At 40.9% G+C, this 72,089-nt stretch overlaps 2 protein-coding genes across 2 annotated transcripts; both read right to left on the bottom strand.

The window, feature by feature from the left end:
• Positions 1-12,452: 12,452 nt before the first annotated feature.
• LOC100765032 (C-type lectin domain family 2 member E) lies at positions 12,453-43,830 on the bottom strand. Its single transcript, XM_035448738.1, is given in 7 exon segments — positions 12,453-12,495; positions 12,497-12,595; positions 13,601-13,707; positions 14,237-14,421; positions 40,347-40,478; positions 41,940-42,144; positions 43,786-43,830. Coding segments are annotated over 7 exon segments (816 nt in total).
• A 2,500-nt stretch (positions 43,831-46,330) lies between these two features.
• On the bottom strand, positions 46,331-59,860 carry LOC103160223 (C-type lectin domain family 2 member H-like). The gene is made up of 5 exons (XM_027429813.2): positions 59,857-59,860; positions 50,737-50,862; positions 48,119-48,303; positions 47,471-47,577; positions 46,331-46,457 (listed from the first exon to the last, which is right to left on the bottom strand). Exons 1-5 carry the CDS (start codon positions 59,858-59,860, stop codon positions 46,331-46,333), a joined length of 549 nt encoding a protein of 182 aa, XP_027285614.1.
• Positions 59,861-72,089: the final 12,229 nt, after the last annotated feature.

Below are 72,089 nucleotides of genomic sequence, written 5' to 3'. Positions count from 1 at the left end.
AGTTTTCTTTACCTATTATTACCAACGTTTCCTAACAGTTGGGGAGGGTATGGAAGTGGAGATCTGTAGTCAGCAAATATGAAAAAATGAGGATGTGAAGAAGAATTTTAAGACTCATGTGGATAACTTTTTTGGAGACATCTTACAGGATTATGACTGTTCGTGTTGATTTTCTTCTGACATTCTTCTTTTCTCCTTCATCCATTGAATATTTTATATAATTATTTAGAAATCTAACCTTAGGTGATAGAGTCATGGCTCAGTAGTTACAAACACTTGTCACTTCCATGTAGTCAGGGTTCTCTAGAGTAATAGAACTTATAGAAAAAACTCTTTACACACACAATATATATATATATATATATATATATATATATATATATATATGAATGACTTTTAGGCTATGGTCCAGCTAATCCTACAATGGCTGCTTATCAATGGAAAGTCCACAAGGTTGGATGTCTCAGCTAGTCTTTGATAGACACTGGAATCATGATGAAGTAGGCTCTAATGCCAGTGAATACATGGAATCACTAGCAAGTCTAGAGAAAGTAGGCTAAAAGCAAAAGTTTTCATGTCCTTGAATATGTTTCCAGCAGAAGGTGTGACCCAGATTAAAGTTATGTCTTCCTTTCCCAAGATCCAAATTAAAACCATGTGTCTTCCTGACTCAAAGGTTCTGACTAGAAATGGATTCACCTTTAAAGCTTTGAATGCTAAATTACAGCTGTATTTTCACTTAAATTCAAAACTAGGTCAATTGCCCTGTGTGATCATAATGTATAGCTATGACTTTGAGGCCACAGTGCTTTGAGAAGAAATTTCACATTAATGCAAAAGCTCAAGAATAGTTGAGTCAACAGTATTGTCTCTAGTTTTGATCCTATAGTTAACTTACAGCAATTTTTCCAAATGAGCCTTATCTTTCTCTTGACTTCTGTTATTTGTTATGTTTTCAAAGTAAATTAAACCTAAGAAATAAAGAAAAATCATTTCATATATTGTAAGATAAATTTTATGTCTGGATTTTATGAGTTTCAACATAATTTTTTTGTTAGAGATTTTGGAACAAGCCCATCCTCCCCAACCCAGAGTCCAGTCACAGTTTAGACTTCACAGAGAATGATCCATTCTTTCCAAATGGTGTGTGTGTGTGTGTGTGTGTGTGTGTGTGTGTGTGTGTGTGTGTAACTTTGAGAAAACTAAATTTCTATGTTAAAGCCATGAAGTGGTAAAAGGTAGTTTTTATCTGTTTGAATTCCTGACCTGACTTCTTTTGATGATAAACAGTGATATGGAAGTGTAAGCAATCAGAGCAGGAGCAATAAGCTAGCCACCACAATTTAATGTTTTCTTTGGAAGAGTTGTCATGGCTATGGTGCCTCTTCACAACAATAGAAACCCAACTAAGACACCTGCCATGGGCTTTCAAAACCTCAAAGTCTACCCTTAGTGACACACTTCCTCCAACAAGGTCACACCTCCTAATCCTTCCGATCCTTTCAGTAGTGTCACTCACTGGTGACTAGAAATTCAAATATACAAATCTATGGGGGTCATTCTTAAACAAACCACCATAGGTGTATTCCATTTCCATTGTGACAGAGAGCATGGCAGCATGCAGTCAGACCTGGGGTTAGCTGTTACTTCATCAGAAGGAAAGAGACTCACTGTCACACTGAGTGAAGCTTGAGAATGAGTCCTCGAAGCTCAACCTCACAGTGACACACATTCTCCAACAAGGCCACACCTACTCTAACAAGGCGGCGCCTCCTAATAGTGCCACTCCCTACCAGCTTGTGGGGGCCAATACACTCAAAGTACTCTGCCAAACTTAGGATGCCGATCTCTGCCTGTGAATCAAGATGTAGCTCTCAACTACTTCTCCAGTGCCATGCCTGTTGTCATGCTCCCTGCCATTATCACAACGGTGGAAGCCTTCAAAACTACAAGGAAGCCCATGATTAAATGCTTTCTTTGATAAGAGTTGCCTTGGTCACGGTGTCTCTTCAAAGCCATAGAACAGTTAGTAAGACAATGACTAACTGTGATATGGAGGCATAAGTGAAATAAACCCTTTCCTCCCCAAACTGATTTGGTCCTGATGTTCTATCACAGCAATGGAAACACCAGCTAAGACAGTTCTTTCCTTTCACCTCGCTGAGGCAGGCTCTGTCTTGCTTATGCTGCTGTCTGTACTCCAGGTTAGCTGGCCTACAAACTTCTGGGTGGTTCTCGAATCTCATGAGAGCAGTGCTGGGTTACATATGCTTACCACACATATACCACCCCTATGTCCACTCCAGGGGTGTACACATACATGCATGCTAGCAAAACACTCAGACACTTAAAATAAATAAATATAAAACAAGAGTTTAAAGTGGATACATAGGCCACATCTGGCGTCCTCCACCAACCTGTGGGATTGAGCTGGCCTTTTTGTTTCTTCTTCTTCTTCTTCTTCTTCTTCTTCTTCTTCTTCTTCTTCTTCTTCTTCTTCTTCTTCTTCTTCTTCTTCTTCTTCTTCTAATCCTCTGTTCTTGGTTGCACTATGGAGTCTCAGGCAACACTGGGTTGGGATTATGTCCTCAGACTATCAATAGGTCTCACTGGTCTTAGGGCTATTTGTTAGGCAACCAGGCCTGTGGCCCTGTTACTTCTTGGCTTAGAGGTATAGTGCTTCATAGAGGAAGCCAAAGCCCCTGGGAGGGCCAAGATTTTCTCTTTGTTTTTGATGTCATTTTTCCCAGTGGCAAAAAGCCCTCTGTCTCTATAGATCATGGACATACACCATAATGAAAGCATAGCAACTGTCTGGTATGTGGTGGTGGATTACCCATTTCCTCATCTGAGAGAGCCTGAGTCAGATCAGTCAGTTCTGCTCTCTGGGCTGAGCTACCTGGCTTTGGAAGCTCCCACATACCTGGTTTAATCTGTCATCTTGGGACAATCATGGATGAGCATCTTGAGGTTGGTTTAGAAGTAGGGCCTGGTACTAGGTCACACGGGCATTAGATAGCCAGTGTTTTGGTGTTCCTCAGAGGAGGGCTTCATCAGTGGTGCTATGAGTATAAGACCCTGACCCAGAGTTAACTTGTTTGTTTTACTCTCATTAGACTAGCAGTGACTGCCACAGCTTTTAGACAGGCAGGGCATCCTGAGGCTTCAGGATCCAATTGTTTGGACAGGTATGTACCAAGGCATTTCCATGGTCCCTAGGTTTGGGTTAAAACCTGTTTAGGTAATGTCTTTTGTTTCTAGGAAAAGCAGATGAAAAGGTTTGGAGACATCTAGAGTTGAAATAAGAGCTTTTTTAAAGCCTCAAATGCTTTTTTGTTTAGTTTTGGTATAGTCCTAATTTGTGCTGGTGTATAGAGGTCTTGCTGTGTCTGCAAACTCTGGTGTCCAGGAGCAGCAATGTATGGCTAAATCTAGGAGCTCTTGAGTCTGTCTCTTAGTCTTTGGAGTTGGGCTCTAAGGATTATAGCAATCCTACTCTGAGACAGGCTCCTTTTGTCCCACATTACCTGGTGGTCAAGAGAGGTAGTCTCTGATGTATAAAGTTGGTGTTTCTTAACATGAGATTCTGTAGGTTAAGGTCTACAGCTGTTGAGTATAGGGCTTTCATTTATGGAGTTATTTCCTGAACCATCTGTATCAAAATCATTATTTCACAAAAACAATATGGTACAATCACTATTTGAAATATTATTTTCAAGTTGGGAGTTTATTACTGGGTTTGATTTTTATGTAACTAAAGAGAATGTGAGCTGTGGGCATACTGTATATGTTTAGACAGGGTGTCACTACATAGAGAAGTCTGGCCTCTTACTCTAGAGATCCCCTTGACTGTCTCCTGATTGCTGGGATTAAAGTCATGTACCACCATGCTCAGCCTGCACATCTGTTAAAAGCTCATATCTTGTATCTGTAGAAAGAAGTACATACTAGGAAAAAATGACTTAACCCTAGAAAATGTGTCTATTTCTAGTCTTTCCTTAAACTTGTTTGCCTCTCTTTACACTTCCAAAGCATGCCCTGAAACTCCCCAGAACACCAAGTATTTACTGCCATGGTTTTATGTTATGTAAAATTTTCAATATTCATGTGAATAATTTCAATGTACCTAAGGACAGAACAATATCGTTCAACGAAGGTCAGATGTAGAGTCTTCCTTAGCTGGAGGTGGAGAGCCACCTCAGAACAGAAAGGACCCTGACCAGGAAGTAAGGCAGGGTAAAGTTAATAAAGGTCATATCACAGTAATATTTTTCAGGGGGCAGAGCAGAACCAGAAGCTTCAAAAATTTCAGTTAGTGAAACAATTTCTCTGTACTGCCAAGAATGAACTTTCTGTGGTTTATGAATTTCCTGTGGCCCCAGGCTCAGCTGTGAGTGAATGTGGTTAGCTGGCCTGAAGAGCAGCTGGGAGAAGCATAGATAGAGTAAGTTAAAAGTAGGACCAAAGGGCATTGCTCTGCAGTTCAACAAGTCCGATAATTCTCAGCACAGCGTGGGTGTTGCCATATTAAAATCCATTCATTAGACACTGTTCTTACATGTATGTATATATACATATGTATATTCATACATTGTGTGTGTGTTTTTTTCAGATTCTTTTTATTTGAATTAGAAACAAGATTGTTTTATATGACAACCCAGTTCCCTTCTCCCTCCTGTTCTCCCCCACATCCCCCCAACTAAAACCCTACCTATCACATATCCTTTCTTCTGTTCTTTCCCTGACTCAACTTTCTGCTCCCTCATGACCTCTGCATCCTTCCTCTTCTCCCCTTCTCATTCTCGTAGCTCCCTCTGCCCTCTTCCCGTGCTCTCAATTTGCTCAGGGGATCTTGACCCCTTTCCCTTCTCCAGGGGACCATGTCTGTCTCTCTTAGGGTCCTCCTAGTTTCCTAGCTTCTCTGGCAGTGTGGATTGTAGGCTGGTAATCTTTTACTCTATGTCTAAAAGCTACATATGAGTGAGTACAAACCATGTTTGTCTTTTTGTGATTGTTTTACCACGCTCAGAATGGTTTCTTCTAGTTCCATCCATTTTCCTGCAAATTTCAAGATTCCATTGCTTCCCCCCCCCCCGTTAAGTAGTACTCCATTGTGTAAATGTACCACATTTTCTCTATCCATTCTTTGGTTGAGGGACATCTAGCCTGCTTCCAGTTTCTGGCTATTACAAATAGTGCTGCTATGAACATGGTTGAACAGATGTCCTTGTTGTATGAATGTGCTTCTTTTGGGTATATGCCTAAGAGTGGAATTGCTGGATCTTGTGTAGACTGATTCCCATTTTCTTGAGGAGTCGCCATACTGATTTCCAAAGTGGCTGTACAAGTTGGCACTCCCACCATCAGTGGAGAGATGTTCCCCTTTCTCACATCCTCTCCAGCATAGGTTGTCATTGGTGTTTTTGATTTTATCCATTCTGACAGGAGTAAGATGGTATCTCAGAGTTGTTTTGATATGCATTTCCCTGATGACTAAGGATGTTGAACACTTTCTTATGTGTCTTTCAGCCATTTTAGATTTCTCTATTGAGAATTGTCTATTTAGTTCTGTACCCCACTTTTTAATTGGATTGTTTGGTGTTTCGGAGACTAGCTTCTTGACTTCTTTGTATATTTTGGAGATCAGCCCTCTGTCAGATGTGGGGTTGGTGAATATCTTTTCCCACTCTGTGGGCTGCAGTTTTGTCTTGCTGACTGTGTTCTCTGCCTTACAGAAGCTTCTCAGTTTCAGGAGGTCCCATTTATCAATTGTTGACCTCAGTGTCTGGGCTACTGGTGTAATGTTCAGGAAGCAGTCTTCTGTACCAAGTAATTCAAGGGTATTTCCCACTTTGTCTTCTAATAGGGTTAGTGTGGCTGGGTTTATGTTGAGGTCTTTGATCCATTTTGACTTAAGTTTTGTGCAGGGCGATAGGCTTGGGTCTATCTGTAGTCTTCTACATGTTTGCATCCAGTTATGCCAGCAACATTCGTTGAAGATGTTCTTTGTTGCATCGCATAAATTTGGATTGTTTGTCAAAAATCAGGTGTTTGTAGGTGTGTGTGTTATTATCAGGGTTTTCAACTCTATTACATTGGTCTACCTGTCTATTTTTGTGCCAATACCAAGCTGTTTTCAGGACTATAGCTCTGTAATAGAGCTTGAAGTCAGGGATGGTGATGCCTCCAGAAGTTCCTCTATTATACAGGGTTGTTTTGGCTGTCCTGGGTCTTTTGTTTCTCCGTATAAAGTTGAGAATTGTTCTTTCAAGGTCTGTGAAGAATTGTGTTGGGATATTGATGGGGATTGCATTCAATCTGTAGATTGCTTTTGGCAAGATTGCCATTTTTACTATGTTGATCCTACTTATCCAAGAATATGGGAGATCTTCCTATTTTCTGGTATCTTCTTTAATTTCTTTCTTTAGAGAGTCAAAATTCTTATAGTATAGTTCTTTCACTTTTTGGTTAGTGTTACCACGAGGTATTTTATGTTGTTTGTGGCAATTGTAAAGGGTGATGTTTCTCTGATTTCTTTCTCCACCGATGTGTCATCGGTATATAGTAGGACTACAGATTTCATTTGTTAATCTTGTATCCTGCTACTTTGCTGAAGGTGTTTATCAGCTGTAGGAGTTCCCTGGTAGAGTTTTTCAGGTCACTTATGTAGCCTATCATATCATCTGCAAATAGTGAGAGTTTGACTTCTTTCTTTCTGATTTGTATTTCCTTGATCTCCTTTTGTTGTCTTATTGCTCTGGCTAGTACTTCAAGGACAATATTGAAGAGGTATGGAGAGAGTGGACAGCCTTGTCTTGTCCCTGATTTTAGAGGAATTGCATTGAGTTTCTCTCCATTTAATTTGATGTTGGCTGTTGGCTTGCTGTATATTGCTTTTATTATGTTGAGGTATGTTCCTGTTATCCCTGATTTCTCCAAGACCTTTATCATGAAGGGGTGTTGGATTTTGTCAAAGGCTTTTTTGGCATCTACTGAGATGATCATGTGTTTTTTTCCCCTCAGTCTATTTATATGGTGGGTTACATTGATGGATTTTCATATGTTGAACCATCCTTGCATCCCTGGGATGAAGCCTACTTGATCATGGTGGATGATTTCTCTGATGTGTTCTTGGATTCAATTTGCCAGTATTTTACTGAGAATTTTTTGTGTCAATGGTCATGAGTGATATTGGTCTGTAGTTCTCTGTCTTAGTTGTGTCTTTGTGTGGCTTGGGTATCAAGGTTATTGAAGCCTCATAAAAAGAGTCTGGCAATGACCCTTCTGCTTTGATTGTGTGGAATACTTTGAGGAGAATTGGTAGTAGCTGTACTTTGAATTTCTGGTAGAATTCTGCACTGCAGCCATCTGGCTCTGGGCTTTCTTTTTTGTTGTTGGGAGACTTCTGATGACTGCTTCAATTTCATTAGGGGTTATAGGTCTATTTAAGTTGCTTATCTGTTCTTGATTTAATTTTGGTAAGTGAAAATTGTCGAGAAAATTGTCCATTTCCTTTAGATTTTCCAATTTTGTTGAATATAGGTTTTTGAAGTATGACCTGATGATTCTCTGGATTTCCTCTGTGTCTGTTGTTATGTTCCCTTTTCATTCCTGATTTTATTGATTTGCATGTTCATTCTCGTTGTTTGGTAAATTTGGATAAAGGTTTGTCTATCTTGTTGATTTTCTGGAAGAACCAACTCTTTGTTATATTGATTCTTTGTATTGTTCTCCTAGTTTCCATTTAATTGATTTCAGCCCTCAACTGATTATTTCCTGGTGTCTGCTCCTCTGGGGTGTGTTGGCTTCTTTGTTTTCTAATGCTTTCAGTTGTACTGTTAATTCTCTTGTGTGATTTATTCTCCAGTTTCTTCATGTGGGCACTTAGCGCTATGAACTTTCCTCTTAGCACTGCTTTCAAAGTGTCCCATAGGTTTGCATATGTTGTGTTTGCATTCTCATTGAATTCTAGGAAATATTTAATTTTTTTATTTCTTCCTCGACCCAGGGATTGTGCAATTGAGTGTTGCTTAATTTCCATGTTACTTGACCTTTTTCCTTTGCTGCTTTTAATATTTTCTCTTTGTTCTATATGTTCTGTATGTTTGGTGTTTTGATTATTATGTGGTGAGGAGACCTTTCTTTGGTTCAGTCTATTTGGTGTTCTGTAGGGTCAGATGTCTCTTGGAATTTCCTTTTTCAACAGAATAACTAACCATAGTAAAGAAAACTTCATTTATTTTTCTTTAATTGAGGAATAAAAATTGTTAAAGCCTTTTGTTCACTCCTTTAATTATTACAGCTCAAATTTGTATTGTTTCCCAAATTTGTTTTGGCTGCTCTGGCATTTTATCAAAGAACATCATAAAGGTAAAAGAGAGAATTGCTTATATTTTCCCATGTTTAAAGCCTTTAAATTTTCACATAATAAATGTATGCAGGTGTAGCCTTAACAGCTTACTCACTAAACATATAATGCTTTTAAATTTAGAAACCTCATTTTTATGATTTTTATACTTATCTTTTACTTTTACTTCTAGGACAAGAGCTATCATATAAAATTTTATTTTAGTCCCAAATATTTTGGATGCTTCTTTTTGACTCCTTATTTGGTATATATCATCTGGTTATCTTAATCAAGATGGTGGTGAAGTTACATGGCTGTTATTGAAAACATCTATGTTTTTCTTTAAACAAGAGTAGAATCCAAGTTACATACACAATATGTTATAGTAGGGTACATTGTGTACAAGCTAGGAGCTTACATGTCAGAAGCACTTTTTTTTTTCTTTTTTGGCCTCTCAAGCATTGTTAAATCTAAACTTTAAATGTAATGGTAGCTATCACAACAGACAGACATACAAGCTATACATAAACACACACACACACACACACACACACACACACACACACACACACACACGGAGACACATACACGGAGACACACACACAGACACATAGACACACACACATACAAACACACATACACATAGACACACACATACAAACACACAGACACACAGACACACAGACACACACACACACACACACACACACACACACAAACACACACAACCCCCCCCACATGTTCTACTCACCCCAGAAAGAGAGCCCTTATCAGACCAACATGATGGTTATACCAACATCGAACTTGGTGAACTAATGAGTTTCTCTTTGGGGTTACTAACAGCGTTAAGGGGAGTCACTCTTCCTTAAATTTTTAGCACTTAGGGATAAAAGGGAAAATATCCTCTTTAATTAGTATTCGACAGTAGCCTCTAGTTATTGCATAAAAGGGCCAAAAGGGCCAGTACTCATCAAACATATTCTATAGCTTATGTTATGTTTAGACATTCTTGTGGAATAATCTTTCTGTATACTATGAAGATATGTCTTTGTCAAGGCACTTTTTAATTGGTTTAACCAATAGACAGGCAGGAGTTAGCCAGGCAGGAAATCCAAACAGGAATGGAGAAATGTAGTAGGTGGAGTCAGGGAGATGACTTGAAAGCTGCTGTGGAAGAAAGAGACCTGGGTATGCAGAGATTACGTGGAGATACACAGATTATAAGAAAGGGGTTAACAAGTAAGAACGAGCTAGACAATAAGAAGCCTGGACCAATGACCAAACAGTCCATAATTAATAGATTCCTGTGTGTGTTTATTTTGGATTAAATGCTGTGGGACCAGGCGGGACAGAAGCCTCTGTCTACATTCAGCCTTGCATATTTACTGATTCTGATGAGACATAGTCGTGGATAAGCTTGTAATGTTGCCTCCTTTGGCCCATTTTGCATATGAAGAAACCCTGAAACAGGGGCTACAAAATTTGTCAAAGTACTGGCTTATAAATAGGAGAATAAAACTTTTCTTGGTGTGTGATTTAGAAGCCAGTTTGTACATGAAGATTACACCAGGTAGAATCACAATGTCAATCAAATTCCTTTTTGTGAGTCAGTCTTGAAGTATTGCAGTTTCCTCTGAGATCATTACAACCTTGAAGGAAAACAGAAGTCAAACTACTCAAAATAGCTTCAGGAAGTCCCTCAAACTGACCAGATTCATAAGGTCCCAAATCCCCACAATGTTTATGTAGTAAGTGACTGCCAAGTGTCACTCTCGGACAAGTGCAGCTGCCTGGAAGGGGCAGAGACCAACTGATCCCCAGGAAAGAACACTGTGGTGAGTTGAATGGGTGTGGCTCCCATGGGCTCATGTATTTGAATGATTGATCTACCATTGGTGAAACTTTTTGGGGAGAATTAAGAGGGATGGTCATGTTAGAGGAGATGTGGTCCTGTTGGAGGATATGTGGCCTCATTTCAGTAGTTGTGTCAATGGCTTTTGTGTTCCAAAAGCCCACACCATCCCCACATCGTGCTCTCTTTTTGCCTCTTGGTTGTTGTCTCAACATGGAAGCTCCCAGCCTCTGCTCTAACACCATGCCTGCCTGCCTGCCTGATGCCATGCTCCTCACCGTCTGAAATTTTAGGCAAGCTTGTAACAAACTCTCTTCCATAAGTTGCCATAGTCATGGTGTCTCTCCACAGCAAAAGAAAAGCAACTAAGACAGACACTCTCTTACCCAATGAGGTGCCGGAAACGTGTTCATTGTGTTCCAGGGTTCCAGCTTTTGTGAGTGATCATTCATGTTCGAGTGGACTTTGGTGATGCAGCATCTCTGTGTCAGTTCTGAGCTTGTATGAAAACCCTCATTCCTTACTCATATTTCTATAAATAATCCCAATAAAACTCTAAGTTCAACAAGTTGGTGTTTGATGATATCTGTCCTTTGGTCTGTTATGCCCTGTATATCTTGAGTGAGTCCATGTGTGTCCTGCATCACCCCAGGAATTCTGCCTCACAATAACCCCACACAGCTGAATAATATAAAGTCATTTGTTTTTCTGATTATTTTGAAGAAAAGTTGATTTCTGCATGAATAACTTAGCTGAAAACAACCCAACATAGAACTCTCACAATCATAGTCCTGAGACCCTTCCTTCCTTATGCATATGATTTGAACACTCGTGTGTTGGCACACTGTGCTGGTCTCTAGGAATACAAAAGTGAGTAACAATAGGACATTTTTGTTAGTTTATTTGAAACAAAATGGACTGCAAAGCAAAAACGGCCTAAATGAAATAGGACCAACACACTGAGAAGTGTATTTTCCTGAATGAGATATGCTTGTATTTATCTAATAAGAAAAATGTAGACTCAAAACAGGTATAGTCATTGCCAGGTATAGTGGGCCATGCCTTGAATCCTGGCACTTAGGAGTCAGAGGCAGGGAGACCTCTGTGAGTTTGAGGCCAGTGTGGTCTATATAGTGACTGCCAGGACACCCAGAGCTACATATTAAGATCCTGTGTCAAAAACAAAACAACACAAAACACAAAGAAATAAATAAAAAGCAAATAGCAGCAGCAGCAGCAGCAACAAACAAACATAACAGGCACAGACTCTATAAAAGATGAACTTAAAAATTTTTATTGTTTATTTTTGGGTCAATGTGTGCATAGGCACAGGGTAAGTGAGAACACCATGGGGCAACTTGCTGGCTTTGTTTTTCTCCCTCCATTGTTTGGGTTCAGGTTGATCTCAGGTTAGCAGGCATGGCACATATAGCAGGAAAGTAAGAAGACAGAGTAGGCTGAAGACAGGCTTTGATCTGTTATTTCGTCCTTTTTAGGACTCATCAGTACAGTATAGCATATTATCAAAAATTAAATTAATTTGTTCTTAAAACTCAAGTGCCTGGAAATGATTACACAATTAGGCACCAGATGCTTTTAAAGAGGTTCAGTAATTAACTGTGTTAGTCTTTATTAGGTTCATTTCAAACCAGCAGAGTTTAATAGTTTGAAAGGAACCTCATAAAGAATAAAGTTTGGATGTCATACTCATGGATGACAGTCTAAAAAGGTTGAAATAAGAAAGTAATATGGCTTCCTCTTGGTTCATGCTTAGTCCACTGAAACTAAAATAGGAACATTTGAGAAGTCTGTATAAAAACATTTTGACAATGTCCATCATGTATTAATCACAGGGTAGACAGTATTGGCTTAATACTGTCTAGATATCACTTCTTTTGTCTTGGTTATTGAATTTGTAGAAGAATCATTTCCCTGGATTCAGTCTCCTCGCATGTTTAGGTTCCCTGAATTTAAGGTAAGGAACAAAGAAACTATTTTCATATCTGGTCATAAAAGTGGAGTTCATTAATACAGATACGATTATACTTTAGGTTTTCACACAAATACCTATTGAATTTAGAATCCATGTTTTCCCAAGAACCCTTCTGTATAATCTTCTGAGATTTCATCTTTCCTGTCAACACATCTTGTCATTGGCTTTTGATGATGATTTTAGCAGATCGGAAATGGAATAGCAACTGTAGATAACAGGTTACAAAGCATGTCTTTCTCAGGCATGTGTTGACACATTCCCTACCCAGGTTTTAAAATCACTGGCTCCTGTAAAGTATAGCAAAGGCTTGCTACAGATCCACTTCCTCTTCATGTAGACCCTGCCACTGCTGATCACTTTGTCACTCAGGTAGGCATATCCTCCTTCTCCTCGGATAGGAACCCTAAAACAACAAACAAACAAACAAACAAAATTTCTGCACATGCTGACACTGATTCAATTCAGCAATGAAATTTTGCCAACCTGCACTGCTGATTTGTAATAAGAATCAAAGAAAGGCAGAGCCCATGAGGAATCACCTGTACTCGTTAGACGTAGCATCCCTTACATTTTGGGGTTCAGTTTGAACACCAAACCTTTGTCATTCATCCATGTTGATGCTGTAAACTGTGGAGAAGGCATTTGATGGTGCTTGATGCCATGAACAGTTGAACTGCTGCCATGGGTGGCCTCAAAAGGTTGATTTTCAATTCTGTCTTGAAGTATTTTACACGTGTATGAAATGGGGAAAATCCAATTCTTAATAAATTCTGAATGGTCTTTAATGATGGATCTGACTGCGTCTGTGTTTCACTGTCCAGTGAAATGGCTCCATTTGAAGTGGGTAGCAAAGTTCCCATCCAGGAGCTGTCTCAGTGCTCTTTGTCCATGGGACTACAGAGGGGGTTCCCAATGCCCCTGGAGTCTCTGCTTCTGTGACAGGTGCAGCTGTGCAAACAGCTGTCTGCTAAGTCCGACTCAGGAGTTCTGCAGTGAGGATTCAGAGCCCTGGGCACCCATCCTAGCTTCTGTCTGCCTCTCACAAGGGTGTTTCTCATCAAGGAATAGTTTTCCATTGGTGAGGGAGCAGAGAACATCTACCCCAGATACCATCATCATGATAAAATTTTCAAGTGAAATCACACTAAGTAAATGCTTTGAAAATATGGCCACTAAAGGGGAATACTCAGAAGAATTTAAATTTGTAGCGGAATTTCCTGGGGGATCATCTGTTGCATATAAGCACACACCCTACCTCTGAGGGTCTCCTCCAATGTAAGGGTTTATTTGGTTTTCTACATTTCCAGTACTGTTGGCTCCACATGGCTCAGGCTTTCCTCTCCTATAGTCACAACTCACACAAACACAGCATGAACACAGTAGAAGGAAAAGTGGTTTACAAACATACAAGCTGTTATATTCAGTGTTGTCTGTCCACCTCCAAGGGTGCTGTGTTGACTCTCTGTGCAGGCCAATCCAGTGGTCAGAATCCCCCTTGTATCTCTTCAGGAAACTCTGCCATAAAATACAGAAAGCAGATATTTGAGTCTCATAGCTTCAGATGACCCTTGTGTCTCTGTTCTACAGCATCCTTTTGGGAAGGCAGCCGGGTATAACAAAGGGTCACCAACTTTGGGGTTCTCAGTGGATGCATTTTCATCTATCATCCAAAGTACATCATTGGTGACTATCCATCCCTGTGACTGGGAAAGTCCCTTGTTAACCAGTGCTTGCGGTTATTAATAGCTGTCACTTTCAGTATGGAATACCTGCCTGCTTGGATGAAGACTTACATGACTACCAGGAATCTCAGTAGGTTGTATGTCTGATGTCACATATTGACTAGGAACACCACATGATCGCATGTCTCTGGAGTACCTCAGAAGCAGTAAGTAACATTAGCAAATGGCACACACTAATGTGGTCCCATGTCCCTAGTGCCTACAGTAGGATCCTTCCTCATGTTTCAGCCTTAAGCTCCCTATTTCAAGGAATTACATACTCAGCATAACAAACAACAAACTAATTTCTGATTCTTTCTTACCAGCTCTTCCTGGCTCTCAAATATAGCTAGCTGGGCCTCCTGTGCCATGCAGTAGGTCTGGCTGAATGTCCAGTTTCCCATGTCACCAGAAAAATAAAAACATTTACTTCCAAATCCAATCCAGTGTCTTGGGCAGTCGGCATAGCAAAGTCTAAGGTTCTCATTGACCAATTTTTCTTTTCTCACTGAAAAGTAGACAGTTCATGAAATATAAGAAACATTTCTAAGTCTCCTGTCTTTGATTAGTTATTAAAATCTCAGTTGTTTTCTGTGTGCTTGGGCAGGAAGTTTTCTTACTGGTCACTAGGAGAACCCTTCCTAGCATGAGGGTCCTCAATCCAAAGCCTTTCAGTGGGGTTGTGAGGAAATGTTTTATTTTTCATCTGTGTATTTCGTGTGTGGAGACAGATTCTCGCTATGTCCCCTGCCTGGCCTGGATCTCACTGTGTGGATTGTACTCTTCTGGAGTTTGCAGTAATCCTGTTGGCTGTGCCTCCTGAGTACAAGGACTAAAGACACCACGCCCTGGACAAAATCACAAGTCACTAACCCATTAGGACCGTTTCTGATTGCTGGAATCCTATAGCTTCCTTTCCCATCATCCACTTTCACAGGATTCTTTTCTCTTAACCAAAGAAAGCAAACTCCTCCCTTGCCTGGATTTTATCATAGAGAAATGCCAGCCGGCAACTCGTGCCATGTCAAAATAGGTCTTCTACACCCAAACTTTGATGAACGTCTTCCTATATGGTAGCACACACATGAAATATATAGAAACATAAACTGGCTCTTGTTAAAGCTGGTCAGGATGGGTGACATGAAGAAACATGACAACAGATGTTAGAACCATGTGCAGAAATCGGAACACATTGTATTCCCACTGCTGGTAGGAATACAAACTAATGCAGCCAATATGGAGGTTCCTAAAAAAATTAAAAAATTGACATATCACCTGACCCATATATGCCATTCCTGGACATATATGGAGAGAACACTTCCTAGCCCAGAGAGTCTTCCAATCCATGTTTATTGCTGCCCTACTTACAATAAAAAGAAAGGGGCCTGACCTGGAGGCCAATCTACTGATGAATGCATAATGAAGACATGGAACACATGCGAAATCAAAGAATATTTCAGACTCTGACACCGCATGTGAGTGAGTGACACTGTGCTGTGAGTCTGTGACACTGTGCATGTCTGTGCTGTGTCACTGTGCATGCCTGTGCTGTCACTGTGCATGTCAGTGCTGGTTGGTGTCACCACAACCCCAGAAACTGCCTCAGAAAGGGTGAAAACTGCCGCTCTGGAGGTCTCTGAATGTCATCTTCCCAGGGTTGCTGAGCCCGGGCTTTGTCACACCACAGCCTGTGATGTTTCTTCTCTGCATCTTCCTGCTACACCCTAAGTTCCACGAGAACAGGAGTTTCTGGTGTGTTTTCTCTAGGGTCCTCCTAGAGTGAGTCCTTCCTCCTAGTGTAAGTATATAAGTAAAACAGACAATGGAAATGTGGACAGAATGCTGCAGAATTTGGAGAATGAGTCACTTACCTGACAGTGACCAAGCAATAGAAAGTACAATTACAGCTACAATAAGGACCACGTTCATTATATAGGAGCAATAACGCTTAACAGGAGACACAGGGGAGACGATTCTGGGAGGTTTTCCTTGGAAATTTTCATCTGAAAACAGAAATGTAAACACATCAATCTCAAGAATTTTTTAAGGAGAAAGACAAATTTACCTTCGAGTCATCCATAGATTTGCCTTGTACTCTTGTACTGCAAATGCCCTTCACAGAAGGCCCTGATCATAAATGGTGTCCTCAGCTCACAGAAGACTGGAGGAAAGGGAAACAGAATTTTTCCTATCAAGTCTTCCAGTTAATGAACCAAGAGCCAATGAATGAACCAGAAACAGAAAGAGTGAAAGTCAAGTTGAAACATCAACAATAAGAAAAATTACCCATAGATTTAGTTGTATAAGAATAGACCTGGGTAGGACTTAGTGGAGCATAATAGTAACAAAAAGAAAAACAAAACTAATGTGCCAGGTGTGGTGGCAGAGGACTGTGATTCTAACACATGGGAGGGTGAGGCCTGACTTTACTAAATAGTGAGTTTGAGGCTGAGATGGCTACATCTGACTCTATTCTATCTACATATCTGTCTCTCTGTCCATCTATCTATCTATCTATCTATCTATCTATCTATCTATCTATCTATCTATCAGATAATGTATCTATGATCTGTCTTTCTAACTATGATGAACCAAATGAAATTTTATGTATTAACAGAATAAGAGGATAAAAGGAGCACTTCAGTAGAGTCAGCAAGGCATGTGCACAAGTCACTGTAAATCCACAGCAAGAACTCTCAGATTAGGAATTGAAGGAATTTTCTCACTTTAAGAGGAGCTATCTATGATAAACCAAAACTAAAATTATAACTTCAGTCAGCTTGCAAGCATTCTTCTCAGTGACCCAGAGCAAGGCAAATATGTCTTCTCACCACTCTAGTGTGACTCTAGGGGTCCTAGCCAGCACAATAGGACAAGAATAAGAAATAACAGTAATGCACCATGGAGAGAGATAAAGTATTACTGTTCAGACAACATGGATATTTCTAGATAAAAATTTCTAAGGAGTCAATTAAGAGGTTCTAAAAGTAGCAAATGCGTTTACAATGCTGCAGGAAAACATGTCCATAAACAAAATAATTTTTATTTTCATATACAAGCAATTTTCAAATGCAAACAAGTACAGAAGGATAGCAATTCAGAGTGCTGCCATTATACATCTAACGAAACCTGTTCAAATCAGTTGCAGGAAAAGCAATAAGTGCTTGTACACTTTGAATCATTTTTCCAGTCACTTACTGTTGGGTTTTTAAAACTCTCAGTACATTGTAGGTGCAATTTCTTTTGAGAGAGAGAGAGAGAGAGACAGGCAGACACACAGACAGACAGACAGACAGACAGACACACACGCGCGCACACACACACACACACACACACACACACACACACACACACACACACAGGGGCAGGGAATTTGCAGTCCATTATTCATATTTTTATTCCCATTTAGGGACTAGAACAGAGTGTTTGTTGCAATAATCCAATTTATTTTACCCACCTGGTGTGTAGGTAAAGCTTTTGTTATTGTAACCAAGAAAATCTTTGCTTGAGACAAGGTCTCATCCACAAAGATTTTTCTCATTTTTTTTCTTAAAAATAGAGTTAGGTTCTAGGCTTCATATCTGGGTCTGTGATCCATTTTGAGGCAGTCATTATACACAGGGTGAGATGTGAGTCTCATCATGAAAACCTACGGTCTAAGCATCATTATGCAGATGAGTTTTCATCCTTTCTCTACCTAAGAATTGTCCAGTTTCAGCATCTGTAGTACACACACACACACACATACACACACACACACACACACACACACACACACACACACACACACACACATATTGTAAACCCACTGGTTTTTAAAAGAAAGATGAGCCAAATATGGAATACAATGATGCTTACATAGTAAACACATGCATTGAATATGCTTAATATAACTAATATTTGGGGAAATACAGCTTAGCCTTTTGTTAAAATGAGTCTACATTCACCTCCTGCCCTGTATCTAAGGGAAATGCCTCTGTTTACATAAAAAATACCCCTGAGCTTGTGACAAAACCGAGCAAATTACTCAGCACTGGGATAATGATTGAAAAAGAAAACTAGACCTCATGCTTACATCTGTCCATTTCTTATGCTGGTTAAATGCTCCTTAGCCTGCTGTCCCCAGAGGTCCCTATAGCAGGTCTTGTTGGCTAGCTTAAATATCCCTTAATGTATTTTGTACCCAAGGCAGTTTCCCTTTGGCCCACAAGATGGGTCTGTGGGTAAAGGTGCTTGTGTTTCAAGCTTGGTGACCTGAGTTCAATCCCCGGAAATGCACAAATGTGAAAGCAGTGAACCAACTACACATAGCTGTCTTCTGACCTCTATATGGCACATGTGTGTCCCCTCCTACCCACACTACCACCATTACCACCAAACTCGCAGACAACAACTACTGCTCTAGTGGCTTTCAAAGACCCCGAGGATGGAGATTGGTACATTGTGACCTCCAGCTTGTTGTTCAGGAGAGGGTTCTGAATAGCTCGAGCATCCCTGTATTTACTTTTATCTCAAAGTCCTAGCTCTGTAGCTTTTCTTTTTATAGTTTTCTTTCTCATATCCTTTCTTATCCCCAGGCAGATATTTAACCTATAGCCTCATAATGAAGCACTTACTACAATTTTTTTATCTGAATCCATACTGACAATACTTTTATTTATGTCCTGCTGAACTGTGGCCAAAATAAGAAAATTTATTCCGTTGGCAAAAGAGTGGGTGGTCTCTTTGCCAGCCTTTTCTATTTGCTAACTAATTGAGGTTTTGTCATCTACATAGGTGAGTTCCTTGCTCCTGAACCTAATATCGTCATGTTCACATATATTTATTAACTTCCCTAATCCATTCTTGCAAACACCATTTTCTGCATGATTTCTATTCTGTTCTTCTTTAAAGTTTTCAATTGCTCCAACAATCACCATTTCAATTCTATCATATATTTTTATAAACCAACCTTAAAATTATTAAGAGATTTCTACTATGCCATTACCACACCCAGTACAGACAAAGTGAAAGAAAAAGCTACCAAGAGCACAAAACAGTGTTACACTGGAGGAAAAGGATCACCACACAGCCAGTCCCAGAAAAGACAGCCGCGACTGCAGGTTCTGTCACACTGGTCCGTGCCAAGCATACAGGAGCTTCTTGTAGGGTTCTTCCCACAAGGAGAGCTATCCGAAAAGTTGCTCAGATGCTGCTCCCTGGAACAAAGCCATGGCTTCCACCATCTCCCACTTTTTATTTTTTTAAATGTTGCTTTTTAATGCCTCGGGTTGCAGAGCAAAATCGATGTACAGCAGTGGATGAGGACTAAAAAGAAAATAATAATTAGAAAGAAAACACCTCTACTAATAGCTACATATAGCTATTAGTATCTATATATCTACCCATATAGCTATAACTCCAAAAACAACCAGAAGAAACATAACTAGTAACAGACTTTAAAAGACAGGAAGTAACCTCTTCTGGTTATGTTATTATGGGCATGGGACAGAGCAGATATTTTATCATGTAAAGTGCGTATTTTTAAATTCACATCTGTGTTGTTCCAAATACCTCTAATAGGAGCCTGAATCTGATTCTAAGTGTATCGAGAGCCATTATATGGCAAAGGAGTAACACAGACCCACGTGTGATTAGAATGGCATGCCACAGTATGCCTAACCTGGATGTTTTGTATCTGAGTTCCCATATAGAGTATTCCTCTTCCAAACCATTAATTCTATCCACTATTCCTTTATCTGTAGATTCCCCAATAAACAAGGTCAAAGACACTTTGTTGGAAAGAGCGTTTACACGATGTGCAGTATGTCCTTGATGAACTAACGCAGTAGTAGAAGCTACCACAGAATCTACAATAGCTATTATAGCAGTAATGCAAGAATACGAGCAGCAATATAATGTTTAGATCATGAAAGAGCAAAAGATAACTGATCCAAAGCATATATTGCAGGATCAGAGTACCAGGGAGGAGTAAGATTCACAAGAAGAAAAACACAAGGAGGCTGATGACCACCTGCAAAGAAACAGGGCCCCGAGAACTATGAATACAGTTAGCAATAACACAACTCCTATGAGTCATACTAAAAAAGGAAGACTGACCAGTAACTGAAAAAGGATCCCGATGTCCTTCAGCTAATAGAGCAAAAGGGGCAACAACACAAGCTCCAAGACCTGAGACAACTGGGGCTGCCTGGGGAAGGGGGTAGTAGCAACTGTGTGTTTAGTAGCAGCAAATAATTTATAAAGATGTTTTTATGGAGTATATTTATGAAATGATCTAGTGTCAAAAATAGGGATAACCCATCCTCCTGAAAAACAATATTTGCGCGGAGGAATACTTCAGAACCATATTTGGACCAAGAAAAATATTGTCTAGTAATATTTAAAAATTATAATTATAAGCAGGACTTGAAACAGACCAATATATTACAAAGTCAGTAAGACAATGAAATAAAGAAGTAATTCCTTTTGTAGGAAATAGGCAACACAACCACGAAGGATTTGATTGACAGCTGTTGAATCACCGTGCTTGAATCTCAAATGCATTGTTACTGCAAGGGATCTGGCTACATGGTATTCTTAAAAAGCAAGCATGTAAGAGCAGAAAAAGCAAGGATGCCATTAAGTTGGGTACAGAGGAAAGGAGTGTCAACAGAAAGGAACAGGGTACTGTGTTTGGGCTGGGTCTATGGCTTGACTGTGATGCAGACTTCTAGGTTATATATGTTCTAAAAATTCATGGACATGTACAACAATGAATACATTTTACTGAATGTAAATTACATTAAAAATAGCTTCAGCTGTCTGGGCAGTGGTGGTATGTGTCTTTGGTCCCAGCACTCTTCCTGGTCCCTGTGCCCCGCTTTGTAATACATGTTCTGTATGTTCGGTTATCCCATGTGCTCCTTCCTGATGTGCACAGCCATGTGAGGCAGCCCCTCTGTTCTGTGTGAGATGATGAAACCAGCTCCACCATTCCACAGGGAGTCTATGCTGGAGAAAATCCAGTGTATATTAACGAGGGAGGAAGCTACATGGGTGGCCCGAGTTCAGGACACCCCCATGGGGCGAAGCAGCAGACTCCTGAGATGGGTTCACATCTAGCAGCTTTGGGCCTGGGTGGGAAGCTTCTCTCCCAATCTTAGCGCCTTCAAGAGGTGCTGTGAGGCCAGGGGAACATGAAGCTTTATGTGTCTTCTTCAGGATGTAAACTACAAGCTTGGAGGCGTTCTTCCGAGGTTTAACGTTCTGTTTTTGTTAGAGGAAAAAGGGGGAAGCTTTTTAAATGTAATTATTTTTAAGCATTAAAGGGAGGCTTCTCTAGGAAGCCCGAGGTCTGTTCTTAGCACACGAGAAGGCAGGAGTGAGCAGTTAGATCCTCTTGTTCAGATTGTCTGGAGTGCCAGGGTTATAACCCCTGGGAGTGGGCGGAGGCTAATGCATCAGGATCAGGTGATCAGGCAGGGGTGAGAGTGGGGATAGAGAGGGGGTGAGGGTGACTAAATTCCATTCTCAGCAGCACCATTAAAAATAGCCAGTACAAGCTGGGTGGTGGGAGTCAGAGGCAGGGGTATCTCTGTGAGTTTGAGGCCAGCCTGGTCTACAAAGAGAGTTTCAGGCCACCAGGGCTACACAGAGAAATCCTGTCTCTGAAAAAAAGGAAAAAAAAATCCTTCAGCTGACTTTAACCACCACATTTTGCTCATTTTCACAAAACTCCAAGATAACAGGGAGTCTCAGTTTACACTAAGGAAAAGCTGAGAGAGGACTGGATGCTTAAGTTGAGGAGGGCATGAGACAGAAATGGGCAGAGCAGATGTAGAAACAGAGGTCCCAAGGGTGAGAAATTCCAATTATACTTGGGTAGAAACTGGAAAGATCTTTGGTTCTGTCCAGGCTAGATTTCAGAAGTGACTGAGTTCCTGTTTCTTTTCTCCTAAGTGAGCTTCCTGCCTGGACGCTGTGTGTGAGGGTGTAACTGACACGAAGCATGTCTATTGAACGGCTTTGAAAATGGATCACTATATTTTCATGGCAGATACACATTGTATCAGTTCCTCACTTTTAGCCCATACAGTAAATAATTTGAGGGTATGGTGAGCAGGGAATGTTACAGTAGCCTCTGAGGCCATTGAAGATATCAGGGCTCCCTTGAGCCCAATTCCTCTTGTCAATTGAACACAATCGGCTTCTTGTCCTGTACAAATATGACACACCATTGTGTCCTGTCATAAGAGTTAGTCCTGCTGTGCCTGTCTCTCACCTGTCCAAGACACCAACCCTCAGGAAGGCTGATCCACCTAAAGCCATGCTAAAGAGGTGTCAGGAGAAAGTATTTCTCTACTGAGATAATGTGCTTTTCCTTCCCTGAACTCCACTCTGTGTGGTCACCGGTGGAGCTGCAGCCAAGCAGTGTGTGCAGCTCGTTGGCTTTTCTGAGTTGTAAATCAGAAGACCTGAGCTTCTCTGTGTTCTCTTTCACTTTAGAGAGAAACTGGTCAAAGCTAGACTTTTCACTTTTTCTCTGAACCTCCTCCCATGGAGCTGTCTGCCTAATGTGGGGTCCCCAAAGTCTCTGGGTCAGCATACACAATGTCGTTTGGATTTTGGCTCATAGAAACTTCTCTCAACCCTCTTTCTTCGTATTTGTACATTAAACAAAGATGTCTTTTGGATTCAGTGCATCAAGATTTCCACAGTGGCTTTCTTTTCAGTAAGTTAATATGCAACTTTTCCTTTAAATAGTTCCCCCAAATCCACTTGTGTTTTTCACTGCTAAAAGTTATTTATTTATTTACTTGCATATGCGACTTTCATTGTTTTCTTTCCTTACTTGTTGTTCTTTTCTGAAACTAAATCCTCAATGTCTATTATAGAAAATATCAGCCAGATGGTGGTGGCGCACACCTTTAATCCCAGGGCTGGGGAGGCAGAGGCAGGCTGATCTCTGTGAGTTTGAGACCAGCTTGGTCTACAAGAGCTAGTTCCAGGACAGCCTCCAAAGCCACAGAGAAACCCTGTCTGGAAAAACAAACAAACAAACAAAAAACAAAAAACCAAACCAAAAAACCAAAAAAACCCACCTACCACAACCACCACCACAACAACAATATCCCAAACAGTATGATAAATCCTCTGCCTGGGCTAACTTGTCTCACAGAAACATGGGGCATGTATCTGTTTATCTGTGGAGAAATGGGACTATTTGACTAAGTGGAAAACATCTACATTGTTCATGACTTTGATTTTTTTTTTTTTTGTAATTATGAACACTGTTTTCCAAAAAGCCCATTTTCTTTTACTAAAACAAAGCAAGCAGACAAAAACTGAAGTAAGGGAAGAGGGAAAAAAAGAATGAAAGAACAAAACAGTTGGCCTCCAAATACAGAAGACAGTTTAAAAGAAACCCTGTAAGATACTTTGTTTCCATAATTTTCCACAAACCAGAATTGCCAGAGGACTTGCTTGTATTGGGGTTCAGCCTCCCACTGCACCGCCCCTCCTCACCTGTCCTTTGAATCACACTGGATCTGGAAACCACAGGACCCAGCCCCACAGGGAACTTCCTTAGCTGAGCACATTGAAAGCTGTGCTGCTAGTTTCCTTCACTCTGGGACAGAAGGAGCATCTCTACAGCACTTCCTGTAACTCACCAGAGTGCAGATTACCAGAGAGTGGGCTAGCCACACACACGCACGCATGCACGCACGCACGCACGCACGCACACACACACACACACACACACACACACACACACACACAGGCACGCACGCACGCACGCACGCACGCACACACACACACACACACACACACACAGGCAAGCACGCGCACGCACACATGCACGCAGACACGCATGCACGCTTGCACCCACGCAAGCACGCACTCACGCACAGACGTGCACAAACACTCAGGCGCGAAAGCATGCAGATTAAAAAAAAAAAACAACAAAAAACAGAAGAATCAAACAAAACCTAAAAATCCAACTAAACAAAAATATGCTTTAGGTTCTGATAGTTGATTTACCTTGTTCATTTCTCTTGCCCAGAAATACTTGAGTGCTGTATACTCTGGCAGAGTAACGAATATACCAGAAGCATCCAGGCATCTCCACTTTTACAGAACCCCACCCTGACAGGCTAACAGGCAGCAGGCTCTGCTCCTCTGTACAAGCCTGGTGAAACTCCTCTCTGTCCTGTTAGTTTGATTCCTATAACATCAAATACATACCCATTTCTCCCTCCTGAAGAAGGTCTGTGTTAATGGACTCTGTCCGTAGTGTACACGTGGAAGCATTTGGAGCCACAGCAGGAGGCATCTGTGAGCCCAGTCTCAGATACAGGAAGACTGAAACTGAAGTCAGAGAGGAAAGAATGAAGGATTTCAATCTCAAGGCTTTCAAACAAGCCCACTGCTAACTCCTGGGTGGAGTGAGCCATCCACCACACCCACATCTGTAGCGCTCATCACTACCGGTGCCACAGTTTTAGCACCCCTCCTCCCGCTGGGCTGGGGCGGTGCCTTGGTTTGTTTGTGGTGAGCTGCCTACCATTCTACCTGAACCAGCTCCTACATAGATTAGGACAACTTTAATCTCTGTTATGCCTTTACCCTAGGACTGGATATGATGTTCTTGCCGCTTGCTCTATGTTGGCTTGCTGGGGATAGATTTTAAGTGTGTTTGTTCTTACTTTTCCTTCTCCTAGAGCATACTTGATATTGGCTATCTTTGTATATAGCTTCGATCAAGCCTAAATCTTTTTCTTTAGACCAAAAGGGGAATTGTAGTGAGATATCTACCCCCCCCCACCTCCACCCCAACACATCTGTAGCACTGACCATGCCCTTTTGGGAGATCAGAGGTACAGGACTAGATCTGGGGTCACAGGCTCCGGGGCACTCTCTTGTTTCCAGTGGGGTCACAGAGAACAGCTGGGTGGATCCTTGGAGCCTGTGGTGGTCACCCGCCTCTTGCTTAACTACAGTCGCCCCAATAAACTTCACTTAATCTGTACTGAGTCTAGTGAATCTTGATTCCCACGCGATACCCTGTTCACCGGGAGACTTGTCTGTTGACTCCCACCCCTCTAGCCTGATACCCCAGAACACCCACTCAAACAGTACATGCAGTTGCTTCTTGGAGAAACAAACTCACAAGATTACAGGATAGAAGATGGAGACACGGGATGAAGTGTACACAAAATGATCAGGACAGTGAAATGCATCATTCAACCAGGCAAAGTGGTTTTCGTTTTAGGCAGTGTTTATTTGTGTTGGAAACAGGCTCTCACCGTGTAGCTGTGAGTGAATCTCTGAAGGACACAACACTCATGTCATAGTGTGATAGAGGACAATAAAGAAACTCCAGGAGACTGTGTGTGTGTTTGTTGTGTGTGTGTGTGTGTGGGGGGGGTTAGTCCTCCGTCTCTACCTCCATTCCCTGGAGACTCTGCAGATCCTCATAGGACTCATTCTTTCTTCCTCAAAAAGTAAAACAGAGGAGGGAGATGGGGCGGGGCACAGCCCATCTTATGGAACAGATTACAAGGGAGGGCCTTGCCCACGCTCTGGGACTCTGGATGGCTTTTGGTGGGCAGCGCATCTGCAGACCTGCTAGACAAAGAAGCTGAGAAGCTGACTCTGGACCAGGACCTGTTGGTACACCACTATGAACTCTGGGAGATCCCGAAAGGTGGATCAACAACTCCCAAGTAATGCATCATCTGGCATTTCTCTGGGCCTAGCCTGTACCTGACTATTTAAAATTTCATCCATCAGCCCAGTCAGCCTGCAGCCAGATCGCCTGTTGATATATTGTTGTGATTTATTAAAACCACTGAAGATCAGAGAAGCAAAGCAGCCGAGTCAGTAGCTCTTACCTCTACCCAGCTGAAATGGCAATCCTGTCTCCATGAAGCCTCAGAGGCAAAAGCTCTCAGTTCCTGTCTCCTCCCTTTTGTTCCTTTCTCTGCCCAGCCATATCCTCCTGTCTCCACCTCCCTAGTGCTGGAATTAAAAGCATGTGATCCCATGTGCTGAGATCACCTTTATGTGAGGTGTTTCTCTTTTAGGACTTGGATCAATTTCGTGTAATCAGTGGGGCCTTGAACTAACAGAGATCAGGCCATCTCCTAATCCTGAGTCCTGGGATTAAAGGTGTGTGACATCACAGCCTAGCTCTGTGGCTGCTGGGATTAAAGGTGTGTATCAACATTGTCTGACCTCTGTAGCTTGAGGCTGACTTTGCTTTCTGAATCCTCAGGCAAGCTTTAACAAATCATAAACAATATATCACCACAATCACCCAACGTAGCCCCTCCAAGATAACAGCCAAGTTAGGGTCATCAGAGTCCACTGACCAGATGGAGGGTACAGCAAGTTATGATTCTGTGAATGTGGGTCTCCCTTCAGGCGTTGAATCCTGTGAGGGCAGTTACAGTCCATGAGCTGCTCTGGTTCTGTCTCTCTGGTAAGGTAAGCATGAGCTTGTAGTTCATCTTGTCCCAGCAGGCCCTGACAATGCGGAAATGCTAGTAGTCAGTGTTGTTCTCAAGTCTCGAAAACCCATAGAAACTACAAAGGAAACAGACTCATCAAAGCAAGGCTTCATTGTTTAATGCTATCAGCAGGGACTCAGTCTAGTAGGCTGATGTAGCAGGCTTCAGAGGGAGCGAAGCCCCTTGTCTAGTTTCAGAATTTAAAGGGAAAAACCCCACAGAATTGTATCAGTTGGTATGGGTGGGATCCTGATTGGTAGACATTTGGGTAACAATTAGGGGAATTTCCCAGAGTCAGGGCAATTGGTTTGTTAGTATTTTTGATTGGTTGGTTACAGATGGGAACATTAGTGGTTTTATGACTTTGTCTGTTACTTGCAGGTAGCCTGTTCTCATTGGTGGTGCTGGGAGGGAGCATTCTGTGGTTTCTATGTCTCTTGTTCTTCTATGTTCTTCTATGTTCCTTGTTAGGCAGTTTCCAGGTTCTAAGTCTAAGAGGAAGGTTGTTTTGGAGTTTCATACTCAACACAAGAACTAGAGGTTAAGGGACTGGATTTGCTTTGAAGGCTTTTTCACAACCTTTACATTTATATGGTTTCTCTCCAGCTGAATAATAAGAGTTGAATGGGATCTTATTGCTTTGCCACATTCATACAATTTCTCCCCAGTGTGAATTATTAGAAGTGAAGCCTTTGAGTTTAGTTTATCTCTTTCAGTCAGGGTGACTGGTTTTTAACTCCTGCCTCAGCAAGGGCCTGAGCCTGGCTGCTGTGGCACTTGCCCTGTGGCTATGGCTTCTTTGCCTCAAACTTCCTCTCAGCCCTTATGGTATCAGACTGAGGTTAGAAAAACATTTTCTCTATCCTGACCTGACTTCAGGGTACAACTGAGCTCATCATTTCATAGGCACTTTTGCTAACCTGTGTGTTCTGCTTCTGTAATCACAAGGCTTCCTTCAAACAGAAATATCTTGGTGACATAATGCCATATACTTATTAAAAGTTGGTATTCTGCCATGCTTGACAACAGCCACCTCAGTTATGCCAAGGAATGTGCTGAACTTGTGATCTTTGCCTTTAAAAGCCCCCCCTGCTAACTCAGCCTGGGCTCTCTGCAGGAAAGAAACCTCCCTGATCAAGGCTGAGCGCATCACTATTTTATGGGGATAAGCATACATTTTTAGAAGATAATCTGACAGCATGGCCATTTATCAAAACCAATAGTGGATTCTTCCTTAGGGCCTATGACCTCCATAGTCATGGGATAAAACTCGTTTACAATACCAGTATGGATTCTTTTCTGTGGAGTAGGAGGCCTCAAATCTAATCAGAAACCAGTTCTTTATCCTGCATAACCCTCATACTGGCATTGCACCAGTGGTCATCTTATGGGACTTATTGGGGTTGTAGGTTGTAGGACACACCATTGATGGCTTCTCCCTCAGCAGCCTGCACAGTGCCTTCCAGCGTTATGAAAGCTTACCAGCAGCTTGGAGGTTTTCTGGTTGACTCCAGACCTTTGTTTTTTAATATTCTGAAACCATATGGTGTCTTCAGCAATGGATCTTGCTGTATAGTAATGGTGGACAAACAATTAAAAAAAGACAATGGCAATAGCTTGTGCAGTTTTGGGGACTTCTGGGTTTCCCCATACATATATTGTGTGGGCTAACCCATACCTGGATCTGAGATATTGTTTTAATAACTCATGTCTTCTGGGAGCAGCATTGTCCACTCATGCAAGATTCTTCAGTTCAAACTACTTAAAAAAAACCATCAGCTTGAAATTAGCTTACAAGTTAATGAGTTTCCATATGATTTATAATACATTTGGAAAGAAATGACATTATTTTTCTGAGAATTTAAGAAACTGGACATCCTACATGGAATTAAAGGCTGGACTTACTCAGCATGAAAGCCCCGAGGAAATGATAAGAAATGTGATGGGACATGTCATTCTGTAAATATGTTTATTTTATTGTTTGATGAATCAAACACTGTGGCCAATAGGGAAGCAAGATAGGTGGGTGTAGGAGATGAAGAAATTTCTGGATGATGTAGGCAGAGAGCATTCACCATGTAGGACACCAGAGGAGTAACAGGTCCCCGGATCTTTCTCCAGTAAGATAAGACCACTCGGAAATACATAGATTAGCAGAAATGGGTTAATAATTAAGACAGACCTAGCCAATAAGAAGCCCTAGCCAGTGGCCAACAGTATTATAATTAATTTAAGTCTCTGAGTGTTCATTTGGGACTCAAGGGCCATGAGACCTGCCGGTCCAGAAAACTCATGCTTACACAAATGTCTACTGACTGGTTTTTGTTTGTTTTTTTCTGCTGATTAAGTTAATTGCCCCAAGTTGAGAAGCTTGAAGCTGAAGCATGAGGAAGGTTCCCTTCTCATGTTGAATGAGGGACAAGGCATGTGTGTATGCCATTTATTAGTATTTCTCCTCTGGCTATGGTCCTGAGAAATTCCAGAAACATTCTCTCATGTAATATTCATAGTCAGCTTGAAGGGTCAGATGTTGTTGGTTGTTTTTTTATTCTTCTCTCTTAGCTCTTTGTGTCCTGGCACCTAGCTCCTAAATAATCACAGGGAGTCTTATTATTACTTATAAATGGCTAGCCTTAGCTTGGCTTGCATCTTGACAGCTTTGCTTAACTTTAAAATATCCCATCTACCTTTTGTCTTTTGGATTTTACCCTTATCTATTTCTCTATATATTTTCTTTCCTTCTTATTCCATGTCTGGCTGTGTGACTGGGTAGCTGGCCTCTGAAGTCCTCCTATCCTCCTTTTCTTGTTCCTTGGTCCCTTTTCTCTCAGTTTTTTCTATTTATTCTCTCTGCTGGCCAGCCCCACCTATCATTTCTCCTGCCTTGCAATTGGCTATTCAGCTCTTTATCAGACCAATCAGGTGTTTTAGATAGATAAAGTAACACAGTTTCACAGAGATAAACAAATGCAACACAAAAGAATGCAATGCATCTTTGCATCATTAAACAAATGTTCCACAGCACAAACAAATAACACATCTTAATAATATTCCACAACAGTCAGACATAGTGTTCCTGATCTACTTAGACATATGACTATAGGAGTTGTCTGTGTGACAGACTTTCTCTGGGGGGAGTTGTAACACACACACACACACACACACACACACACACACACACACACACACACACACCCCGACACACACACACCGTGTTATGTTATGGGTCTGGAGTCACTTAGGGATTCACTATGACCATGAATACATTTTATGAAGAAGAGGCTTTATTAAATACTGGTGCTGGATACTCACTGCATTATGACTACATGAGGGTTTCCCCAGATGGCAGCACCTAACCATATCAGCCCAAGGCTTACAAAGTCAAAAACCACAAGATTACATATATTCTGTCTGTGTGTAGCAGGGTCTAATTTTAACATATATGTCTTGCAGTTGTCTTAATCATTGACCAGAGTTAACAAGGCAGATTACAAAAGCAGAAACAACAGTTTGTCTTTCAAGCTCTTATATTGCTAGAACAGCAAATTTTACAAAATTAGTCAATTTTAGAACAGTTTTCAATGTCTGGGGAAAAAAAGGAAGTGGTTGACAAGTTACAGCCTGGACAAGCTCGTGGCTTACATATGAGAAGTACTTTTTTTGCTTTTTGATCTCTGTAGGATAGCAAGTCTAAACTTTAGATGTAGTGTTACCCATCACATCCACCCATGACTTATATCCTGAGTCAAATCTCCAACTCTGTGGTGGATACCAGTTATTTCTTAAGCCATACAATAACATTTTGGTTTGGTTGAGAGAAAGTAGTTTCCTTTGGACCCAATTTTCCATTCTTTTGTTGAGGATGAGGGGAGATCAATATACTCTCTTCTATAATTGTTTCTCAGTTGAAATTAGGATGTTATTGTCAGGGCCCATGAAGGCTGGAATGCTAGTCAAAGACCAAGGGCTGGGGGTTCAGGCAGTGGGGGGGGCATTTATCAGAAGCATCTAATTTGCTAACCCAGCTCAAAATTCATGGAACAATCACATCATCTGGTTTACATTAGCTCTCAGCAAGTCCAGGGCTTGTGGCCACTTGGAGCAATTTGTGGTTTGCAGCTGACCTGGATGGTGTTTGTCAGCCAAGTGGAAATCAGGTGGGACAGACAAAGGAAGAAATAAAGAAAAAAAATCAAAGACTTCCTAGAATTCAATGAAAATGAAGGCACAATATACCCAAACCTATTGGACACTCTGAAAGCAGTGTTAAGAGGAAAGTTCATAAATTTGAGTGCCCACATGAAGAAACTGGAGAATAGTCACACTGGAGAATTAACAGAACACCTGAAAGCTCTAGAACAAAAAGGAAACACATTCAACCAGGAGGAGTAGACACCAGGAAATAATGAAATTGAGGTCTGAAATCAATAAAGTAGAATCAAAGAAAACAATACTAAGAATCAATGAAACAAAGAGTTGGTTCTTTGAGATAATCACAAGATAAACACTAACCAAAAGGCAGTGAGTGAACATGCAAATTAACAAAATCAGAAATGAAAAGGAGTACACAACAACAGACACAGAGGAAATCCAGAAAATCATCAGATCATACTTTGAAAACCTGTACTCCACAAAATTGGAAAATTTAAAAGAAGCAGATGATTTTGTGGATAGATATCACTTACCAAAATTAAATCAAGAACAGATAGGCAATTTAAATAGACCTACAATCCCTAAGGAAATAAACAGTCATCAAAAGTCTCCCAACCAAAAAAAGTCCAGGGCCAGATGGTTTCAGTGCAGAATTCTACCAGAAATTCAAAGAAGAGTTAATACCAATGCTCTTCAAATTGTTCCACACAATAGAAGCTGAAGGATCATTGCCAAACTCTTTTTCCGAGGCTACAATTACCTTGGTTCCCAGACCACACAAAGACACAAGAAAGAGAACTACAGACCCATCTCCCTCATGAATATTGATGCAAGAACACTCAATAAAATACTGGAAACTGAATCCAAGAACACATCAGAGAAATCATCCACCATGATCAAGCAGGCTTCATCCTACGGATGCAGGGATGGTTCAACATGCAAAAATCCATCAATGTAATCCACCACAGAAACAAACTGAAAAAGAAAACCATATGATCATCTCACTAGATGCTGAAAAAGCATTTGACAAAATTCAACACCCCTTCGTGATAAAAGTCTTGGAGAGATCAGGGATAAGAGAAACATACTTAAGCATAATAAAGGCAATATACAGCAAACTGACAGCCAACATCAAACTAAATGGAGAGAAACTTAAGGGGATTCCCCTAAAATCAAGAACAAGAAAAGGTTCACTGTCTCCATATCTCTTCAATATTTTACTTGAAGTTCTTGCTAGAGCAATAAGACAACAAAAGGAGATCAAGGGGATAAAATTGGAAAGGAAAAAGTAAAAGTTTTACTAATTTGTAGATGATATGATAGTTTACATAAGTGACCTGAAGAATTTTATCAGGGAACTCGTACAGCTGAAAAATACCTTCATCAAAGTGGCAGGATACAAGATTAACTCAAAAAAAGTAGTCCTACTATATATAGACAATAAAGGGGTTGAGAAAGAAATCAGAGAAACATTACCCTTTACAGTAGCCATAAACAACATAAAATATCTTGGGGTAACTCTAACAAAACATATGAAAGATCTGTATGACAAGAACTTTGAGGCATTAAAGAAAGAAATTAAAGAAGATACCAGAAAATGGAAAGATCTCCTATGCTCTTGGGTAGGTAGGATCAACATAGCAAAAAAAATGGCTATCTTACCAAAAGTAATCTACAGATTGAATGCAATTCCTATCAAACTCCCAGGACAATTCTTCACAGACCTTGAAAGAACAATTCTCAACTTTATATGGAGAAACAAAAGACCCAGGATAGCCAAAACAACCCTGTACAATAAAGGAACTTCCAGAGGCATTATCACCCCTGACTTCAAGCTCTACAATTGGAGCTTGAAGTCCAATTGTTGGTATTGGCACAAAAATAGACAGGTAGATAGTCTCTGAAGATTTAAGATGAGGCAGGCAAAGGAAACTTTCTTTTCTTTTCTTTCTTTCTTTCTTTCTTTCTTTCTTTCTTTTTTTTTTTTTTTGGTTTTTCGAGACAGGGTTTCTCTGTGTAGCCACAAACCTATGAAAACATGATCTTTGACAAAGAAGCTAAAATTATACAATGGAAAAAGAAAGCATCTTCAACAAATGGTGATGGCATAACTGGATGCTGGCATGTAGAAGACTGCATATAGATACATATCTATCGCCATGCACAAAACTTAAGTCCAAATGGATCGAAGACCTCAACATAAATCCAGCCACACTGAACCTCTTAGAACAGAAAGTGGGAGGTACCCTTGAATGAATTAGCACAGGAGACCACTTCCTTAACATAATTCCAGTGGCACAGACACTGAGATTCACAATTAATAAATGGGACCTCCTGAAACTGAGAAGCTTCTGTAAGGCAAAAGACATAGTCAAGAAGACTTATACGGCAGCCCACAGAATGGGAAAGGATCTTCACCAACCCCACATCAGACAGAGGGCTGATTTCCAAAATATGCAAAGAACTCAAGAATCTAGTCACCAAAACACCAAATAATTAAAATAAAAAGTGGTATACAGAACTAAGCAGAGAATTCTCAATAGAGGAATCTAAAATGGCTGAAAGACACTTAAGAAATTGTTCAAATTCTTTAGCCATCAGGGAAATGCAAATCAAAACAACTCTGAGATACCATCTTATTCCTGTGAGAATGTCTAAAATCAAAAACACCAATAACAGTATATGCTGGAGAGGATGTGGAGAATGGGGAACACTTCTCCACTGCTGGTGGGAGTGCCAACTTGTACAGCCCCTATGGAAATCAGTATGGAGATTCCTCAGGAAAATGGAACCAGTCTACCTCAGGATCCAGCAATTCCACTCTTAGGCATATACCCAAAGATACACATTCATACAATAAGGACATCTGTTCCACTATGTTCATAGCAGCATTATTTGTAACAGCCAGAACCTGGAAGCAACCTAGATGTCCCTCAACTGAAGAAGGGATACAGAAAATGTGCTAATTTACACAATAATGAAATAATGAAATTTGCAGGCAAATGGGTGGAACTAGAAGAAACCATTCTGAGTGAGGTAACCCACTCACACAAAGATAAACATGGTATGTACTCACTCATATATGGATTATAGACATAGAGCAAAGGTGTACCAGCCTACAATCCACATCACCAGAGAAGCTAGGAAACAAGGAGGACCCTAAGAGAGACATACATGGTCCCCATTGAAGCAGAAAGGGACAAGAGCTTCTGAACAAATGGGGGCAGGGGGAGGGAGTTAGGAGAAAGAGGAGGGGAGAAGAGGAGGGGGGAGGAGATCATGAGGGATCAGCAAGATTGAATGGGGAGAGGAGTAGAAGAGAGCAAGAAAAGAGACACACCAGTAGAGGGAGCCATTATGGGTTTAAAGAGAAATCTGACAGTAAGGAATTATACAGACAACCAAAAGGATGTCCCTTAACTAGGACCCTAAGCAATAGTGGAGAGGCTACCTTAAATGTCTGTCCCCTATAATGAGAATGATGACTACCTTAAATGCCATCCTAGAGCCTTCATCCAGTAGCTGATGGAAGAAGAAGCAGAGAGCCACAGCCAAGCACTGAGCTAAACTCCTGGAATCCAGTTTCAGAGAGTGAGGAGTCACAACCAAAAGGGTGAAGACCAAGCTGAGAAAACCCACAGAAACACATGACCTGAGTAAGTGGACCCGGGTCTGATAACTGGGGAACCAACATAGGACCAAACTATATCCCCTGAACGTGGGTGTCAGTTAGGAGCACTGGGAAGTCTATGGAGCCTCTGGCAGAGGAGTCAGGATGTATCCCTAGTGCATGAATGGACTTTGGGAGCCCATTTCCCATGGAGAGATACTCTCTTAACCTAGATACATAGGGGAGGATCTAGGCTCTGCCCCAAATGACTTGACAGATTTAAATGACCCCTCATGGAAGGCCTCACCCTCCCTGTGGAGTTACTAGGGGATGGATGAGGGTAGTTGGGGGTAGGGGAGAATGGGAGGAAAAGCGAACTGGGATTGATATGTAAAATAATATTGCTTCTAATTTAAATAATATTTATATACAAAACGAATTACCAAACCGATAGCAATTATAATTGTCAATTTGTCAATCCCAGCTAATTTGATTATCCCTTCATTTAATTTTTCTATTTCAAAATCACCCATTGTGGAGCTATACAGAGACCCAACTCATTTCGTTGTAATTTTGTTTCTCATTTTTAACATGAGGAAGATCTCTCTCTCTCTCTCTAAAACTTTAAAAAAAGAAACTAATTCTCTCCCTTAAGACTTTTCAGGTGTCTCTCCAGATTTACGGCTGATGACAGTGACGTGTGAGGCTTGCTGTCACTGTGTAGCACGGCTAGGCAGAGAACACAGGTGATGCACGACCTGGCTGAAAGCAGCTGTAGCTGCTCTCCCCTGGCTGGGGACTGAGTATGTGTGGAGGTAGCAGCAACACCAAAAGCCTGAGTGGGCGTCAAGGCAGGTGACCTGGTGTGGCAACAGCTCGAGGAGGTCATCCAGGGGAAGCTCACAACCCTCACCCTGAGGGAACAAGTTGCCCGAAAAGCAGACACTGGGTTATGTGAAGAAGTAGCATGGTGAAGGGAAGTGAGGACACATGGCCTTCTTGAAGGACAGAGTCAGCTGGTGGCAGCGAGCAGCTAACTCCAGCAGCATTTTGAGCCCAGCCACCCATGGGGTTTGGGGCCAGATACAGGTGGCAGCTGGAGACAGTTGTAGAGAGGCCGCAACAGGGAAATCCCAAGATTCACTCAGAGGACCTGGGGGTATTAGCAGCTCCAGCAACTGCAAAGCTGGCGGGGGGGGGGGGGCGTCTATCTTATGTCTTTGTGCCTCAAGTTGGATGCCAGATGAAGCATTTATCTAATTGTTCTTTATAAATAAAAACTTGTGCATCAGATATTGGGGTAAGAACCTGAATGATGAGAGAAGCAGTGAAGTGAAGCCCCTCTTTCATTCTTCCTCTTTTTCTCTCTCTCATTCCTCAATTCTAAAGGGCTGATACCCTCTCTTAGCCCAGCCCCACTACCTTTGTGCCTCTCTGTCCTCATACCTCCAAAAGGTATGTCTAATTTGTGGCTAATTTTCATCAGTTAGTAGCTGCTCTACCCTCTGATTCAAAGCAAACTTTATTGCCAGTCTCAGAACCATCAGAATGGGATCAAAATAGCACACAAAATCTCATTAACACTGTACTTTCCCCTGTTTACCTTGTTGTTCCTAACACAAGATTTTATTACATATCATTTGATCTATCTTCCATTTCTCCTTCCTATATTTAAAGCATACTTTCTATTCTATACCTCTCCACCCAGACTCATGGCTTCTTTGCCTTTACTGAATTAAATCTTCAGGAAAGATGGCCAAAAAATAATGCCATCATTAAAAATCACTGGTTCTATCTTCTTCCTCTTCTTCCAAACAGGATAAGTGGCCCCCTCCCCACATTCCTTCTATTCTCAGCTCCTTTGAGCTCATGTATGGATACCTCTTCCTGCTGGGTAATCTCACTCCCCTATAGTCTGCACCCTTATATGACTACTTGCCTACTGTTAGCCTGTTCATTTACTTTCTCCATCAGTTTATAGCAGAGTAAACCAATTTATTTCTATGGAGCTTAACCAGGGAGCTCAAGTGTACTTAATCTTATTCCTAAATGCCCTATAGCCTTCTGGGCTGGATCTTATCTGGTCATGATCACCATTCTGATGGTGTTTAAACTATAGGGTATCACTAACTGGGTTCATCTCTCACAGCTGAAAGGGGCCAAGTCAGCAAAACCAAACTCCCATCTCATCAGAAGATAAGTACTCTTCTACTCCCTTGGGACCTCTCTTCCATGTCCCCACAGCCCTCTAAATAAAAAATGCTTACACTAAGTTTGTTACTCTCCTCTTTCCATTATCCTCTTGGCATTGTGTCTGTGTTCTACTCCTCCATGTGCTTGGTGTTTTTATGCGTTGGTTGCTACAAAAATTGGTAAACATGAGAGTAAAGTCCTCGTCTTCGCTTTCTGTCTTCTCTCTGAGTACTCCAAGCCATTAAGCAGATCTTGTTTTTCTATAGTGCCTGCTGAGGTCAGAAGAGGGCACTGGATTCCCTGGAACTGGATTTAGGGATGGTTGTGAGCCACCACGGGGTAATGGGAAGCAAACCTGAGTCCTCTGCAGAAGGCAGCCAGTACTTTTAACTGATGAGTCATCTCTCCAGTCTCTTGGTAGGTGTGCTGATAGTTTTTTTTTTTTAACTTTTTAAAAATTTGAATTAGAAACAGGATTGTTTTAAATGACAATCCCAGTTCCCTTCTCCCTCCCATCCTCCCCTACCACCCCCTCACTAAAACCCTACCTATCATGTAGGTGTGCTGATAGTTTTATGTCACCTTGACACAAGCTGGAGGTATCAAAGGAGGGAACCTCATCTGAGAAAATACCTCCATAAGATTTCTTAGTGATTGATGGAACAGGGTTCAAATCATTGTAGGTGGTGCCATCCCTGGGTTGTGTTCTATAAGAAAGCAAGTTGATCAAGCCATGATGACCCAAAGCAGTAAATAGCACCCATTCATGACCTATGTATCAGCTCCTGCCTTCAGGTTCCTGTCCTGTTTGAGTTTCTGTCCTGACTTCCTTTGATGCTGAATAGTGACTGATGTGGAAGAGTAAGCCAAAAAATCCTTCCCTCCCCAAGTTGCTTTGGTCATGATGATTCTTCACAGCAAAAGTAACCATAACACTGCATGTAGTTGGTACCAGAATAGTTAGGTATTGCGGTGACATAGCTGACCATATTGTTTTTGGTAGGATTTTAGATGGACGTTGGAGCTTAGAGCTTGAAAAGCTATTGAGTATTGAGAGTTTAGTGAGCTGTTCTGCAGGAGGTTGGGAGATAGAAATGTCGGGAGCAGTGTAGATGACGGAAGCCTGTCTTGTGTAGTTTCAGAGGGAGGCAAAGACTCTACAGAGCCATTTTGAGTTAAGCATCTGTGGTTCTTATTATCTGGGGTAGGAAAATTGACTGTGATGAACACGATACCAGAACCACTAAAGTGATTACTTTGCTGGGGTAATGGTTGCTGGTCAGCTTGGGCTGGAGAATCAGCTGTGATTAAGAAGGAACAGGCATCATTGAGGTAATATCTTCTGGGAAGTTTTTCCTCAGCGCCAGCACGCAGAGGCCGTGTTCCAGAAGTGGCTAAGGCTGTAACTCATTCTGGCAGCTGAACTTGGTAGTGTTAGAGTCACCCAGGTGGTACTGGTTTTGAAGGCATGAAGAGGTAATCGAGATAACTGAGGCTTCGCATTGTATGGCATCCTTGAGGAGAATCCAGAAAAGGCTGTTGGTGAAGGCTCAGCCAAATCACAGAAAGAGACCTAGTACCACTGAGATGTCAGTACCACTGGATGACCACCCAGAACAGCAGCTGCAGTGGAGTTGAGTACAAGCTATGTTGGTCGCAGAGAGCAGAGCTGGAGAAGTGAACCAGCTCCTTGGAGGAACCCAGAAGACCATGGATGAATCCCAGGTAATTGGACATTGAGTTATTTAAACTTTGGGGGTTTGATTTTGCTTTGTTCAGATTGTGACTGTGACATGTTCTTCCCCCATGAAGTAAGAAAATATTTAATTTAGTTTTGATTTTACAGCAGCCCACAATTGAGACTTTGAATTTTAAAAGACTTTGGATTTTTGGAGAAATTGGCTGAACAGTGATATGGAAATATAAGCCAAATATATCCTTTCCTCCCCAAGTACTTTCGTTAAAGTTGTTTCATTACAGCAATAGTAACCCTAAGACTCTAGCATTTTGCTTTTCAGTAAAAGCACTAATAAAAATTGAGTTTCTTTTGTTGCTGTGGTTTATATTTTGGAGACAGAGTATGTATATGTAGCCCCATCTGGTCTGGAATTCCATATGTAGACCAAGGTAGCCTAAAAAAAATCACAGAGGTCTTCCTGCTTCTCTCTTGGTGTTGAAATGAATGTTGTGTACCATTAGACTTAGTCTATGAAACTTACATTATGGCTTTCTATGTCTCCTGAAATGTATCCAGTGACTGCATCTAAACAATGCTGGCGTAGGGAGCACTGTGACCATGGGGCTAGCTGGGCACTGGGGTTCATTGCTGCCACCCCATAGAGACAACCTGTTTATTACTAGCCAGGAAAACAGCAAAATTCAAATTCCATTCAATAACGGTAAAGCTAGTGACTATGAGAAGATGGTGCAAACAGCTGTCACCTGTAGGTTCCAGCAGGGTCACTCAGAGGTTATAGTCTAGGGAAGGCTATTCTTTTAATCTTCATCTCCATCATGCATTATTGGAAGGCAAACACATTTCACATTTCTGTGATTAGTAAAATATATTCACGGATAAGCTTGCTAGTAGAACTGCCATCCTTAGATCCATTTTGCATATGAAGAAACCCTGTGACTGGGACTACAAAATTTATCAAGGTATTAGCTTAATAGGGTAATCTAAACTTTCTTGTGATTTAGAAGTCAGTTTTTACATGAATATTAATCAGGAAAGTCATATAATCAATCAGATTCCTTTAATGAATTAATATTGTAGTGTTGCAATTTCCTCTGAGAAACATTCCATCCTATAGGGTAGCTGGGAAGACAGGAAGCAAATAACTAAAAATAGCTTTAGGAAGCCCCAGAAACTTAACAGATTAATGAAGCCTCTCCCTCCCCAAGAGTGTATATGTAGTAATGTCTTCTGAGAGTCACAATCAGACAAGTCCAGCTGCCTGGAGCAAGCAGAGACAAGCAAAATTGTCTGGAAGTCACATAGACCAGCTGTACCACCAGCAAAGGACACTATGGTGGTTTGCATGAGAATGGTTGCCATGGCCTCATATATTTGAATGCTTGGTCCACAGATATTGGAACTGTTTTGGAGGGATTAAGAAGTATGACATTTTAAAGAAGAGGTATAACTTAGTGGAGGAAGTGAGGCCTTGTTGGAGGAGGTATGTCACTAGTTGAAGGTTTCAAAAGCGCACACCATCTCCAAGGTAGCTCTTTCTGCATTGTGGTTGTTTTCTAAATATAAAAGCTCTCAGCTTCTGCTCCATTACCGTGCCACACGACTGCTTCCATGCTCCCCAACACGGTGGTCAGGTACTGATCCTCAAAACCTATAAACTACTTCCCAGTAAGCTCTCTTCTATAAGTTGCTTTGGTCATGGTGTCTTCACAGCAAAAGCAAAGTAACTAAGACAGACACTCTGTAACCAGTTGAGCCACCTGTGAGCTGTGCAGTGTGTCTCAGGGTTCCAGCTCTTGTGAGCTTTCACTCATGTTGGGATGGACTTTGATGATGCAACTGTCTTTGAATCACTTCTGCTTGTGTAGGTAACCTCTCACTCATATTATGGCGAGTAACTCCAATTTGACTCATCTGTTCACCAGTGGCACTTTTGTGATTCTTGTACTTGGTCTGTCATAATGGGCTTCATATTTTAGTTGAGTAGGTGTGTGTGTGTGTGTGTGTGTGTGTGTGTGTGTGTGTGTGTGTGTGTTGCACACTCCCAGGAAACTCTGTCACACAACAATCACACAAACTTTAATGATACAAAGTCTTTTATTTCTATGAATTTTTCGTTAAATACCTGACATGTCTCACCGAGCTATCCTTGAGTGACACGAGTTACCTTAAGTTATCTGGTAGGTCTCCTGACTGCCACTGTCATTGGTAGAGAGAAAGGAACATAAACCATGAATGGGGAATGAGTTGAACATAATGCCACATCATTTCGATAATAAGTCACTCACCTAACAATGACATAGCAACAGTAAGTGCAATTACAGCTACAGTGAGGACCATGATCACTACATAGCAGCAGTAAAGCTTGACATCAGACACAGAGAAGATGATTCTGAGACATTTTCCTTGGAGCTTTTTACCTGAAAAATATAAGAATAATAATATCAATCTCAAGAACCTTTTAGGGAAAATGATGAATGTACCCACAATAATCTGTAGATTTGGCTTGCACTCCCCTGATGGGAATCCCCTTCTCAGAAGGTCCTGATCCAAAAATGATGTCCTTGGCTCACAGAAGACTAGAAGAAGGGGCAACACAAGTTTTCCTACAGTCTTCCAGTTAATGAACTAAGAAGCAATAAAGAGAAAGGGTGAGGTCAGGTCACCATCACCAACAACAAAAACTACCCATAGATTTAATTTTATAAGAAGTTGGACTAGTCCTGGTCCATAAAGACTAGGGAACCAAGGTATTAACAAAAAGAAAAAAATCAATGTGCCAGGTGTGGTGGCACAGGACTGTGATTCTAACGCATGGGAGGGTGAGGCAGAAGAGTCAGGAGTTCAAGGATGTCTTGACTAAATATTGAGTTTGAGGCTGAGAGGAGCTACATGTGACTATTCTATGTTGTGGTGCAAGTCTAATGTATCTGACAAAAGCCTGGAGATTTGAATGAAAGACAATCATCGGGTTGTTTGTGCTAAGTGTGTGTGTGTGTGTGTGTGTGTGTGTGTGTCTGTGTGTGTGTTTATTGCAGAGAGGGAGCAGACTTATATCCAGACTTAAGCACAGTGGAAAAACCCCAGGTGTAAGAGCTCATGTTTTCACAGGTTGAGGTTGATGCCAGTGGGGCAAGGCTGGGGCTGTAATCCAGGACTAGAACACAGGATGCAACTGTGGTGTTATTGGCTGACAAGAAACTCAAGGAGAGCCCGTCGAGGCTGTGGCCCAACATCTCCCCCTCCTTTATATATAAATTATTACCTGTCTTAGGTGACCAGGACATTGACCCCAACCTTACCCATCAATGGAGAAATCACCCAGGCTTCATGACCCTCCTGTCTTAGGTTGACTGGCATCCCCTTGGTCTCACCATCATTGGCTGCCTAATTTTTCTGTAGGCTCAACCATAGTTGAGCTGAAGGATTCTCTGTGGCCCTCAAGTGACAAATTGAGCCTGGGCTTGTCTAGTGCAGTTGTTCCTTCCTTAGCAATCAAAAACAATTCAAAGACAACACAATAGCATACGGTATCCAAACTCTCTTTGTACTTTTCATTTTTACGTGGCTTTTTATTACTCTATTTCTTTTACTTTTATTTTTCCCTTTTATGATACAGGTTTTCTCTGTGTAACTTTGGCTGCCCTTGAACTCACTCTGTATGCTACATCTCTTGAAATCACAGAAATCTGCTTGCCTCTGCCTCCCGAGTGCTGTGATTAAAGGCGTGTGCTACCACCACCTGGCCCCCCTCTCTTCCTTTTAATAACTTTATCCTGTTTATTTTCTCTCACAAGCCTACATATGTTTTTAAACACATTGTAAACCTTTAGAGGTTGTACTTTTCCCCTGTGAATCTGTCTTTTGCTGAATACCGGTACCTTGTTTCTTTAACAATTCTACTAATTGTTCTATCAATACAGCCTTAGAAGCTGAGGTACCCATTTCCAATTCACCCTCATAAGTCCTTATCTGCTGGCCAGCCTCCGAGGGCAATCTCGCAGGGTCTTCTTTCTTTTCAATCTCGATGGAACCTCCACTTGTGGCACCTGCACCGCGAGCAAGGCTAATGTAGCGGGTGAAAGCCTGGAGATTTAAATGAAAGACATCAGGTTGTTTGTGCTAACAGAATATAATATATATATATATATATATATATATATATATATATGTGTGTGTGTGTGTGTGTGTGTGTGTGTGTGTGTGTGTGTGTGATCAGCCTTATATAAAGACAACACAGTGGAAAAACCCCAGGTGTTTTCATAGGTTGAGGCTGATGCCAGTGGGACAAGGTCAGGGCTGCTGAGCCAAGACTACAAAACAGGATGCACCTGTGGTTATTTGCTGACAAGCAACTCACAGAGACCCTGTGGGGACTGGGACTGAACACTATGTATCTGTCTTTCTTTCTTATCTATCATCCATCTTTCTTTCTAACTATAATGAACTAACTAAATATAATTTAATATATTAACTGAATAAGAGAATAAAAGAGAAACAGTTCAGTAAAACCATTAGATGCACGTTCGAGCTTCAATGTAAATTCACAGAAAGAACTCTCAGCACGTTAGGAATTGAAGGAATTTTTTCACCCTGACAAGAGGTACTTATGATAAACCCAAACAAAAGTCCAACCACAGCCAGCATGAATGCCCTCTCCCCAGTGACCCAGAGCAAGGTAATGATGTCCGTTAACCTTTCTAGTGTGACTCTAGAGGTCCTGGCCAGAACAATAGGGCAAGAAAATGAAATAACAGCCATTCCTCAGAGAGATAAAAGTGTTGGTATTCAGACAATATGGATATAATTGTATATAAAGTCCTAAGGAGTCTATTAAATGGCCCTAAATATTAAGAATGCATTTAAAGTGCTGCAGGGCACAATGTCAGTGTGGAAAATAATTTGTGCTTTCATACACTAGCAACTGTCAAATGGGAATTAATGTATAAGGATTCCAGCACTCACAGCACTGCCAAACTCACAGTTATACCTCTAGGACAGCATGTTCTAATCAATTTCAAGAGCAACAAATTCTCTTAATCTGTGAGCCCTTTCTCTACTCCCTACCCTTAGGTTTTTAAATACATTGTAGGTGCAATTTCTTTTGAGAGAGAGAAAAAAGAAAAAAAAAAACCCTGTCAGTCTATTATTTAGCTTCTTATTCCTTTTTCATGGACCAGAGAAGAGTGTTTCAGGACATCAGAGAAAAAGTTAAAGATGCTATGCTGTTGACCCTTAAGAAAGACCCATGGAAAACAGGTAGTCTCTAGAGACCATTAAGGCAAGGAAAAGTTCTCCCTCAACCCCACCCAAAGGAAAAAGCATACACACTGTTAATCACCATGCTAAAAAAACAGCAAAACTCAACTATTAATTCCTTCAATTAGTGGCGAATTCCAGTGACTATGAGAAGATGGTTTGAATACCTGTTCCCTGTGGAAGGCAGCAGTGTCACTAAGAGGCTACAATGTAGTGAAGACTATTGCTGTTCTTTTTTCATTTTCAGCTCTATAACGAAATAGGGGGTGAAGTAGGCCTTGCAGATATACTGATTCTGGTGAGGCAAAGTCACGGATAAGCCTGTAATGCTGCCTCCTTTGGTCCATTTTGCATATGAAGAACCCCAGCCACAGGGGCTACAAAATTTGTCAAGGTACTAGATTACAAATAGGAGAATATAATTTTCTTGGTGTGTGATTTAGAAGCCAGTTTGTACATGAAGATTACATCATTCAGAGTCACAATGTCAATCAAATTCCTTCTGTGAGTCATCTTGGAGTGTTGCAGTTTCCTCTGAGAATATTCCAACTTTGAATGGAAGTTAGGAAAACAAAAAGTCAAACCACTCAAAATAGCTTGAGGAAGTCCCTCAAATTGACCAGATTCACGAGGTCCTTCCTCCCCCCTGAATATTTATGCAGCAAGTGACTGCCCAGTGTCACTCTCAGAAGAGTACAGCTGCCTGGAAGAAGCAGGGACCAGCAGCATTGTCTAGAAGAGGCAGAGACCAACTGATCCCCAGGAAAGGACACTGGTGACTTGAATGGGCGTGGCTCCCATGGGTTCATGTATTTGAATGCTTGATCTACCATTGGTTTGGGGAGAATTAAGAGGGATGGCCATGTTAGAGGAGATGTGGTCTTGTTGGAGGATGTGTGGCCTCATTTCAGTAGTTGTGTCAATGGCTTTTGTGTTCCAAAAGCCCACACCATCCCCACATCGTGCTCTCTTTTTGCCTTTTGGTTGTTGTCTCAACATGGAAGCTCCCAACCTCTGCTCTAACACCATGCCTGCCTGCCTGCCTGATGCCATGCTTCCCACCATCTGAAATTTTAGGCAAGCTTGCAACAAACAGTCTTCCATAAGTTGCCATAGTCATGGTGTCTCTCCACAGCAAAAGAAAAGCAACTAAGACAGACACTCTCTTACCCAATGAGGTGCCGGAAACTGGTGTTCATTATGTTCCAGGATTCCAGTTTTGGTCAGTGATCATTCATGCTGGAGTGGACTTTGGTGATGTAGCATCTTTGTGTCAGTTCTGAGCTTGTATGAAAACCCCCATTCCTTACTCATATTTCGGTAAATAAAACTCTAAGTTCAACAAGTTGGAGTTTGATATTTGTACTCTGGTCTGCCATGCCCCCCCCCATCCCCCATAGTAAGTGAATAGATATGGGTGTGCTCAATCACCCCAGGAAGGTCTGTCACACGACAACCACACAGTTTAATGTCATAAAGTTGTTTATTAGTCTGAAGTTTTGTAGGAATTCTTTGCACAGAATTATAACAGAATTATATTGAGTACAACACAATAGAGAAATCTCACTATCACGAGAACCTACTTTGCTTACACACATGACTTGAACACTCGTGTGTTTGACACACTGTGCTGTTCTCTGAGAATACAGAAGTGAATTACACACAGGAACTTTCTATTAGTTTACTGTAAAGAAATTGGATTGCAAAGCAAAAAAATGTCTAAAGAAGTAGGAGCAGAAGAACATTGAGAAAGGTATTTTCCTGAATGAGATATACTTGCATTTATCTAATAATAAAAATATAGACTCAAAACAGGCATAGTTATTGCCTGACACAGTGGCTCATAACTTTAATCAAAGCACTGGAGAGGCAGAGTCAGGCAGACCTCTGTGAGTTTGAGGCCAGTGTAGTAAATGCCAGGCTAGCCAGAGCTACATAGTGAGATACTGTCTCAAAAAACAAAAGCAAAAAATGGCAATGACAAAAAAACAAATCATCAATGACATAGTGTCTATAAAAATTGAACTTAAATTTTTTATTACATTTAATTATTTATTTGTATGGGTGTATGTGTACCCCATAAGTTTGGAGGTCAAAGGACAATTTGCTGGGTTTGGTTTTCTCCTTCCACCATGTGGGTCCAAGTCAAACTCAGGTCATTAGGCTTAGTCCCTATGTCAATAAAGTAAGAAGACAGAGTTGACTGAATATGTTTTTGATCTGTTATTTCGTTCTTTTTAGGACTCATCAGTACAGTATAGCACATGTCAAAAATTAAATTATTTTGTTTTTAAAACCCAACATCGTGTAAATGATTGCAAAATTTGGCAACAAATGTTCTTAAAGAGGTTCAGTAATTAACTGTCTCCTGGTCTGAAATAAACCTAATAAAGAATAAATTTCAAATGGCATATTCTTTTAAGAAAGTCACAAGAAGGTTGAATTAAGAAAGCAAAAATAAATTTGCTTGGACCAAGCTTTTAGTCCACTGAAATGATAATACAAACACAGAGAAGTAAGTATAAAAATATTTTGACAGTGTTTATGATGTATTAATCACAGAGTATTGGTTTTAATTCTGTCTAGATATTACTTCATGTTGGTTGTTGAATTTTGTGAAAGTGTATTGACCATGCAGGAATTTTTTATTTCGGGCCAGGTCCTGCTGCTGGTGCTTTAGCCCCAAATAAACACACAAAGACTTATATTGATTATTAAATGGTTACCTGATAGCTAGGGCTTCTTATTGGATAACTGTCTTAATTATTAATCCATAACTATTAATCTATGTATTGTCACATGCTGGACCTGTTACTCCTTTGCCAGCTACATGCCACCCCTCTCTCTTCTCCTTCCTCTCGTAGACCTTCTTATACTTTCTGCCTGGTCAATCAGTATTTTATTCATCAACCAATAAGAGAAACATATACAGAAGGACATCCCCCTTAAAACAGATCACAGGGCATCTGTTTCTCAGGCATGTTTTGGCATATGTCCTACCCTGGTTTTAAAATCACTGACCCTTGCAAAGAATAGCTTTATGGTTACTACAAATCCACTTCCTGTATGTGTAGTCCCTGCTACTGCTGATCCCAGTGTCAGTCAGGTAGGCATGTTCTCTTCTTCCTCGGATAAGAACCCTAGAACAATAAAGAAACAAAATTTTGTCACAGGCTGACACTGATTTAATCCAGCAATAAAATCTTGACCATCTCCGCTGCTTACTTTTAATAAGAATCAAAGAAAGACAGAGCCCATGGGGAATCACCTATATTAGTTAGACCTAGGATATTTACATTCTAAGGGTTCAATTTGAACACCACATCTTCGTTATTCTTCCATATTGACTCTGTAAAGTGTATATACGGCATTTGATGGTGCTTGATGTCATGTTCAGATGAACTGCTGCCATGGATGGACTCACAAGGGTGATTTTCAATTCTGTCCTGAAGTATTTTACACATGTGTGAAATTCCACTTCTTAACACATTTCTGAAAGGTCTGTAATAGTGCATGTGACTGGGTCTGTGCTTTGCTCTTCCAGTGAAATGGCTCCATTTGAAATGGGTAGCTATGCTCACATTCAAGACCCGCCTCAGCACTTTTTGATGATGAGACTTCAGAGGAGGTTCCCAATGTCCCTGGAATCTCTGTTTCTGTGAACAGTTAGAGCTGTGCAAACAGCTGTCTGATATGTTCTACCCCAGCAGTTCTGCAGTGGCTTCCTGGGGCTTCAGAGCCCCCACTGCCCATCCTAGGTTCTGTCTATCTCTCACAAGGGTGTTCATCATCAAGGAAAAGTTTTCAATTGGTGATGGAGCAGAGAACATCTACCCCAGATGTTATCGTCATGCTAAAGATTTTGAATGAAATCACATTAAGTAAATGCTTTGAAAATGATGACCCATAAATGGGAGAGCATCTAAAGGATTTAAATTTATAGGAATGTGGAGTTTGCTGGGGATTGGCTCTTGCTGTAAGCACACACCCTACCTCTGAAGCTCTCCTCCAATCTAAGGGTTTAGTTGGTTTGGTTTTCTACCTTTCCGGTACTGTTGGCTCCACATGGCTCAGGCTTTCCTCTCCTATAATCATAACTCACACAAACACAGCACATGAACACAGTAGAAGGAAAAGTGGTTTACAAACGTACAAGCTGTTATACTCAGTGTTGTCTGTCCACCTCCAAGGGTGTTGTGGTGACTCTCTGTGCAGGCCAATCCAGTGGTCAGAATCCCCCTTGTATCTCTTCAGGAAACTCTGTCATAAAATTGAAAGTGATTACATTTGTCCATCAGCTTCAGATGACCCCTGGGTCTGCCTTTCAGCCTCCTTTAGAGAAGGCAGCAGGGTGTAATGGAGGGCCATCAACTTTGGAGCCATAATAGCCCTTGGGTCTCAGTGGGTGCATTTTTATCCATAATCCAAAGTACACTGATGATTGTCCATCCCACTGTGGCTGGGAAAGTCCCTTGTTAAGTCTGTCCCTATAGTTATTAACATTTGTCACCTTCAGTATTCAATACCTGCCAGCTTGGATGAAGACTTACTTGACTATTGGGTATCTCAGTAGAGTGTATGTTTGACCTTACAGCTTGAGTGTGAATACCACATGGCTGAATGTCCCTGGAATATCTCAGTGTTCCAGTCAGCAGCAATAACATCAGCAAATAGCACACATTAACATGTCTCCAAATCCCCCGATACCTGGGTTGGGATCCTTCTTCATGTAAGATCTCTATCTCAAGGCAGTACATATTCAATAGGACAAACAACAAGCCAAGTCCTGACCATTTCTTACCAGTTCTTCCAGGCTCTCAAATAGAGCTAGATGGGCCTCTCGTGCTATGCAGGAAGACTGGCTGGATGTCCAGTTTCTTGTATCTTCAGAAAAGTAAAAACATTTACTTCCAAATCCAATCCAGTCTCTTGGGCAGGTGGCATAGCAAGGTCCAGGGCTCACATTGGCCAGTTTTTCTTTTCTCACTGAAATGTAGACAGTTCATGAAATATAATAAACATTTCTAAGTATCCTGTCTTTGGTTAGCTATCAAAATCTCAGTTGTCTGCTGTGTGCCTGGGCAGTTGTTTTCCTAACTGATCACTAGGAGACCCCTCCTAACATTATGGTCCCTATTCCAGGTCCTTCCAGTAGTCTCTAAGGAAATGCTTTTCTTCTCATCTTTGTATTTTGTGTTTTGAGACAAAATGTCACTACTCCCCCTGCCTGGCCTGGCTCTCACTGTGTGAACTGTTCTTGTCTGGAGCTTGTAATAATCTCCCTGCCCTGTGGCTCCTTTAGCTCCTTTAGCTCCTAATGTGGAGCTAAAGATACCATACCCTGCAAGGAAATTATTTCTAGGCCATCAGCCTCTTAGGCCTGTTCCTGATTCCTGGAGTCCTACAGATTCTCATAATCCTCTTTCATACCCTCATTTTCTCTTGAAAAATGAAAGAAAACTTTTTACTTGTTTGGATTTTACTATAGAGCAATGACAGTCTGGAAAACATTGCATGGTCAACATGTTTTTTGTTTTCTTTTTTGGTACCAAAACTTTGATCAAGGCCTTCTTATAATTCTATTGCATGCATAAAGTATATATAAATAAAGTATATATAAACATGAGCTGGCTCTTGTTAAATCTGGTCAGAATGGCTGTCAGGAAGGAATATGACAATAGATGTTAGAACCATGTACAAAAATAGTGATCCTTTTTCACTGCTGCTGGGAGTACAAACTATGGAGGTTCTTCAAACAAATTCCAAATTATACCTACTATGTGACTTGGCAACTCCTGGACATATGTGGAGAGAACACATCCTACCACAGAGAGTCTTATACATCCATGTTTATTGCTGCCCCATTTACAATAGAAAGAAATGGACCTGACCTGGGTGCCCATCAACTGATGAATGAAAAATGGATACGTGGAATACATACAAAATCAAATAATATTTCAGCATTAAAGAAAAGTTAAAATTTATAGGAAAATATATGGACTCAGAAAGTATGATATTACATGAGGTTACCCAAATTCAGAAAGAAAGAGACCAAAGCACTCTGTCACATGCAATCCCAACTTGTAATGTAGAGTGTAAACAGCTGTGGGTGTGGGCCTGGTGTAACATGTAGAAAGAGAGCAAGAGGAGTGTTCTGAGGTGATGAGGAAGGACAGGATGCAGCAAAGGCCTGTAAGATGTGAGAAGAGTTATAAAGAGAGTTGTTTTTCTAGTTTAAACTCTTCAGTAGTTCATTTAACTGACATAAAGTCTAAAACCATAACCAAAGCTCCACCACTTCTGAGTGGCTATCCTATGCGTATGGAAGTTAGGTGAGATACCAGAGTCTGGAACTTGACAAGTGTTTGAGTGACTGTTAATGAGTATATTATAATAAAATGATTATATGTGTATGTACATGAATGGATATGTGGTGTGTGTGTGTGTGTGTGTGTGTGTGTGTGTGTGTGTGTGTGTGTGTAAGCTCTGAATGGTTCCAGAGGACAGCTTAGATGAACAACAGATATTCTTTTATACCTTTGCCTTTTTCTTACTGGTAAGAACTGATGTGTTGCCCTTTCAAAGACCTAGTGTGTTCCAGGAAACATGTGACTTAATAAGAAATATTATGACCCCCACCATTAGTGGAGGGGAATATTTTGTAGTTGTTCTCAGTTCTCAGATCTAGGACTACGAGGCTTCTGTGGGAAGGACAAATGCAACAGTCAGTGAGAGTGACTGTCACTTCTGTTTGTCTGACTCTTTCCTGAGTTACAAAATAATTTAGGTTACACTGACCAAGACTTGTTAATATTTTCAGAGAGTGGTTGAAGACATTAATTGAAACCATGAGTCTTGAAGACTTGGGGGTGGAGTTCTATACCTTTCCCAACCATGTTAGTCTTCACTGTTCTCATTTCCCTCTAACTGCAGCAGTCTTTTTGTTGAGTCTCTGTTCCAGTTTTCCTCTCTTTGTTCTCTTCCTTGAATACATAGCCCAGGTGGAAATGTCTAGACCATTGGAAATATCAGATATTTACATTATGATTTATAACAGTAGCAAAATTACAGTTCTGAAGTAGCAATGAAAATAATTTTATGATTGGGGGTTACCACAACATGTGGAACTGTATTAAATGGCCACAGCATTAGAAAGGTTGAGAACCACTGCTCTAGAGGGCACCGAATGTCATCTTCCCAGGAATGCTGAGCCTGACCTCTTGTTCACACCACAGCTCGTGCTGTTCCTTTTCTGCATCTTCCAGTTAGATCCCAAGCTCACAGAGAACAAGAGTTTCCGGTGTACTTTCTCTAGAGCCTTCCTAGAGTGAGTCCTTTCTCACAGTATAAGTATATAAGTATAACTGACAATATCACTATGAACAGAATGCTGTAGAATTTGGAGAATGAGTCACTTACCTGACAAAGTAACATAAAGTGCAATTACAGCTACAGTAAGAACCACGTTCATTATACAGGAGCAGTAAAGCTTAACAGGAGACACAGGGGAGATGATTCTGAGATATTTTCCTTGGAGCTTTTTATCTGAAAGCATCAATATGAGAACATCAATCTCAAGAAAAAGGCAATTTTACCTCAGATTAATCTGTAGATTTGGCTTGTACTCCTCTACTGCAAATGCTCTTTATAGAAGGTCTTAGTTCATAAATGGTGTCCTTGGCTCACAGAAGACTGGAGGAAAGGGAAACAGAATTTTTCTTATGGAGTCTTCCAGTTAATGAACCAAGAGCCAATGAAGGAACAAGAAACAGAAAGAGTGAAAGTCAAGTTGAAACAATGACAACAGCAGCAGCAACGCAAACTACCCATGGATTTAGTTTCATAAGAACAGACCTGGTTAGGACTTATTGGACCTTAAGAATGACAAAAAGAAAAACAAAATCAATGTTCCAGGTGTGGTGGCACAGGACTGTGATTCTGACACATGGGAGGGAGAGGCATGAGAGTCAGGAGTTCAAGGCCTATCTACTAAATAGTGAGTTTGAGGCTGAGAGGGGCTACATTTGACTCTATTCTTTTTTTTTCTAACACTCATTTGCACCAGATCTTATTACATATGGTTGTGAGCCACCATGTGGTTGCTGGGAATTGAAATTAGGACTTTTGGAAGAGCAGCCAATGCTCTTGACCTCTGAGCCATCTCTCCAGCCTCATTTGACTCTATTCTATCTACCTATATGTCTGTCTGTCTATCTATCTATCTATCTATCTATCTATCTATCTATCTATCAATCATCTTTCTAACCAAAATGAACTAAATAACTAAATGAAATTCTATGTATTAACAGAATAAGAAAATTAAAAAGGAGCATTTCAGGCAGCAAAGCATGTGTACAAAATCAATGGAAAGCTACAGTAAGAACTCTCAGCATATTAGGAACTGAAGGATTGTTTTTCACCTGAGAAAGGTACCTATGAGAAATCCAAACAAAACTCCAACCACAGCCAGCATGAATGCTCTCCCCCTGTGACCCAAAGCAAAACCATGATGTCTGCTCACCATTTTAGTGTGACTCTGGTGGTCCTAGCCAGGGCAATAGGGCAAGAGCAGAAATGACAGGACTTCTACCCCCACACAGGGCAGAGGTGATCTGCTTCGGCCCTTGCCTTGGGCCCAACTTCCGCTTGTCGACTCTGGGAAATCCTGTCCTGGGGTCTGCAGGCAGACCGACTTGGCTCCTGAGGACCAAGCAACCTAGAGTCTGCTGACATCTCTGCCCTAGTCCCACTCTCACCCACCTGGAGAGGGAGTGCCTAGAACCCGCCTGCATCCACCTTGAGACCCATCAGAGTATCGGAGCCAATTGCACCCACTGGAAGAGAACCTTGAACCCATATACACCAGGAAAGGAAGAGACACCACCTACAACCACTGGAAGAATAGATGGGAAGATGACAATATAAGAACACATTCAACAACAGGAAAACCAACATGACACCACCAGAGTCTAGGGACTCTATGCCAGCAAGACCTGAACATCCCAACACAGATGAAACAGAAGAGAGCAACCTTAAAAACAATTTCATGCAGAGAAAATGAGAAAATCTTTCAGAGAAATGGAAGAAAAGACAACCCAAAAGATGCAAGAAATCAAGGAAAGCCAAGAAAATACAATTAAACAGCTTGTTCAAAACCCGAAAACTAAAATAGAGACAATAAAGAAAACACAAACTGAGGGAATGCTGGAGGTGGAAAAGCTGAGTAAACAATCAGGAACCACAGATGCAAGCATAACCAACAGAATACAAGAGATGGAAGACAGAATGTCAGATGCTGAAGATAAACTAGAGGAAATAAATTCATCAAGCAAAGAAAATCTTAAGTCCAACAAATCTTTAACACAAAATATGCAGGAAATATGGGACACCGTGAAAAGACCAAACCTAAGGATAATAGGTATAGAAGAAGGTGAAGAAACCCAACTCAAAGGTGCAGGAAACATATTCAACAAAATCATAGAAGAAAACTTTCCCAACCTAAAGAAAGACATGCCAATGAAAGTACAAGAAGCCTACAGAACACCAAATAGATTGGACAAAAAAAAGTCTCCTCACCACATAATAATCAAAACTCCAAACATATAGAATAAAGCAAAAATATTAAGAGCAGCAAAGGAAAAAGGTCAAGTAACATATAAAGGCAAACCTATCAGAATTACACCAGACTTCTCCATGGAAACTCTGAAAGCCAGAAGGACCTGGATAGATATTCTACCAACAGTAAGAGACCCCAGATGTCAGTCCAGACTACTATACCCAGCAAAGCTTTCTATCACTATAAATGGAGAAAGCAAGATATTCCACAACAAAACCAGATTTAAACAATATGTAAACACTAATCCAGCCCTACAGACAACAGTACTGGAAGGAAAACTCCAACCTAAGGAAATTAACTACACCCTCAAAAACATAGGCAATAGATAATCCCACTTTACCAAAACCCCAAAGAAAAAGAAGGGTAAATCCACATACAATTCCACTACCAACAACAAATCAAAAACAAACAAGAATAAGCACTCAATGGTCCTTAATTTCCCTCAATATTAATGGTCTTAAGTCACCTATAAAAAGACACAGGCTGACAGAGTGGATACGAAGACAGAATCCATCTTTCTGCTGCATACAAGAAACACACCTGAATTCAAAGACAGACATTACCTTACAGTAAAGGGTTGGGATAAGATTTTCCAATCAAATGGACCGAAGAAACGAGCTGGGGTAGCTATCCTAGTATCTAACAAATTAGACTTCAAACTAAAATCAATCAAAAGAGATGAAGAAGGGCATTTCATATTCATCACAGGCAAAATCCATCAGGAAGAAATCTCAATTCTAAACATCTATGCCCCAAATACAAAGGCACTAACGTTCATAAAAGAAACATTATTAAAACTCAAATCGCAAATAAGACGTCACAGAGTTATAGTGGGAGACTTCAACACCCCACTGTCACCACTGGACAGGACCACCAGACAGAAACTTAACAAAGAGACAAAGGAACTAACAGAAGTTAATGACACAATTGGGATTAACAGATATCTATAGAACATTCCATCTGAACACAAAAGAATATACCTTCTTTTCAGCATCACATGGAACCATCTCTAAAATCGACCACATACTCTGCAACATAGCAAACTTCAACAGGTACAAAAAATTTGAAATAACTCCCTGTGTATTATCAGACCACCATGCTTTAGAATTAGAATTTAAAAACAACACAAATTGCAGGAAACCTACCAACTCATGGAAATTGAACAACACACAATTGCACCATTCCTGGGTCAAGGAAGAAATAAAGAAAGAAATTAAAGACTTCCTAGAATTCAATGAAAATGAAGACACAACATACCCAAACTTATGGGACACTTTGAAAGCAGTACTAAGAGGAAAGTTCATAGAACTAAGTGCTCACATGAAGAAACTAGAGAATAGTCACACCAGAGACTTGATGTCACAGCTGAAAGCTATAGAACAAATGGAAGCAATTCACCCCAGAGGAGTATATGCTAGGAAATAATCAAGCTGAGGGCAGAAATCAATAAAGTTGAAACAAAGAAAACAATTCAAAGAATCAATGTAAGGAAGAGTTGGTTCTTTGAGAAAATCAACAAGACAGACAAACCTTTATCCAAACTAACCAAAAGGCAGAGAGAGAACATGCAAATTAACAAAATCAGAAATGAAAAGGAGGACATAACAACCGACACTGAGGAAATCCAGAGAATCTTCAGGTCATACTTTGAAAAATTGTACTCCACAAAATTGGAAAATTGAAAGGAAATGGACAATTTTCTGGACAGTTATCACTTCCCAAAATTGAATCAAGAACAGATAAGCAACTTAAACAGACCTATAACCTCTAAGGAAATAGAAGCAGTCATCAAAAGTCTCTCAACCAAAAAAAGTCCAGGGCCAGATGGCTTCATTGCAGAATTCTACCAGAAATTCAAAGAAGAGCTAATACCAATACTCCTCAAATTGTTCCACACAATAGAAGCAGAAGATTCATTGCCAAATTCTTTTTAGGAGGCTACAATTACCTTGGTACCCAAGCCACACAAAGACACAACTAAGAAAGAGAACTACAGACCAATATCACTCATGTGCATAGATGCAAAAATACTCAATAAAATACTGGCAAACTGAATCCAAGAACATATCAGAAAAATTATCCACCATGATCAAGTAGGCTTCATCCTCGGGATGGTTGGTTCAACATTTGAGAATCTATCAATGTAATCTACCAAATAAACCAACAGAAGAAGAAAAAACACATGATCATCTCAGTAGATGCCAAAAAAGCCTTTGACAAAATCCAACACCCCTTCATGATAAAGGTCTTGGAGATATCAGGAATAATAGGAACATACCTTAACATAATAAAAGCAATATACAGCAAGTCAACAGCCAACATCAAATTAAATGGAGAGAAACTCAATGCAATTCCTCTAAAATTGGGGACAAGACGAGACTGTCCACTCTCTCCATACCTCTTCAATATTGTCCTTGAAGTTCTAGCTAGAGCAATAAGACAACAAAAGGAGATCAAGGGGATACAAATCTGAAAGGTAGAAGTCAAACTCTCACTATTTGCAGATGATAAGATAGTCTATATAAGTGACCCAAAAAACTCTATCAGGGAACTCCTACAGCTGATATACACCTTCAGCAAAGTGGCAGGATACAAGATTAACTAAAAAACTCACTAGCCCTACTATATATGGATGATAAATGTGATGAGAAAGAAATCAGAGGAACATCAACCTGACAATTGCCACAAACAACATAAAATACATTGGGGTAACACTAACCAAACAAGTGAAAGACCTATATCATAAGAATTTTGAGTCTTTAAAGAAAGAAATTAGATACCAGAATATGAAAGGATCTCCCATGTTCTTGGATAGGTAGGATCAACATAGTAAAAATGGCAATCTTGCCAAAAGCAATCTACAGATTCAATACAATCCCCATCAAAATCCCAGCACAATTCTTCACAGACCTTGAAAAAACAATTCTCAGCTTTATATGGAAAAGCAAAAGACCCAGGATAGCCAAAACCACACTGTCCAATTGTTGGGAGTCATACAGCTTGGCATGAACCTTTAGGCCAAACTTGTCAAGCCACATAGATATAGAACTGTCTTTTGATTATAAATGGCTTCTAGAAGTATGAGCACCCAAAAGGAACAACAAGACCCAGATGTCAATCCTTTGTTCCAACCACAGGCCTGCTTACCTAAGCAACCGTCCCTCGTCTTACCATTTACCTAGGTAATCCTTCCTCTCCCCACCATCCATGAACTTTTTACTTTGGCAATATCCTCCTTTTATATTTTTCTAACATCCTGCTTAAACTAACACCTGGCTATTGGCCTCTTCTCCCCCTCCCCTTTATCCCATACTACTGACTATATAAGCTAGCCTGGAAAAATTAAAATTTGCCACTTTATCAGAATCCTGTCTTGTGGTCATTCTCTCTCGTCTCTTGTCCCCATTCCCCTCCCTGGGGACTTCTTGCTCTAGGTTGCTGTCCTGTGGGTCGGGCAACTACATCCAACAAAAGAACTTCCAGAGGTATCACCATCCCTGATTTCAAGCTCTATTATAGAGCTATAGTCCAAAAACAGCTTGGTATTGGCACAAAAAACAGACAGGTAGAACAATGGAATTGAGTTGAAAACCCTGATATTGACCCACACACCTATGAACACCTGATTTTTGACAAAGAAGCTAAAGCTATACAATGGAATAAAGAAAGCATCTTCAACAAATGGTGCTGGCATAGCTGGATGCTCGTATGTAGAAGACTGCAGATAGATCCATGGTCATCACTATGCACAAAACTTAAGTCCAAATGGATCAAAGATCTCAACATAAATCCAGCCACACTGAACTTATTGGAAGACAAAGTGGGAAATACCCTTGAACGAACTGGTACAGGAGACTGCTTCCTGAACATTACACCAGTAGCACAGACACTGAGATCAACAATTAATAAACGGGAACTCCTGAAACTTAGAGGCTTCTGTAAGGTAAATGACACAGTCAACAAGACAAAACAACAGCCCACAGATTGGGAAAAAATATTCACCAACCCCACATCTGACAGAGGGCTCATCTCCAAAATTTACAAAGAACTCAAGAAGCTAGTCTCCAAAATACCAAATAATCCAAATAAAAAGTGGGGTACAGAACTAAATAGACAATTCTCAATAGAGAAATCTAAAATGGCTGAAAGACACATAAGTAAGTGTTCAACATCCTTAGCCATCAGGGAAATGCAAATCAAAACAACTCTGAGATATCATCTTACTCCTGTCAGAATGGCTAAAATCAAAAACACCAGTGACAGTTTGTCCTGGAGAGGATGTGGAGAAAGGGGAACACTCCTCCACTGGAGTGCCAACTCTTACAGCCACTTTGGAAATCAGTATGGTGGCTCCTCAAGAAACCACATGGTGGCTCACAACCAACCATCCCTTATGAGATCTGGTGCCCTCTTCTGATGTGCAGACATAAATGGAAGCAGAATGTTGTATACATAATAAATAAATAAATAAATAAATAAATAAATAAAAAGAATTGTGATGATGCATTATTTATAAAAGAAACATGGTATGTACTCACTCATATGTGGATTTTAGACATAGAACAAAGGATTACCATCCTACAATCCACACTGCCAGAGAAGCTAGTAAAGAAGGAGGACCTTAAGAGAGACATATATGGTACCCTAGAGATGGGGAAAGGGACAAGATCTCCTGAGAAAATTGGGAGCATGGGGGGGAGGGGAGAGGGATCTACGAGAATGAGAAGGGGAGAACAGGAGGGGTGAAGAAGACATGATGGAGTGTGGAGGTTGAGTTGGGGGAAGAACAGAAGAGAGCAAGATAAGAGATACTATAGAGGGAGACATAGGTTTAAAGAGAAATTAGGCACTAGGGAAATGTGTGGAGAGCTACAAAGATGACACCAACTAATCATCTAAGCAACAGAGGAGAGGCTACCTTAAATGTCCTCTCCTGATAATGAGATTGATGACTGACTTATATGCCATCCTATAGCCTTCACCCAGCAGCTGGTGGAAGTAGAAGCAGACACCCACAGCTAAACCTTGAACTGAACTGAATCCAGTTGCAGGAAAGGAGGACTGATGAGCAAAGGGTCCAGACCAGGCTGGTGAAACCCACAGAAACAGCTGACCTGAACAAGGGAGAGCTCTTGGTCCCCAGACTGATTGCTGGGAAACCAGCATGGGACTGACCCAGACCCCCTGAATGTGGGTGTCAGTGAGGAGACCCCTTGCAGTTTACTTGGAGAATCTGACCACAGAACAGTAGTTTTCTGCTGGGAAATTCTGACTGCTACCTGTGGCCAGCACCTAAGCAGGAGTGGCTACAGCATCCCCGACAGCCACCCACCTGCTCTCTCCTGCTCACTCTCTTATCCACCAGTTTCCTGTTATTTTTTTCTGTCTTATTTGTAAAACTGTTTTTCTATTCAGGTTTGAGATGCCTACCCTGAAATCAAAGCTCAAGCCTCACTTCAATCATGCTCTGAAATCTCTTCTACTATGGCCAGCTGGGTTTGTACTTGATTCACAGCTGTTGAATTCACTGTGGATGAATGTCTGGTGCATTTATTACTGCAGGGATCCACCTTTATGGTGTTCTTGAAAAGCAAGTGTGTAAGAGCAGAAAAAGCAAGGGTGTCATAGGCTGGGTACAGAGGAACGGAGTGTCTACAGTAGGGCGTGTGGTACTGGGTGGGGGTCTGGTTTACAGCTTGATTGTGATGGAGAATTTATATTCTCAAAAATTCACGGAAATATATAACAAATGAATTTTACTGAATGTAGATGATGTTTTTAAAAAGTACCAGCTGACTTTAGTCACTGCATTTTGTTCATTTTCACAGAACTCCAAGATAACAAGGAGTCTCAGCTGAGAGAGGACTGGTTGCTTACACTGGGAGGACAGGATACAGAAATGGGTGGGGCAGAGTTAGAAGCAGAGGGCCTAAGGGTAAGAAGTTTCAATTCTCCTTGAAAATATTATGTATATCCAAATACAAAAACCAAATAGTATCATAACTTCTCCACAAGTCTAACTTGCCTTACAGAAATATGGGTGTGTATATGTTTCTGTGTGGAGAATAAAATGAATTTAGTAATGGGAATATTTGACTAAGCTGAAAAAACATCTACATTCCTCGAGATCTTGAATTTTTTTGGTAATTATGAACACTGTGTTCCAGGAAACCCATATTATTTCACTAAAACAAACAAGCAAACTAACAAAAATTGAAGTTAGGGAAGAGGGAAGGAAGGAATAAAAATAAAAGAATGAAACAGGCAGTTTCTAAATACAGAAGACAGTTTAACCCGAAACCCTGAAAGATTCATTTCCATAATTTACCACAAACCAGAAATGCCAGTGGATTTGCCTGTGTCAGGGTTCAGCCTCCCACTGCACCGCCCCTCCCTCTCTTTCCTTTGAATCACACTGGATCTGGACCAGAGGCCCAGCCCCACAGGGAACTTCTTTAGCAATGAACATTGAAAGCTGTGCTGTTAGAGTTTCCTTCACTCTGGGACAGAAGGAGCATCTCTGCAGCACTTCCTGTAACTCACCAGAGTGCAGATTACCAGATAAACAGTGGACTAGCAAGCTGCTGTACACACCCGGCCCACCTGCACACACACACACACACACACACACACACACACACACACACACACACATACACACATACCAAAAAAAGCCAAAAAATCAAAACAAAACCAAAAAATCCAACTAAACAAAAAGTATGCTTAGGCTCTTGTAATTGAGTCGTTACTCATTTCTCTTGCCCAGAAATACTTGAGTACTATATACTCTGACAAATATACCAGAGGTCTCCAGGCATCTTCATATCCACAGAGCCCCCCCACCATGACAAGCTAACTGGCAGGAGGCTCTCTCTGCTCCTCTCTGCCTTTTTGGTTTGATCCCTGTTACATCAAATACGTACCCATTTCTCCCTCCTGGAGGAGGTCTGTGCTAGTGGACTTTGTCTCTAGCGTGCACGAGGAAGCCTTTGGAGCCACTGCAGCCGAGTCTCAGAAACAGGAAGATGAAACAAAGAAGTATTGCAGATTTCTGCCTCTCACGGAAACCATTGGTTACTCCACTCTGTTCATCATGTGGCTTTTCTCTTAGTCCTGCCTCTCAAGCATAATACCTCGGAACATAGGACATCCACCCATACAGTAAGTGAAGTTGTTTATTGGAGAAAACACCTTTAATGCCAGCACTTGGGAGGCAGAGGCAGTCGGATCTCTGTGAGTTTGAGGCCAGCCTGGTCTACAAGAGCTAGTTCCAGGTCAGGCTTCAAAAGCCACAGAGAAACCCTATCTTGAAAACCAAAGAAAAAAGAAAAAAAAAAGAAATCAAAACAGACAGGGAAGATAGGGTGTGTGTGTAGGGGGAGAATCCCTCATCCCTTGGAACAGATTATAAAGGAGGACATTGTCCAGGCACTGGGACCTTGGAAGAGGTCAGTGGCCTGTCTGTTTAAATGTTTGATCTGTTTTCTGCTGGTTGGCTTGCCTGTTTGTGGTCAGTGCTGTTAGGTTTTTGCTTAAATTAGAAATAAGAAGAGGCACAAGAGAAGACATGAGACTAAGAGACATATTAACCAGTTTATTATAGGCCCCACAGTGTAGAGCGAGTAAGAGAGAAGAGAAACAGAGTTAATGGCTGACTGTCATGCAGAGAGAGGAGAGGAAGAGAGAGCTAAGCAGGGAAGCTGGAACTTTTAAAGGATAGACTAAGCATGCCCACTGAGGTTCCACACATGCTCAGAGTCCTTATGCAGGCCATTAGGTGTGAAGGGTGACTTAGCACATCCCTGTGCGTGCCCGCCAGTCGTTAGGGACAGGGTCAGCCAGGTGTATGTCCTAACAAGTGCAGCTACAGATGTGCTAGAAAAAGAAGCTGACAATCTGACCCTGGGCCAGGAAGCGTTCCTGAGTACTCTGTACTCTCCCAAAGGGGACCCAGAGGGATGGATGTACAGCACACAATAACCTATCATCAGGCATTTCTCCTGCCCCTGCCCGTATTGGATTCTGTGTAGTTTCGCCCATCAGTCTGCTGCCAGAAGACCATCCAACAGATCCTCTCCATGCTGAATTTGTGGGTTTTGCCTTAATAAGACCCCTGCTCACTCACCCTGGGCTCACTTTTCTGACCACGGTGGAGAGCAGCATTAATCTATGGGGACAAACAGATCTTTAGGAGGTAATCTGAAAACATGGCCATTTGTTAAAACAACATCTTGGAGATGATTCTTCCTTAGGGCCTATGACCTCCATAACCATGGGCTAAAACCCGCTTACAGCACCAGGCATGGATTCTCTTCTGTGGAGTAGGAGGCTATTTACTTTTGTTCTGTGATTGGGCATCTGAAAAACCAGTCACCTCTCTATGTCTTGCATGGGCTCTTCATCTGAGGAAAATTTTCATCAGATTGAGATTATTGTGTTTCTCAGACCTGTTTTCCATTCTCTCTCCATGCTGTCTGCCCATGAACTGTGCCACAGACATGCTGCTTTCCTCTATTGTCATGCAAACTGAGGATGTGCAAATTTGCAATCTATGTATGAAAGACAGAAGCAGTTTTCAGGTATCTCCCGCAAAACAAAGCATCCCATTAATGCCCATCGTTTCTTTCTTTTTCTTTTCTGTGTTTTTTGTTTTTAAATTTTTATTAATTTATTTTTTACGTTCTAATCCCAGTTCCCTTCCCTCCTCTCCTCCCGCTCCCCCCACCACCCACCTCTCTCTCATCGGCTCCTTGGAGGGTAAGCCTCCCATAAGAAATCTACTAAGTCTGTCCCATCATCTCCTTGAGGCAGTCACAAGTCACCTCTCCACTCCCCACACCCCTGTGTCTAGGTCGAACAAGGTATCTCTCCATATAGAATGGACTTCATTAAGTCAGTTTGTGCATTAGTGTTAGATCTTGGACCCACTGCCAGTGGAATTATATATTGTCCTGGCCGCACCATTGTCACCTATATTAAGGGAGTCTAGTTTGGTCTTATGCAGATTCCTCATTTGTCAGGCCTGAGTCAGTGATCTCTCACTAGCTTGGGTCAGCTGAGTCTGTGGGTTTCCCCATCATGGTCTTGACTCCTTTGCTCATATTATAGCTCCTCCCTCACTTCCATTGTACTCCAGGAGCTTGGTTCATTGGTTAGTTGTGGATTTCTGCATCTGCTTCCATCTGTTTTTTGAAGAGGGTTCTAGCTTCTCTGGGGTTGTGGATTGTAGGATGGGTATCTTTTGCTTCATGTCTGGTATCCACTTATGAGTGAGTACATACTATATTTGTCTTTCTGGTTTTGGGTTACCTCATTCAGGATTTTTTTTTTCTAGATCTGTCCATTTGCCTGTGAATTTCAGTATGTCTTTGTTTCTTACTGCTGAGTAGTACTCCATTGTGTAAATATACCACATTTTCTTTACCCATTCTTCAGTTGAGGGACATCTAGGTTGTTTCCAAGATCTGGCTATTATGAATAATGTTGCTATGAACATAGTTGAGCAAATGTCCTTGTGGTGTGAATGTGCCTCCTTTGGCTATGTGCTCAATAATGGTATTGCAGGGTCTTGAGGTAGGTTGATCCTTAATTTTATGAGAAATCGCCACAGTGGCTGTACAGGTTTGCACTCCCACCAGCAATGGGGGAGTGCTCCCCTTTCTCCACATCCTCTCCAGCATGAACTGTCATTGGTGTTCTTAATCTCAGCCATTCTGATCAGTGTAATATGGAATTGCAGAGTGGTTTTGATTTTATTTCCCCGATGACTAAGGATGTTGAACATTTCCTCAAGTATCTTCCCACCATTTGATATTATTCTGCTGAGAATTCTCTGTTTAGATCTGTACCCCAATTTTTTAAATTTATTTTATTTTATTAGTTCTAGTTAGGGAACAAGCTTATTTCAAATCCCTTCTCCCTCTCCCTCCCCCACCCCCCCCCCTCCCCCCTCCATCCACCCACCACTCCCCAGGCAGGGTAGGGCCATCAACGGGGGCTCTGCCAAGTCCACCAAGTCTTCCTATGCTGATCCTGGACCCTTCCCCATGTGTCCAGGGCCAGAGTGTAACCCTTCAAGTGGGATGGGCTCTCAAAGTCCCTTCTTGCACCAGGGAAGAATGCTAATCCACCACCAGAGGCTCCCTGGAGTGCAGAGGCCTCCTTATTGACATCCATGCTCAGGGGTCTGGGTGAGTCCTGTACTGGCCTCCCTGACAGCATCTGGGGTCGATGTTCTCTCTCTTGTTTAGGTCAACTGTTCCTGTGGGTTTCTCCAACCTTGTACCCCAATTTTTAATTGGATTATTTGTTGTTTTGGAGAATAGCTTCTTGCGTTCTTTGTATACTTTGGAGACCAGCCCTCTGTCAGATGTGGGGTTGGTGAAGATCTTTTCCCAGTCTGTAGGGAGCTGCCAGCCAGCTCCACAGTCATGCAGCTGAGAAAGAAATGCCTAAGACTGAGGTAACACTCCAAGGATAAGATGACATGAGCAAGTATGAAAAGGGATCAGAAGCTGAGGTAGAAAATGTGTCTAAAATTGTCACGAGGGAGTATTGCATTCTGTGATGTAACTGAACATGCCGATATCAACGATATGGCAACATTTTCATTTTAACATTATTTCTATATTGTGAAAGCTATGAGATTATCAATATTAAAGGAGTTTAGATTAGGAAGTAGTAAATTATAAAAGTTAAAATCAGGAAAACATTTTAGAGTCATCAAATGAGCTTTATTCTCATCTTCATATCAGGTTCAGGGGACAGTGAGGCTTTGAAACTGCTGGGAAGATTCTATTTGCTGGTGTAATAGGAAGGAACACACTTTTACCTTCTTGTGTTAATGCCTAGCAAAAGGGCTTGTTGAAATGGATGTAAGAAAGTGAAGGCTGAGAAAAACAAGAGATTTCCTCAACACTACTATCCATGATCTCAAATTTACATACTAGAAAATTTGACTACCCTCATTGTTTTATTATCCTACACACCATCAGCTTGAACAGAAACCTAAAGGACAAAAGTAATAGGGTAAAGACAAAGCAAAGATTGTGAAGAGAAAATACTGAGCCAGTAGTGAAAGTAATCAAACCACCTAGACCCATTAACTAAACACCTCAAACCGTGTGATATTCACAGCATAGTGATAAGATTTCTCAGAGACCCAAAGCGGGACAGGGACAGTGATCTGATTTGTGGCCAAATGACAAAAGGTTTTCTCTGATATTATGGAAAAATGTGTACAGAGCTCATTCATTAATTCAGAAAACAGCACCTACTATGTGTCAATTGCAGCTCTGGATGATGAGGATGCAAATGTAAACAAATGGAGCTATCCTTCTTTGACTTTGTAGTTTCCATGACTTTGTAGCTGTGCAAATAGTGAGATATGAATACATGCCTCAGAGAATGCGTGATGTTGAATGACAGCAAGAAAAACATTTAAATGGATATTAAGAGTCTGCCTTTAGAGATGGCATCACATCATTAGAGTGATCAAGTCAGGCCTTCCTGTGAGAAGATGCTAGAGTCCAGCACTGAAAGACACTGTTGAGCAAGGCTGAGTAACTGAGAGATGAGTCTTCTAGGAAGCTGGACCAGCAAATGCAAAGGGAGAACATGACTGTCACGTTGTAGGGGTGCATGCTGCTTGCTGTGCTGTGTAATCAAGTCAGAAGGAATGGTGACAGGTGAAAAGGGATTTGGAAGACCTGTAAGTTGTCCTCCTGAAGGTCGAATGAAATGAGGACATGATTTTTCCCAAGGTGTGGATGAGGAGAAGGTTGTTATTGTAGATGTGGGGGAGAGTACAGCCAGAGATATCTGGAAGAGTCCAGAGTAGGGAGAGAAAGTGATAGACTGAACATGATAGCCATCAGACTCTGTGAGACCATGGGAGGAGAATGGGGGGTGTGAGAGAAGAAGGGGAGCAGAGAGTAAAGATAGATCCAAGAGCAAGAGGGTGTATGGCTGGTATGACAGGGCTATATAGGAATGAGAAGCTGGGGAAGGAAAGAGAGGCCCATTGGGTGAGAAGTAAGAGAAGCCAGCATGCCAGCATGGAGTCTGTAACAGGCACTTGCTGAGAGTGCCTAGAGGCCAGCAGGTGCTTCGGTATGCTGGCAGGCACCAGACATAGCCATTTGTGTCCAGTTTCTTTTGGACTTGAAAAGAGGAACCCCAGAGAGTGGCATTTGCAACACCCAAATACCATATCATCAGGCATTTCTCCTGGCCCAACCTATATCTGATTCTGTAAAACTCAGATCATTATTGGGAAACTGGTAGAATCTGAGAATCCAGGTTATACTTAAATGGTCCAGATGCAATCAACAAATGTACTATACAAAGGAAATCTGCACCTAGAGTCATCCAGCCCATTGCTCCAAACCAACCCATGTTGTTACCACTGGAATATGAGCCCTCTAAGATGTCAAGTCTCGAAACTTCAATTTTCCCAGGAATTCCTTTGGTAATCTCAAAGATAAAGGTCTACAAGGCAACCCTCAGTGTTTAGATGTTAGAGAGAGTATATGATTTCTTTAACCATTCCCAACTTGACATAGGTCAAGACTTCTGGCTGAGCCTGAACCCCAAGCTATGATACCATGTTGGGAATGGAATGTATCAAGCAATAAGCTCCACTTCCAACTCTAACAACTGTAAACAGGACTAACTTAAGCTCACCCTAGGAAATCTCCAGGGTAAGGATTAGTTTTTAATGTTACCAAGATACCCCCTAAATACTTCACCTTATGCAGATTTCTTTAACCATACATGGTGGGATAATCCCAGGATGTCAAGAGTACATCAAACCCAGAGACTACCAAATTTGTGATTACTGAATCAGCCTTTCCTGAATTCAAAGCAGTTGCCCATTGAAAACCTGAATAAGTACCAATGGTGTGGCGTACATATATTAATTTTCCAAATTCTACAAAATGGAACACATCCACCTGCCAGATTTCATTCTCAGGCAGGTTGTGGAGTTTGGTTGTATAAAGAACAATTAGGCATTTCCTTATAATTTCCTTGGCTTGTTGCCAAGTGATGGAAAATTCCTTTTCAAACCTTTGCTATTAACATGGTGTTTTTTAAAAATGAAATTCTGAGACCTTCAGCATATTTCCTATCAATAGTTGATCTCATCATTACCTTATGCTAGTGGTCCTGGCAGATTCGCATGGGATCGGATGTGTGTTATATATATAGGATGATTCCTGTCCCTGATTAAGTCTTGTATCTAAATAAATAATAAAGTCAATTCTGTATCATCTGGCATAAAGTCAGTGGTTTCAAACAATGCTTTCTGCATATTGTGTATCAGTAACAATGTTGAGAGGTTCTTCACGATCCATTAACACCATGAGAATATCATGTACTTTTGACTTTTAGACAGAATTATAAGGACTTAGATACACTTTAATTCAATTTTCTGATTTGTAATGTGTCTTTCCTGACTATTTGCATCAGTATAGAATGTAGGGCCTCCAGTTATTGACGTTTCCCTTATAATGTGAGGAAGGATCCAGGTAGTTCTCTTTATAAGTTGAATTCTCTTGTGTTTGGGATAATTGTTGTTGACCTCTCCCAAAAATTACCACTTTCTACCCATAATTTGCCAATTTCATCACTAGTATAATTTACTATACTATAATTTCTGCTATATTCTTGCTAATTGATGAAGTCTCAATTTTTCTTCTAGAATAAACTCAGAGATCTTTTCCAAATAATTTTTAATTTCCTCCTTGGTTTATGAGGTAAAAAGATAATTCTATGATAGTATCTTCCCTCTGCATTAAAGTTCCTGCAGGAGAATTCTTAGAGGGTCATGTGACTAGAATGCAGTTAAACTTTGGATCCACACCATCCACTTGTGCAATCCATAATTCATCTTCCACCAATGCCAATTCTTTCTCAGCTTCAGCTGTTAATTCCTTGGGACTATTTAAGTCCTTGCCACTTTTGTTCAAATGAATTAGCTGATCAGGTTTTATCCCAATAATGTGCCATAGATGGGAAATGTCTCCTAATGATCTCTGAAAGTCATTAAGAGTCTGGCATTCACTCTTTCCTGATTTGCACCTTTTGGGGTTTAAATTTTGTAAACCTATTTTATGGCCTAACTAATTAATAGAATCTCCTCTTCCCATTTTTTTTTTCAGGAGCAATTTATAATCCCCAACAAGGCAAAATTTTCCTTACTTCTTCAAACATTCTTTCCAAATAATCTACAATTGAGTCAGATAATAAAATGTCATCCATGTAATGGTAAATTATAGATTGAGGAAATTGCTTATGTAATAATTCCAATGGCTGCTGTACAACTTATTATCACAGGGTGGAGCTATTTAATACTCCCTGTGGGAGAACCTTCCACTGATATATTTTAGCAGGTTGAGAAGGCATTGTGAAGGCTCCGTGAAGGCAAAGATATAGTGAAGAAACAGTCTTTTAAGTCAACAACTATAATAAGCCAGCCTTTAGGTAATAAAGAAGGCATTGGTATTCCGCTGTAGAGAGCCCACTGGCTGAATTACTTTTTTAATGGCTCTCAGATCTATAAGCACTCTCAATTTTCCTGATTTCTTTTTAATAGAAAATATGGGAGAATTCCAAGGGCTGGTGGATTCTTCAATTTTACCAGATTTAGTTGTTTCTGAACCAGCTGTTCTAGACCCTCTAGCTTCTCTGAAGTCATAGGCCATTGCCCCACCCAGACAGGATTGTCAGTTAATTATTTTAAGGGTAGGGGTTTTGGTCCCTCTATGAATTAGACACTTATTTTATTCTGCTTTTGTACAGCCTGGATGTTCAGTGTGTGGTTTATACATTGCCTTATAAAATTTTCCCCACAAACATATGAGTTGGTTTATGGTTCATTTCTGATATGTAAGGAATATAAATTTGGGTGTTCTATTGCTGCAACAGATCACAATCCCATAGGTTTACTGTTATATTAGCCACATATAGCCTCAGCCTTCCTCTTTGTCCTTCTGTCTCTATACATTCAATCCATTTGGTGCTTTGTTTTACCTGAGATAGGGCTCCGATCCCTAAGAACTGAACATCTACCTCCTGAAGATGCCAACTTGGATGCCAAGATTCTAGAGTAATAATGTCCACACTTGTGTCCAGTGATCCACTGAGTATAATATTATTGATTTGTATCCTCAGTTTTGGTCTTTGTTCATTTATAGACGTCGGCCAAAATTCAAAATTTCTTTTTTGATTCATCCTCCAAAGTTATCTCTCAAAGTTATTCCAGAGCAGTATTATTTTTTTACAATAGGCACTGGATTTCCTAATTGTTCTGGGGAGGATTGTCCTCCACAGTGACTGGGAATGACTGGACCAGTTTTGACATGAGGGTCTTTGAGAGGCCCCCAAGGAGTTTCCTGATGGTAAAGTGTTGCCTTCTTTGTCTCTTGTTGATCTAATTCATTGGTCCATTGTTGGCCTTTGCTATATCTTCTACATAATCCAGATGGACGTGGCCTTCTGTTTGGGTTATTCCCAGAAGAAGCATTATTTCTAGGAACAACTTGTCTACAATTTCTTCTCATATGGCCTATTCTTCCACAACTAAAGCGTTTGGTATTTGGTGTTCCTCATACCTTTGGACATCACTTTTTCTACCCAAGCTTCAGTGTTATAGTCAAAAGACTCTACATTGGCTACATGCAGGATCCATTCGTCCATTGGTGCTGACCTCATCTTTAAGGGCCCAAGCACCTTTTTGCATTCTATATTAGCATTTTCAAAGCTAGAGATTCAATGGGTACTTGTCTAGTTTCTTAGTCTGCTATCACTATTTGTAGAGCTTTAGTTAATCTTTGCAAAATGTCACTTAAGGGTTCTTTTGGAACTTGTATAAACTTAGTATAGGGCTCAATTCTTTTCCCTGGTTCTTGAATCTTGTACCAAGCATTGAAGGCTGCTGTACAGCATAGGAACAAGATGTGTTCATTGTATGTAGTTTCAGTATCTACATCAGCGTGACAGCCTTCACCAAGAGTTTGATCTTGGGAAGCCTCATAACTGTTGATTCTGCCTCGATGTTCAAGGGCCTTGGTCTCTTCCCTCCAATTTGTCTTCCACTGCAGCTGTGGGACAAGTTCTAGAACAGCTGAGACTAATTGAAGGCAGTCATTTGGAGTTTTTCTATTTCTTGTAGCCCATAGCCTAACAAACTGCCTCAAATATGGTGACTGGATGCCATATGAAACTACTTCTTCCTTAATTGCTTTTAAATCTTTCATACATACAGGCTCCAATTTGCATTCTGTATATCTGGGGTTCATCATTTGCTGGCTTTTGATACTGAGGGACCAAAAATTCAAATTAATAAAAGTTTAAAAAATTAGGCCCTGAAAAGGAAATGTCTAATGATAAAGGAAAATTTAACTCCTTAAATCAGGAGTGCCATGACTGGCACCTGATCCCCTGCTCTCAGAGAAGGGGAGGTAACTGTCCACCACTCCTGTTAACATTCCTTTGCTAATTGCTGGTCATAAAGATCCCCCAGGCCAGGGGATAACTGACAGACTCTGTGACTCTGTAACCCTGATAGCCCATGCCCAGTTTTATCTCAGTCAAATGTATCTCCCTTAAAATGTATAGTTACTGACTAACTCTGTACTTTGTATGATCTTAAAGTAACTATGGAAACTGTAATTTGTGGCCTTCAACCTTATGGTCTGTCCCTTTAAAAGCTTCTCTTTTTGGCTGGTTGGCATCTCATTTGCCCGCCTTGCAGTGAGATCCTAGCTGGCCAGCTTGAAATAAAAAGAAACCTTTTGCTTTTGCATCAGACTGTTGACTCCTTGGCTTGGTCCCTGGGCTCCAGGAACCAGGCACAAGAGATACATAGTCACAGGTTAGACCAAAGCACGCGATGATGTGATAAAACCTTTGGTAAGTCATCTCTGATTCTGAAAGGTATTGGCTATGTTAAATCTTTTTCATTCTCTTTATTTTGTACCTTAACTCCTGGTGTGTCAATGTTAAGGTTTTCTATGGCCTGTAATGTATACTCAATCGGTAAATACTTCCAACAATTTCATTAAATAGATCAGGTTCTGCTCTCATCATTTACACAGGTTTCCAGAGATTTAATATTCTCATCTTTAGAGATTATTTTTATGGCATGCAAGTTGCTTTCCCAAAATAATGCTCTGTCTCTAAGCTTTCATTATTCTTGGACATGGAATGAACTTTTTCTGTTAAGAGTTCATTACCATGTTCCATTTTGTGAATTCTCTTTGTCAAATTATGATTGTCATTTTCATTTGTATGAATCCTTGTTGCTAAGCTCTCATTACCAGTCTGTATCATTTCTGTAAGTTCCTCATTCTTAGCGTTAATTTCCATAAGTTTCTCATTCTTAGCTCTATTATCCAACAATTTCTTTAAGCATAGTCTATGGATTATCAAGCTTATAGCAACTATGACTGTGTCCCAGCTAGGTCGTATACCTTTTTAAAAATTCCATCCATAGTAGAAGCAAAAAGATTTTTAAATTTCTAGATGGTAATATTATCTGCCATTGTTGTAGCAGCAGTTAACACATTGTAAGATTTTTTTATTAATTTATTTACTAGCATAAGTGCAAAAATATCCAGTAATTTGCCTCAAATTAAATCCTCAGAAATTTGTGCCTCCTTTGGTCTTAACTTTAAGTTGCAATGATAATTTTTCGCCAGCAGGAGTCGCAGGGGTACTGCCAAAGCAAGTGCAAGGACACTGAAGCTCTGGTCTGACTTGTTATGGTGTTGTCCAGCCTTTGGATACTAAGGAAAAACTCAAACAAACCAAACCTAACAGATTTTTGTAAAGAGAATGGGAAAAAAAGACCAATCTGCAAGTGCTGATTGCCAAGCACCTATCAGGATACAGCGAGCTGGGACCTTGAGCTGCAGGTGCACGGCGGGTGTGTAGCAGGTGATGTCCTGGTTCTGGAAAGTTCTGAGGTCTGGGAGTGCGTCCCTTAGTCGAAATAAAAGCTGGGTCAAAACAACAAAATCAAAGAAAAAGGTTCTAAGGGTTGTGTAAGCCACTGGTGCTGGGTGGAAGGAAGTAGATTTAGCATAAACAAAACCTGGTCAGCCTTAACCCAAACCCAGACGTGTGAGTTAACACCACTGGTTCCTGTCTAGTGGAACCCCAAATCACCAGAACACTTGCCATCCTTCAGCTGTGGGTGTAGACACCTCCTTCCTTCAAGTAACCCTGTGGCCTCAGTTTGCATCTTTTTTTTGGGGGGGGGGTGTTTCGAGACAGGGTTTACAGTGTGCATATTATACTAACTTTACATGTTTTTTTTTTTTTGCCAGAATTAGGTTCAGAATTTGCATCTATCTGTGTGCCACGGACTTTGTGTGGCCTGGACTTGCTGTGAAGGGCAAATGGGAAGTTGATGTCATCCTATTAATGGTTTGGAAGTTACTTTGACAGCTGGGGAGGCCCCCGCCCTGCAACATATAGATCCAAAATATACAAGGAGATTTCACTTAGTGATTCAACAGCTTTTAAAAATTTAATAAGAAAAAAATGGTCATAGGCTTTCAATGAACAGTACAGCAAAAAACACACAACAACACCAGCAGCAACAACAAAAGAGAAAAACAGATGGCTAAAAAGTGTTTGAAAGAGGGAATACTGGCCCTCTGCCTGCCACCTGAGACTAGAAGAGACGGAGGGACCCCACCTTCACCCACTGGAAGAAGGGATGGGAAGACGACAGAATAAGGATACACTCAACAAAATGATGAGTATGTGTGACATAACATGTTAATTGGTTTAATTTAGCCATGCCATTGTGAACATACTGTATTATGTATCATAATTGTGCATGACTTTATTTATGAGCTAAATAAATGAATGGGAAAAAAAGAATACACTCAACAACAGAAAGCTCAATATGACATCCCCAGAATCTAGGGATTCCAAACCAGCAAGAACTGAAAAGCCCAATGCAGAGGGTGAAGAAGAGATGGACCTTAAATTTTATCTTATGAAGATGGTATAGACCATTAAAGAGGAAACAAGAAAATCCCTTAAAGAAATAGAAGAAAAAACAAGCAAAAATTACTTGAAATGGAGGAAAAGACAAACCAAAAAATTCAAGAAATAAATAATCTCTTAAAGAATCTTAAGA

This window comes from Cricetulus griseus, chromosome 8 (genome assembly GCF_003668045.3).
Source record: "Cricetulus griseus strain 17A/GY chromosome 8, alternate assembly CriGri-PICRH-1.0, whole genome shotgun sequence".
Lineage (NCBI taxonomy): Eukaryota > Metazoa > Chordata > Mammalia > Rodentia > Cricetidae > Cricetulus > Cricetulus griseus.
Note: the sequence above shows the minus strand (reverse complement) of the source record. Positions and strands in the feature narration are given on the sequence as shown.

Excerpts from the sequence above, each read along its gene's own strand:
- LOC103160223 (XM_027429813.2), bottom strand. Across the intron at positions 48,304-50,736 it reads ACTTTATGTTACTTTGTCAG|TGAGAAAAGAAAAACTGGCC; the intron begins GTAAGTGACTCA and ends TCTACATTTCAG. Across the intron at positions 46,458-47,470 it reads AACACTGAGTATAACAGCTT|GGTTCTTATCCGAGGAAGAA; the intron begins GTACGTTTGTAA and ends TTATTGTTCTAG.